The sequence below is a fragment of the Manihot esculenta genome, chromosome 15, assembly GCF_001659605.2.
Source record: "Manihot esculenta cultivar AM560-2 chromosome 15, M.esculenta_v8, whole genome shotgun sequence".
Lineage (NCBI taxonomy): Eukaryota > Viridiplantae > Streptophyta > Magnoliopsida > Malpighiales > Euphorbiaceae > Manihot > Manihot esculenta.
In genome coordinates this window covers 25,043,422-25,115,510 of record NC_035175.2, presented here as the reverse complement: position 1 = coordinate 25,115,510, position 72,089 = coordinate 25,043,422, and the positions used below count along the sequence as shown (strand labels likewise).

General features: G+C 41.8%; 2 protein-coding genes across 2 annotated transcripts; one reads left to right on the top strand and one right to left on the bottom strand.

Moving 5' to 3' along the window:
- Positions 1-12,668: 12,668 nt before the first annotated feature.
- On the top strand, positions 12,669-16,895 carry LOC110601517 (serine/threonine-protein kinase STY13). The gene is made up of 6 exons (XM_021738672.2): positions 12,669-13,169; positions 14,461-14,582; positions 15,114-15,310; positions 15,458-15,632; positions 16,093-16,227; positions 16,365-16,895. Exons 1-6 carry the CDS (start codon positions 12,878-12,880, stop codon positions 16,569-16,571), a joined length of 1,128 nt encoding a protein of 375 aa, XP_021594364.1. The 5' UTR covers positions 12,669-12,877; the 3' UTR covers positions 16,572-16,895.
- Positions 16,896-17,773: 878 nt separating this feature from the next.
- On the bottom strand, positions 17,774-22,127 carry LOC110601516 (peptidyl-prolyl cis-trans isomerase CYP38, chloroplastic). Its single transcript, XM_021738671.2, has 7 exons — positions 21,735-22,127; positions 21,025-21,315; positions 20,693-20,892; positions 19,253-19,488; positions 18,884-19,026; positions 18,361-18,432; positions 17,774-18,240 (listed from the first exon to the last, which is right to left on the bottom strand). Exons 1-7 carry the CDS (start codon positions 21,924-21,926, stop codon positions 18,013-18,015), a joined length of 1,362 nt encoding a protein of 453 aa, XP_021594363.1. The 5' UTR covers positions 21,927-22,127; the 3' UTR covers positions 17,774-18,012.
- Positions 22,128-72,089: the final 49,962 nt, after the last annotated feature.

Genomic DNA, 72,089 nt, shown 5'->3' with positions numbered 1-72,089 from the left:
CATAGGGATGGCTCCATATGAAGCTTTGTATGGGAGGAAGTGCAGATCACCTGTCTGTTGGGAAGAGGTTGGAGAGAGGTCCTTAGCAGGGCCTGAGCTAGTAGAGATCACCGGCAGGGTGGTGCCCATGATCAGAGAAAGGATCAAGACTGCTGCAAGCAGACAGAAGAGTTATGCAGACATCCGCAGGAAACAGGTAGAGTTTCAGGAGGGGGATCTAGTGTTGCTCAAAGTGTCTCCAATGAAGGGGGTGGTTCGGTTTGGTAAGAAAGGTAAGCTAGCTCCACGGTACATCGGACCCTTTGAAGTCTTGCAAAAGGTTGGGAATGTATCGTACAAGCTGGACTTGCCTGCTTCCATGAAGAGAATCCATCCGGTTTTCCATGTTTCTATGTTACGGAAGTTCGTGTCAGATCCGAGCAAGGTTCTTAGTGAGCCTGATGTGGAGATCCAAGAGGATCTCACTTATGTAGAGCAACCAGTGCGGATTCTTGACACACAGATTAGAAGGTTGAGGAACAAGGAAATCCCGATGGTGAAAGTCCTTTGGAACCACCACAATATGGAAGAATGCACTTGGGAGACATGGGAGTCTATGCTCCAGCAATATCCCCATCTCTTTTAAGGTTAGTCCCTGTGTGTTTTATGTGTTTTATATGTTATGATTGTTGTGTATGCTATGCATGTACTAGTTGAGGAACATTCGGGGACGAATGTTCTTAAGGGGGGGAGAATGTAATACCCGGCTAGACTCCGGTATCGGAATTCCTACCGTCCGGTGGAATCTCGGATGTCGGAAACCTCTAGAAGGGTAAAAGCATGTTTTATAAAATGTTTTCATGTTTTTAATGTTTTTAAGTATGAAATTTAATGAGTTTTTGCATGAAAAATCTTTGGAGGAAAACCCAGGTTCGGCCGCCGAAAGACGAGTTCGGCCGCCGAACATGCATGTGATTAGGAGGCACGTTAGGCCCCCGAAAGCATGAGAGGGAAATCCAGGTTCGGCCGCCGAACCTTATGTTCGGCCGCCGAACTTGCATGAGTTGTGGAGGCACATTCGGCCCCCGAACGTGGCCTGGCCAGCCACCTATAAAAGGGTCCCTTAGGTCCGCACGGGCGAGCTTTTTTTCTCTCCCATTGTCGGCCAAGGTGAGTCTCCGCCGCTCCTCCCTCAATCTTGAGTGTTTTCCCTAGATCTTTCATGGTTTTCACGAGTTTTAACTTCTACTTTGAAGATTTGTGAGCAAAGAGCAAGTTTTGGGTGCTTGGAGGTTCAAGGAGCTCAATCTCTTCATCTCTAAGCTAGGATCGTCTTCCCTCTCGTTTCTTCAAGAGGTAAGCTCGGATCCACCCTTATTATGCGTTTTAAACAAGTTTTATGAAGTTTTAAGGGGTAGAATGCATGTTAGGGTATATGTTGAGCTTATGGGTTTTTGATGCTTTAATGAACAATGTGGCTTGATTGTGTGTGTTTGGAGTGTTGTAGATGGGGTATATGTTTGTTTGAGGCCCCTAGGAACTTGTATGCATGTTTTGGTTGAATCATATGCATGATTTATGGTTTTGGGAGGCAGGAGGTTCATTTGAACCAAGTTTCTGCCCGTTTGGCAGAAACCAGGTTCGGCAGCCGAAGGAAGTTTCGGCCGCCGAACCCCTCTTGTGGAGGCAGCATTCGGCTGCCGAAGGTGCCCCCGAAAAGAGACTTTCGTCTCTGTCTGGCACTTTCGGCCGCCGAAGGTGCCGCCGAACCTGCCTGACTTTCGTCTCTGTCTGGGACTTTCGGCCGCCGAACCTGCCGCCGAAAGTGCCCTGTTCAGCCATTTCATGCATATTTTTATGTGATGTTTTCATGATATTCTAGGGGGTTTTTGGGGAGTATGTTAGAGTCTTGATTAAGTATGTTTGGTCCCTCATTCGAGTCCACCTGTGTAGGTTCGGACCCGAGGAACCGAGGACCCCAGCAGTGATAGCTGCTTCAGAGTATTGTCAGAGCTAGCCAGAGGTGAGTGGAATGAACCTAACTTTTTAATTAATGAAATGTGAATTTTGAGCATGACCCATGCATCATGAATGCCATGTGAATATAATAGGTTGCTTGCATTAGTTCACGAATATGTTGCATTGCATACTTGATGATGATGTGGATGGGCATTGAATGATCCTTTAGTCCTTGATATGTTGTGATGAGACATGGTATGGTATGTTTGCCGGTTGACCCATTCTACGTCCCGGCCAGAATAAGAGAAAGACCAGGTTGACCCATTCTACGTCCCTGGCATATTGGAATGTTATGTTATGTATGTTATGTAAGAGAAAGACCGGTTGACCCATTCTACGTCCCGGCACTTTGGATTGTAGAGGACTAGAGGTGACGATACCATCCTTATGTGATTTGTTTGTGATGTGTTGCATTTCATGTGAGCATGAAACTTTAATATAATGTTTTTTTTTTCTATTCTGCTCACTGGGCTTTCTAGCTCACCCCTCTCCCCTAACCCCAGATGTGCAGGTACAGGGTAGATCAGAAGGTTAGCCAGAGTACTGAAGAGATGTTATGTAATAGTTAGAATGTGGACATGACAAATGTTTTGATGTAATGTAAAAGTATTGAACAGTTATGTAATGTTATGTATGATATTGAGGATTAGAGATGTGCTTGACCCTATATGTATAGTTGTCCCTTTTATACACATGATCTATAGAGTTGTTTATGAGATATGATCATATGATAGTCCAAGCTTTATGTAATGATGAGACACCCCATGGGAGCATTTGATGAGGGCTCCAGTGGAGGTTTATGTCTATAGTTATGTGCATGCACAGGTTGAGCTTGGAAAAGAAAGAAAAATGTTTACAGTTTGTGTATGCTGTGATCATGTATGGGACTATACAGGTATACAGGTTGTATGTCAGGCTTGCTACGGGTCCCGGCGGCCTTACGCCGATCTGGATCCTAGCGCCGGTAGCGGTCCGGATTTCCGGGGCGTTACAATTAACTAATCCAAATAATTTTTTTAGTGTGGGTAGTTTTCTCACCTGGTTCTCAAGCGTGATAATTCCTTTCCACTAAATTGCGACGTTCTCATTACAACTTTATTATGCTTTATGGCTAGGGGTGTAAACGAACCAAATTGAGCCGAGCCGAGGTTTGAAGAGTTCAAGCTTGGGTCGTTAAAATTTTTTCAAGTTCGAGCCGAACTTGAACTTTACTCATTTTGAATTCGAGTCGAGTATTAATAAGCTCAAACTTAGCTTGAAGCTTAAATAAGTCGAGTTTTTAATGAGTTTAGTTTCGAATAGTTCATAAACAATTCAATTTATTTACATGTATAATGAGTTTTTGTTTAAAACTAATAAATTTAAAACTAAATATTTTAGTTAAAAAAATACATTTACAAATTAGTTCACAAACTTAAAAATGAGCTCTTAAATCTTAATGATTCGAGTATCCGCAAGCTTTAAGAGTGTAATTAAACTATATAGAACTAAATTTTAGAAAATTTAGATTTGACTCATGATCAGGCCAAATTTAGACCCATTATTCATGTTGTTATTAATTTTAATTTACACATTTTCTACCTAATTTTGTAGTTTTGATCTTATTTTGCAGAAAATGGTGTAAAAGGGTAATTTGGTAAAAATGGTCTTAAAACTGCCCAAAAGAGAACAAATGAAATCAAGCCTGGTTTGCCTAAGACCGTTTGCTCAAACAGAGCTGAAGCAGAGACACGGAAAATTGAAATTTCAAACTTTTGAAGAAGTCTTTCCGTCCCCAAATATGTGAAGACAACTCAGCACTCTGTCCTACCTATTTAAGAAGCCAAATCTCAAAAAGATTCAATTGCCTTCAAGAAAATCCAACTCTAAATAGGAAAAAAACCTCCATCCAAATCAAGAAACTTAGGGCAGCCTATTCAGCAATAAAAAGAGGATCAAACTAGCAACAAACGAGCTTCAATTTTTTGGGAGACTGCACCTGCAATCGCGCGCCACACCAGCTGGCCGATCGGCTCCTTCCTCTCCTTCTTTCTGGTTTTCTTTCTTTTATTTTTATGTTAGTTTCAGCCATGAGTGGCTGAAACCCCTTTTTATAGTTGAAGATTAGGTGAAACTTCAGTTTGTTTATGGATTGTGAGATCTGAACACATGTTGTTTATCTTTTATTTATCAATATTTATGCAATTTCATGCTTAATTCTATTGTTGCTTTGTTGTTTAGATTAATAGGGCCCATTGATTCTTGATTGCAAAGTAATAATTTGTTAGTTTGAGTGGTTTAAGTCCGTAATTGCTTGAATTATTTAAACACAAGAACACTTGGTGTAAAAACCAAGGAGATTGCATAATCTAGCAAGATCACCATACGTTTGGATAGCTAGAATTAGGTCTCTCTATCTCTTAATGTAATTGACAGTTGTTAGATGCTAAAAGCTCCTTGGCAACTTGTTGATTAGTAATTAATTAGAGGATTTTCCCTAGTTAATCTATGATTAATGAGGGATATGGTGGTAAGAAGCGTCTTCCACCTCATAACTAATTTATAAAGTCAAATAAAAGAACCTAAGCGTCAATGATCAATCCCAACAACTGAAGTGGATTCAACTCTTCAACTAAGCTTTTCTCATTATTGAATTCTCTTTACTTTATTATTTGCTTTACTTTACTATTTTTAATTCTAGTTTAGCTCAACAATCTCAAAACCCCCCTTTATTTTATTTACTTGGTCTTGATAAGAAAAATACGTAAGTATCAATTCCCTGTGGATTCGATCCTTTTACCACTATCTACAGTTATAAAATTATGGATAACCAAAAGGTTAACTTTGACCGGCTTTGACAACCGCACAGTAAAAAATTGGCGCCGTTGCCAGGGAATTGATTTAACTAATTTATTTTTCTTTCATAACCAGGGCTAGATGCAAAGATACTCTACTTTACGATCCAGAAATTAAGCATACAGCAAAACAACTAAGGAAGCTGCAATTCAATTTGTTGCATGACACATTCAAACCAATGCTACTGAAGAATCACCTTCTGCACATACTGTAAAGACTACTGTCCAAGAAACGAAATAATTTGTGCTACCTGCTGCTGAAATCAAAGCTGAATCTACTGTCAAAGCTGTTGTCCTAAGAAACAGAAGCAGCTGCTGAGTCTGCTGCACAAATCACTACTGTACTTGCTGAATCAAATGCTGAGATAGCCACTGCACTTGAAACTGAACCAGCTACAAAATCTGCTGAACCAACTGTTGAATTTACTGCGCAATCTGCTGTAGAGGTGACAGATTCATCCCCAAATGATACACAAGCTGCTGCACCCGAACCAGCCAAAAAATCAAAAATTTTTGCCAAAAAAATTCTTGAACCAGCTGCTGTCATTGCTGAATTTGAAGCTGAAAATGTTGAGGTGAGAGCTCCAAAGGCACAAGAAAGGACTCTTCGCAAACTAGCAGCACCTGTGGATGATCAAGCATTATGGTGCATCACTTACCCACCTTTGACAACCCCTTTTGAGCTTAAATTCTGATTAATTCACCTACTTCCAAAATTTAGAGGTTTGGAGAATAAAGATCCACACAAGCACCTTAAAGAATTTCAAATTGTGTGCTCGACAATAAGGCCTCAAGGTATTTCTGAAGAGCATATTAAATTAAGAGTCTTTTCCTTTTCTCGTGATGAATTTGCCAAAGATTGGTTGTTCTATTTACCACACGGATCCATCACTTCATGGGAAGGGATGGTGAGAGCCTTCTTGAGCGAATACTTCCCAACCTCAAAAGTTATTGGCATCAGAAGAGAGATCCATTTCATCAAGCAAAAAGATTATGAAGAGCTATATGAATATTGGGAAAGATTCAATCGATTGTGTACAAGCTGCCCTCAACATGACATCTCTGATAAATCCCTTATTGAACATTTTTATAGAGGTTTGCTGCCATTCGAAAGAAAATTCATTGATGCAGCATGTGGAGGTTCAATTGAAGATAAAACACCTCAAGCAATTAGAGAGTTAATTTCAACAATGGCAGCCACATCCAAGCAATATGGAGATTAAAGAGAACTACTAAGGAGAGTTAATGAGGTAAGTACATCTTCCTTAGCCTCACAAATTTTTGATTTAACTTCTGTTGTCCATAGTTTGGTTGTAGGTCAGGCTCAACAAATTCATCAAGAACAGCAAGTCAATGCCAATGGAGGATTAAATGGATAGTAGAGATACGATCCCTACTCTGACACCTACAATCTAGGTTGGAGGGAGCACCCGAACTTTAGCTATGCTAGGACAAATCAATATCAAAATCCAGCCCAAGCAGCACCTCAGGAATCTAGTGTGCCCCTTGAAGAGATCATAAAATCTTTAGCAAATACGATGCAAAACCTTCAAGAGCAAATGAGTCAAATGGCTACTTTCATGAGTGAGCTAGAATCTCAAGGGAAATTACCTTCCCAAACAGAGATTAATCTAAAGCAAAATGTTAATGCCATCACGTTGAGAAGTGGGAGAGAGCTTCAGAATGATAGAGCTGATAATAGGGCTGCATAATTGCAAAAACAGATAGCTGAAGGAAATCTGCCAGAAAGTGATCCAGAAAATATGTTTGACCAAACAATAGGCCAAATAGACAGGCAGACTGCACAGCAGGGCAGAAAACCATTTGCCCAAACAGACTGGTCAGACAGACTTAGTTCAGAAGACAGAATGCTATTTACAGGTTATGCAGGTAATACAAGCAGAAGGCTGTTTGCCCAAATAGACAGCGGCGAAAAAACATGCAAGTTTTTGTTTGCCCAAATAGGTTCAGTAGCCAACTCAGGCAGACTGTAGACTGCCCATACCACTTCAGCAAGAAGAACTCAGATTCCCCAAACCAGTTGAGCAGGTAGCCTCAACAGAATGCCATTCACTCAAGCAGCCAACAAAGGAGCATGAGAAAAATTGTTGTTTGCCTAAACAGCGGGAGAAGGCGGAGTCCCGTTCACCCAGGCTGCTGACACAGGAAGATTGCTGTCTGACCAAACAATGTGAGAAGGGAGAATCCAGTTTGACCAGATTACTAGCACAGGCAGATGCTTGTTTGCCCAAACAAGTTATACAGATGATATAAGCAGAAAGCTGTTTGCCTAAATAGCAAGATAAGACAGAAACTTGTTTGCCCAAGCAGCAGATCTCCATCCAACAAAATTTAGAATATGCAGAAGATGAAAGTAACTTCCATGAACATTCATTCTATACCCAAACCGATGAACCATGGTGCGCAGACATTGTGAATTACCTAGCCACAGATAACTTACCTTTCGATATGCCCAAGCACACAAAAGACAAAATAAAGAAGAGTGCAAAATACTATGTTTGGGATGAACCGTACCTATGGAAGCATTGTTCTGATCAAGTGATAAGGAGATGCATCCCAGATCAAGAGATAGCCTTAGTCCTTATATTTTGCCATTCATACAGTTGTGGTGGACACTTTGGACCATGAAAGACAACCCATAAAATCCTTGAAAGTGGACTGTTTTGGCCTAATATTTTTCGAGATGCCTATTTGTTTTGCAAATCATGTGCACGATGCCAACAGACTGGAAATCTAAGCAACATAAATCAAATGCTGCAAAATCCAATCATGGTTTGTGAGATATTCGATGTGTGGGGTATAGACTTCATGGGGCCATTTTCGCCATCCTTTGGATATACCTATATAATCCTCGCAGTAGATTATGTATCCAAATGGATAGAAGCTAGAGCAATAAGAACTGATGATGCAAAGGTCGTAGTAGATTTTGTGAAGACTAACATCTTTGCCAGGCATGGAGTGCCCAAGGTGATCATCAGCGATAGAAGAACTCACTTTTGTAACAAGGTAGTGGAAAACCTTCTCAAAAAGCACCATGTTATACACAGAACAACTACCGCCTACCATCCTCAAATGAAAGGGCAAGCTGAAGTATCCAATAGAGAAATCAAGGCAATTTTAGAAAAGACAGTATGCCCCAGCAGAAAAGATTGGAGTGTACGATTTGAAGATGTCTTGTGGACATACAGGACAGCCTACAAGACGCCCATAGGGATGTCTTCTTACAGATTGATCTACGGAAAAGCCTGTCATCTTCCATTTGAGCTTGAACATAAGGCTTACTGGACTGTCAAGAATTGCAACATGGATCTTAAGGAGGCTGGAGCTCATCGGAAGTTACAACTACAAGAACTGGAAGAAATCAGAGGAGATACATACGAGACTTCTTGGGACTACAAAGTCGAGGACCAAAGCCTTCCATGATAATTGCATTTCAAGAAAACAATTCAAGCTGGGTGATAAAGTCCTACTCTTCGATTCTCATTTGAAATTATGCCCAGGTAAGTTACGGTCTAGGTAGATTGGGCCATTCATTGTGGAGCATACTTATCCTTATGGAGCCGCAGATATTCGCAGTATAGAAACAAGAAAGATCTTCAAAGCGAATGAGCATTGTCTGAAACCATTTTATGAAGTTTTTGCAGTACAAGTAGAGGAAGAAGTTCCACTAAATTATCTTCCATAGCTGCTGAGCTTATTGTTAAAAAAAAATAGAGATATGTGTTCGTTTGCCCAAACAACAGGGGCAAACCAGACCAGACGCGCAGTAACAAGAACATTAACCCACTTTCAGGATTTTCAATTATTTTGCAGGTAGAAGCTGGATGGCCCACATAGAAAGCATGCTAGAGTTGCTAGTCCAGCACATACTATTATCTGCTCACCAAGACACCTAGTTTGACTAGACTATTTACCCAAACAGACTAGGCAAACAACCATACTAGGGGAGTACTCAATTTTTCTTTTGAATTTTAATATTTCCAATACATTGAGGACAATGTATGAGTTAGGTATGAGGGTGCATATCTCTGAATTTTGATGCTTCATGCATTCTTTTTTATTTTTTTATATCCATTTAAATTTTAATTTTTAATTAACATACATTAGGTGAAATTTTTTTCATTTTTGCTTTCACATAGTCACAGTTTTCACACACATGTAGCTATAGTTTTTTTTTTTTTTTTTCTGTTTTGCTATACTTTACTCAAACACACATAGGCTATGTTGAACGAGCTTTCTTTCCATGACTCCATTGATGTGATGACTCTTTAAACCTAAGTTGAATCAATTGCAGTGAGTTGTATTCATTGTTTGGGAATTTCCTTTTGAATTGAATCTTTGAGCTTACTATGGTGAAAAATGAATTTCATTACTCATTAGAAAGAATAATAAAATAAAAGATGTGTGAAACAAACATGACTTATTTTAGCAATTGGTGTTGATTTGTCCAAATTATTGAGAAAAAGAAAAAAAATTCAGCAAAGGCAAAGACCTCAAAAGCATAAAATAAAAACTGTTCCAATGGTAAAAAACTATGAACAAAGCTAGTAACCACTTGGACAGGTGACCAATTGAGTAATCGGGGGTGGGTATCACAAATATATACCTTCATGTCAAAAGGTTGGTGATCTTTTCAGGCAAGAATAAAAGTGCAAAAAGCTTAATAAAGTGCTTCAAGTAAAGGCAAATCACTCCGAGAGCTAGAAAGAGTCTAAACTAAACAAGAATATACGCATGTATAATTAAATCTCTCTCTCTTAAGAAAAATAATTAATAACCATGGTAAGTAAAGGGAAACGAGTTGAGAGGAAAGTAACCTTGGTGCATACACCCTTCACTGCAATGCTTCAAAGTGGGGGTCTAGGGTGAGAACTTAAGTGGAAATAAAGGATCAAGTAGCAAAGAGAGCTTGTTTGACTAAGTTTATTTGACTAAGTTTATTTGCTTGAGGACAAGCAAAGGGCTAGGTGTGGGGGTATTTGATCAGACCAAATTTAGACTCATTTTTCATGTTATTATTAATGTTAATTTATACATTTTCTACCTAATTTTGTGGTTTTGATCTTATTTTGCAGAAAATGGTGTAAAAGGGTAATTTGGTAAAAAAGGCCTTAAAACTGCCCAAAAGAGAACAAGTGAGATCAAGTTTGATTTGTCCGAGACCGTTTGCCCAAACAAAGCTGAAGCAAAGACACAGGAAATTCAAATTTCAAACTTTCGAAGAAGTCTTTCCCTCCCCAAACATGTGAAGACAACTCAGCACTCTGTCCCACCTATTTAGGAAGCCAAATCTCAAGAAGATTCAATTGCCTTCAAGAAAATCCAACTCTAAATAGGAAAAGAACTCCATCCAAATCAAGAAACTTAGGGCAGCCTATTCAGCTATAAAAAAAAAGGATCAGACTAGCAACAAACGAGCTTCAATTTTTGGGGAGACTGCACCTGCAGCCGCGCGCCACACCAGCTAGCCGATCGGCTCCTTCCTCTCCTTCTTTCTGGTTTTCTTTCTTTTATTTTTATGTTAGTTTCAGCCATGAGTGGTTGAAACCCCTTTTTCTAGTTGAAGATTAGGTGAAACTTTAGTTTGTTTATGGATTGTGAGATCTGAACACATGTTTATCTTTTATTTATCAATATTTATGCAATTTCATATTTAATTCTATTGTTGCTTTGTTGTTTAGATCAATAGAGCACATTGATTCTTGATTGCAAAGTAATAATTTGTTAGTTTGAGTGGTTTAAGTCCGTAATTGTTTGAATTATTTAAACACAAGAACACTTGGTGTAAAAACCAAGGAGATTGCATAATCTAGCAAGATCACCATACGTTTGGGTAGCTAGAATTAGGTCTCTCTATCTCTTAATGCAATTGACAGTTGTTAGATGCTAAAAGTCCCAAGGACGTTCCTTGGCAATTTGTTGATTAGTGATTAATTAGAGGACGTTCCCTAGTTAATCTATGATTAAGGAGGGATATGGTGGTGAGAAGCGTCTTCCACCTCATAACTAATTTATTGAGTCAAATAAAAGAACCTAAGCGTCAATGATCAATCCCAACAACTAAAGTGGATCCAACTCTTCAACTAGGCTTTTCTCATTATTGAATTCTCTTTACTTTATTATTTGCTTCACTTTGCTATTTTTAATTCTAGCTTAGCTCAACAATCTCAAAACCCCCCTTTATTTTATTTACTTGGTCTTGATAAAAAAAATAGGTAAGTATCAATTCCCTGTGGATTCGATCCTTTTACCACTATCTACAGTTGTAAAATTGTGGATAACCAAAATATTATTTTTGACCGGTTTCGACAACTGCACAGTCAACTCATGAAAGTAAATGCAGGATTTGAGCTTACTTCTCTTATGATATTAATCTTAGTATGTTTAACGAGACTGTTCACGAGCCTATTTGTGAGCCTGCTCATGAACTTGAAAACGAGCTAAGCTTACGAGTCTTAATAAGTTGAATACCATAGAGTTCAAATTTGGCTCGTTTACTAAACATGACTAAAAATTAAGCTCGAGTTTGTCTCATTTAAAACTCGAGTCGAGTCCAGTCGAGTTTTTAGGAGTAGAACCTTGAGTAGTTCATAAACAGTTTGATTTATTTACACCTCTATCTATGACATGTAATTCCTATGTTAGGATTTGAACTTTAGGTGTTATAGTTCGTTATTGCCTCGAGTAACTCTATCTTTTTCCATGAGTAGCCCTTTTCTACGCATGTCCATTAGCTCCACATAATTTTTTAGAATCAAAGTGACACTGATACCAATTGTAACAGTTCGGTTAAAACTTGTCTAAATAATTTTTGAACTTATTTTTTCTCTTAGTTAAAATGGTCAATTGAAATTATTTAGTAGTTTTAAGTCGGGTATTATACCATTAACTAATCTACTAGTTTCTTGATGTGGGAAGCTTTCCACCGGCTTCTAAGGCGTGAGAATATTATGATCAAAATGCTTCAAAATATCGCTTCTTGAATCAACCCAATTGTAACTGAAAATGAATCTATGCAAGCTGAAGAAAAAGTTGAGGTATGCAAGTGTGAATTTTGTAGTAATTTTTTTAAAAATGCATATTATCATGCATCTGTTTTTTTTTTTTTTCATTTATTTTTAGAATACTTATTATAAAAAAAATCTAATAAATACAAGCATGAAATGAACTGCATCTAATTTACACAATTAGCACAAGCATAATTATCTTAAATAAACCTTTTACCACTTTGTCTAATATCCAAGAGAAATATTATTTGATAGTCAATACATGTGTTTAGTTTCTTTTGGTTCAATGAGTCAGAAGGGGGATCTCGCAGGGAGCGACGATCTCCAGCTTGGGGCTTCGCTCCGTAATTGTTCGATGATACAGTGGGTTGGACTCAAAGCTAGATGTTTTAAGTGGATGAAGACATTGAATTGGGAAGGAATTCTTATGGTAATACTCAGCTCAATTCCCACCTCACGAAGTTATTTTTGCCATAAAAAAAAATCAACATTTTATTGAAAAAAAACAAAAAACTAACAGCAAACTTTCGTTATACTTAATGCAACGATCAATTTGTTAGATAGAACTCAAATTTGCAGACTTATTTATTATTAAAATTTTAATCAACGACTAATTAATAAATTTAGTAAAAAATCAGAATTTATATAAATCATCCAATTTAATTTCATATTTAATTATTATCTTAATATTTTTTATAGACCCACTATTATTATATTATTATTATTTAGTAATCTCATCAGCATCATCTAATAATATCGCCATCACGCATGATATAGATAAAGATAGACTTGTAAGGAAGGAACAGAGCATCTCACTTCGAGAGTCTAAAAACTACTACAGTTATAGTTTATTACTACTACTACTACTAAAACCCCCCACAGGTCCACAGTCGGTTACTCTTTGTCGTCTTTGTCCTTTGCATTTGAACACCACTGCCCGCACACACTTGTATCGAGGAAGCAAGAGCCTTTTGCTCATTTTCCCACAAGCAAAGGTGAGTTTTTTGTCACTTGGAAATGAAGGAGAAGAGTGAAACCGGAGGTGGGTATGTGAGAGCAGATCAGATAGATCTGAAGAGCTTGGATGAGCAACTCCAGAGGCATTTAAGTAGAGCATGGACTATGGAGAAGAACAAGAGCAAGAAAGATGGAGAAGAAGGAGAAGCAGCACTTCAAAGACCTCTAAACGACACTATAACAAGGCAAGAATGGGAGATTGACCCATCTAAACTCATAATCAAAGGTGTTATAGCTCGTGGAACCTTCGGCACCGTTCACCGTGGCGTCTATGATGGCCAAGATGTTGCTGGTGTGTACTCAACACTCTTCTTCTTGGATCCTTCTATTTTGCTAGCTACCCATTTGTTAAAATACCAATACCAATTTTTCTAACTTCCTTATTTCTCAAATTCCTTGTTCATACTTGAGTTCTCAACATCGATTATGCATGCAACATTTTGCTCATTTCAATTTCTTTTGGGCTGATGGAGGGAAACCTATTTGAAGCTAAAATGTTCTGTGAAACTCCACATGGATTGGCATGGTCATGGTGTTAGATGTTTGAAGTTTTGTCTCTTTTACGTTTCAATATGTTCAATTTCACCATTGATTGAAATTTCCCAAGCATAATTTGTCCTGCGTTTTTTAAGATAAAACTGTTCCTTAAAGACAACAAATCCTTGCAGTTATGCAAATGTTAATCTTTATAACTTTTTTTTTCTTTCTTATGTTAACAATCTCACAGTTAAAGAAACAAAATAATGGTAAATTTTCATCGTAAACTAGCCAAAATAATTACTTTGATCAATTGAAGTGGGTTTTTCATGTATTTAGATCTGCAATCCAAGCATAGGAAAACTTTTTTTTCTTTTTTACAACTTTCTTTCTTTATTTTCTTCAGCCGAATGATTACTGTTTGATGTTTATTAATCATGAAGTAGTTGATGATTGACCCTTAATAATCTAGCCTTGCAAAATCTGTGATTTCACGAGATTGGTGAGTTGGTAGTTAGCTGCAGCAACTGCAAAGATACTTTTTTTTTATTTCTCAACTTTCATGTGTCCAATCTTATCATTAGATTGCTCTCATCTTTGCATGTCACTTTCTGGAAATTAACAATTTGGGAAAGTAAAAATGCTTGAACAACCGTGATGATAACAAGAAGTGAAGAAATGCATAAATAAAATAAATTTTTGTAATTTGCTATGAAACATGGGAAGTAAATAACTGAAATATAGAAATTGATTGAATTCTGAAATTCATTGCAATGCTATTCATAGTACTGAGTTACTATACCAAGCAAAGTTCTTCAGGAAGCTGATATTGACTCGTCACCTGTACCTATCCATAAAGCTGCCTAGTAGATGCTCATCTCAACATCTAACTAAAGCCTTCCACAATTATTGGGGATGATATAATCTATATTGACACACTTTTAATTGCTGACTTCTTTAAGTCTTGGTGTGTTCTAAATTTTCATTTTGTGATCAGCATAATCTATATGCAAAAGTCCTTTATGAACTTGTAGTTTGCCCCTTTTCCCTGTTATATATTTTAAAATTTTATATAGATTGAAATTTTGTTCCTTCATCAATCTCAGTTAAACTTCTTGATTGGGGGGAGGAGGGTCACAGGTCAGATGCTGAAATAGCTTCACTTAGAGCAGCTTTTACTCAAGAAGTTGCTGTGTGGCACAAGCTTGATCATCCTAACGTAACTAAGGTAAACATGATATCTTATCTCATCATTTTTTCAGTACAGTATTTCAAATGGCATATAAATTTCCAAGTCATAACTTTTACTATCTTTCAACTTGTTTGACAATTACAAGATGCATGTGAGCAGTCACCTTTAAGCTGTCATAGTGTGAAGTAATTAAAAGGTGCAACTTTTTTATCATTTATGGTGTCATGGAAATAAACTTATTTTTTCTTTTTCAAGGAAAAATAATGTTTAATTTTGAAACAAATAAAGTACCGTGAAATCTAGTAGTTTCCATGTTTAGGTACTTAAGATTTGTTTAAAGTAGATTAAAACTCCTTATTGATCTTTTTACTGGTCTTATTTTTGAGGAGTGAAACAAATTGAAGTTAAATATTGCAAAATTTCCATTTAGTATCTCTGTAAAAATAGGGTTCCTGTCACATTTTAGCATTTGTTTACTACACATGTATGTTTCGCTTGTTCAATACCTTTATATGTCGCTCATTCTCATCTTCTTGATTGGTAATCATGCCATATTAATTTTTGTAGTTTATTGGGGCAACAATGGGCTCATCAGAGTTGAACATACAAACTGAGAATGCTCACATCGGCATGCCAAGTAATGTTTGCTGTGTTGTTGTTGAATATTGTCCTGGAGGTGCTTTGAAATCTTACCTCATAAAAAACAGGAGAAGGAAGCTGGCATTTAAAGTAGTTGTTCAACTGGCACTAGATCTTGCACGAGGGTCAAATTCTCATGCCCCATCTGTATTTTATGTGATTTTCAAATCTGCTGAATTTAAAGCATAATTATATGAATGTTTCCCCTTTTATTTCAATTGAAATACAATGCGACTTGAGTATATTGAAGCTACTGTTTGCATTTCTTATAGGTTGAGCTATCTCCATTCTCAGAAGATTGTCCACAGAGATGTTAAAACAGAAAATATGCTTCTGGACAAGACACGTACAGTGAAAATAGCTGACTTTGGTGTTGCTCGCCTGGAAGCATCAAATCCTAATGACATGACTGGAGAGACTGGAACACTTGGATATATGGCTCCTGAGGTATGCAAGCTTCAAACTTTAGGAACATCTGCTTATGACTTTAATCCTTTGTTAGTAAAGCACTCAGAGATTGTACAACACTTAGTGGGTAGTTCACATAAATTGATGGGCATTGGACATAACTGCTTCTGTAGAATATTGGCTCGGATGTTTGATTCACATTCTTCTGCCTTTGGAAGACGAAGTGTAGTGAAAACTCTACTTGATGGCACAGAACTTTGTTCAAGTGGTCTGCATATATAAAAATTGTTAGAAGCAAGTTCCTGATCGGAAGTAAACTGTTTGAAGCATATCTGTGGATTGATTTTGGTTTCATCAGCTTTATAGTGATCTTCATGTGGCTGATAATAAATGTATTGGAATTAGGAACTTTTAGTGCCTGAGTTGATTCATTTGGCTTCCTTTCATCTTTAAACCCATCTTTTTGTTATTTATTATCAATAACCTATAATTGGGACAGGTTCTCAATGGCAACCCGTATAATAGAAAGTGCGATGTATACAGTTTTGGAATTTGCCTGTGGGAGATATACTGCTGTGATATGCCATATCCAGACCTCAGTTTCTCAGAAGTGACATCTGCTGTTGTCCGACAGGTAAATGACGCATTTCAGACAGTTTTTCTTTAGTTCAGAAAAATAAATTGACAGTAAATGCTCTTTGTAATCATTATGACACACGCTGCTGTGATAATATGCTGAAAAAGAAAATGAACTTGCATGTGAAACAACAGAATCTGAGGCCTGAAATACCCCGGTGCTGCCCAAGTTCTCTTGCCAACGTGATGAAGCGATGTTGGGATGCAACTCCTGACAAGCGGCCTGAGATGGAAGAGGTTGTGTCCATGTTAGAGGCAATTGACACATCCAAGGGCGGAGGAATGATCCCTCTAGACCAACCTCAAGGTTGTCTCTGTTTCCGAAGGTATCGAGGGCCATAAATGTTGTCTTCAGGACTGGGGGACAGTGGATTCTATTATTTCTATTATTCAAAATGGTATCTTATTCATTTGAAGATGCTGGGGTATAAAAGCTGAGGCTATAGTAAAACTGCGGAGGCTGTAGTCTATGAGGAGCCCTGCAGTAACTGTTCTTTTATTGGATAAGGCATTCTGTAAAGCTCTTTGTTTTTTTTTTTTTTTCTGGACTTCTTGTTCTGTTATGTAAGAATTATGCATCTTATTTGACTGGCCATTCATATCATGGATGGGCCAGACACCCTTTTCTATATCATAAGTCTTAATATGAAATTGATTTGATCATCATATAACGCTCTTCGATGTCTGGGAGTTTGTTCTACCGGTGGATATTAAGGCTACAGCAATGGTTATGGTTATTTAAGTTGTATGTTCTCAATTCCAATAGGTATTTTTCAACCGAATATCTCATCATGTCAACTCTTTTTATAGATGTGGTAGCTAAATTATATTTGAAAGGTTTATTAACTCCAAACTGGTTATTGTATAAGTTGCAGGATAAAGTGTTTTTAGTGATAATGGCAGTCATGCAATACAATATTTTATTGCAGCTGAAAAAAATAAAAAGAATGTTTATGCCATGAAAAAGTGTATAGGGAAATGGGAAATGTTGTTTGTAGCTTTTTGAGCTATTTGTAAAACTTGACATGTGAAGTTTTTTGGTCAAAGAAAACGGAAAGATTGAGAAGAAGTGGTTTCTAGCGAGCTGATAAGAATGAGATCCATGGCTTCAATAGATGATGCTGTGACTGACATAAAGGTAAGGTAGGTGTGATTATAATTTATTGCTTAGCAACTTGTAGACTTCAAATGAAAATTTTCAATACTATTTTAGAGAAGGCATGAAATTTAACAAAATAATAACACTGCAAAAATAAATAAGGATATGATTGAGCCAAATCGAATTTAGAAAAACACTATTTTAAACTCATTTCTGATCGCGATTTCATTTTACAATAAGTGAGTCATATTTGCCATCCAAAAGTCAAACCCAACTGGCTCTGAGATCTTTTGTCTGCTTCATATGTACTCACTTTATGATGATGAGAAGCGCTTTTTTTCCAGTTTAGGAAAAATTCTCACCAATCTTCAAGCTCCAGAGTTACATAAGAGTTAGAGAGAGCATATGAACCTTACAGAAATTCAAATTTGGATCAATATCATCATAAAGAACATTAAACGAGAAACCCTTGAGATAAAAAATGAATCAATATTGTAGTCAACATTAATAAAGCACATTCTCAGAAACTCAACACTAAAGTTCTTCTAGAATGAAAGATTTCTGAATAATAGAACAAATAAATCTGCCCAACATACAACAATGTACCTTCATCACCTAATTTTTCTTGAAGAGGTCAACAAACTCTCATTTCACTACATAATTGGCCAAAACATGTCTTGAGGCCTAGCCAGCAATTTTGTAGCTTGGATTAACTAAATTATCCAAGCCAGACACCACTTGCATGGACTCTATCACATCACCAACCTTAAGATCAGCCAAATAATCCTCATTTTCTGTTATATAACCGAAAACAGCATAACGGCCATCCAATATGTTTGCATTACTGGGAGTCAGTTCACTTTCTTTCAGCAGCCAAAATACCTGGCTTGAAGCTGAGTTGTTCTCAAACTCCTGTCAAAAATGAAATTAATTTCTTTAGAGAAGCATTTAGAGTCAGCTTTCAAGTAATGAAATTGCACAAAACACAAGAAAAAAATTGGGAAGAAGCAGCATTTCAAATTCAAATCTCACATCTCTGGCCATGGCCATTGTTCCAAATGCATTGAATGGAAGCTTTGTTTGAGCCTTGTATAAACCAAGCTCCTGCCAAGACATGTTACTTGATATCAGAGTTTCAGCAGCAACAAATAAAACTCTTAACAAATAAAGACATAAGAGGATTGTGGAAGATTGGCATCTAAGTGGAAAACAGTGAAAATTAGAAGAAAAATTTTTGAACTCAGTGCTATGTCAAACCACCACTGGATACAGGCTTTCTGAACATTCTACCAAGAAAGAAGCTATAACTACAATCCAAATACTTGAATTTTCGGCTAGTGAAGCAAGCATCATGAATTTCAAAACAACTGGGGAGCTTAACAACAACGCATCAAAGCAAAATTTATCTTATTAGCCTGCAAGCTTTTAGTCACTCCCATCAAAACAATTACAAACTCATGCAGGTAGGTGCCCAGACAGTGTTTAAGTGGAGATGGAAAAAATTTAGGACAAACAATTATGATCAATATGATACACATGAAAGAGAGGAGCTTACTTCCAGAGTTGCCCCATAGAAAGGTGCTTTCTCCCCATTCACCATGATTTCCAGTGGTATAGTCCTAGTTTTTTCGGTACTAGGATCAATAAAACCCTCTGCAGGACCTTCTGGATCTCCAGTTTGGACAACAAAACCATCCGCTGCAATAAATTGAAATAAACCTTTTACATCTGAAGGGTGATATTTATATACAGGTACTTGTCATAGCATAGGTATGTAGGGAAGTAATATGGACGGGAACAAAACAGTGTAAGAGGTGCACAATGCACCAGCATAACCAGTCATTTATCCACTATTTCACAAGTAATATGGTAGGGATAGGAAAATGCAAAGAAGAATGACATGAGTTTACTTTAGCAATTTTACCTCTCTGGATTTCCATGCCATCATAGAAGTGCCTTTCCACCAAGTCTACAAAGTTCCCAGCAGTTACTGGAGCATTATAACCATCTAGAACAATGTGGAATACACACTCATCTACATTAGGATTGTCTTTAACCTTGACCTTCATGTCCACAGCTGCTCTCCCCTTCAAGAGAGGCATACTTTGGTACTCTTCAGGCACTTCATAAGGGAATCCATTAACCATATCCTCTTCAACACTGCAGAAACCCAATGCCCCAGGAAGATCTCAGCTGCAGTCAATGACAAGGGTATATATGAGAATACTTTATCTTAATTCTTAAGAGGATTAACTTTCCCAAGTCCTCAACTTTTATGTGCCAATCTGGAGACAGTTATAAAAGAAGTATGAAACCAACAAACTCTCATTGTTGATTCATATTCCTGTGGATGTTGAGAGAACACTTGCGATGCAGTCAAGGAAAACGGATTATTTTGTTAATTTGTCATCTTAAAATTAAACTATTTAGGAAATTTAATGAGGGAGTAGTATTTCTATTTTTTTAGAGATGCTATTAGGTTGAGTATTTTCCAAATTAGTATTGATTTAGTGTTTTCCTATATTGCATTCTCAATCCTAGTAGTCATAGGATTAGTTGTTACTTCATAAATACCTATGTAATTTAGGAATTTTCCCAGAGAGCTTATCATTGTTGATATTGACAGTTGAGAATTGTTAAAATTTTAGAGTTTATTTTCTGTTCTTTTTTCCTTTTGAATGTTCTTTGGGGTTCTACATCAATTAACTAATTGCATGAATACTGTAAGTTTAGCATTTTGAGCCACATTGGACAATGTTTAGACCAACTCTCATGATGGAGTATCAAGGTAAACACCTTATTGGGTTGGAAACCAAATAGCTGATAGTTCATTCTGAATGCTAATAACTAGCTGAATTTAACTTGATCACTTCAAAGGAAAACATATAATTGCAATTAAGAGGGCACAACCTCAATTACATGTCTTTCCTTCTTATCTTGCATCACAGTATGACAAGCTTTGCAGGTAGATCATATGTTATGTTATAAGGCAAGTGGCTCAGTAGCATAATTGAAAAAGGATAAAACAATCAGTACTTGTGAAAATCTATTAAGCTCTTATGATATCCAAGTTATTGGCCAGTTAAGAATATTAGTGTTATCCACATGAAAACTTCCTTCAAACTTCATTGCAGCAGTTAGTTGAAAATTCAACAGTATAACATGACAATCCAGAATTGATTCCTATGTCACACAGCTTTACATTTTGAAGCACCATTAAATTCTGTTGCATCAATTAACCATTTTGTTGCTTTTAACTTATCTTCACCCCTTCATATTTTAATATATTTTTTCCACTTTCTAAAAGCACTCAAGAAGCTGAATCTTAAGCATGATGTTAGTACGGTTCTATTATAATGCTTACCCTCCAACATAATTAAGCAGCTCCTTCTGTTTAGGTGCCACTCCATCTCTGTTCCTATCCTCAACAATCTGTTGAAGTTCATCCATTCCAGCTTCTAGCTTGTCAAGGAGTTCCACTCCATGGTCCTTCTTTGATTCAGCCAAGCCTGAGATAATCAGGCTTTTCCCCTGCTTAAGGGCTCGAGATGCCTGCCTCACATTCTAAATTTCAAACAACACCAATTATCATATTACCATCAACCCATCATATCTCTGAAATAACTAAAAGTAAGTCTCATTAGAATAATATCAATACCAAATTATGCAAAAGGAAAAAGAGATGAGGAATCTTACTCTCTCCACAGAATCAAGTGCCTTAACACCAGAAACCTTGAGACTATCTGTGATATCTTCAAGTGGTTTTTGAACTTCCCTTATAGCTTTATTATCAATTGGAAGAGCATACCTTAACAATGCTCCTGGGTCCTTAATGGGCGGTCCAGATATTAAAACTGAAAGATCAGGCAATGCAGGACTAGCTGCATATGCAATAGTAGACCAATCCAATGAAGGTACCCCAGTAATCAACCCAACCGCCAAAGCAAGAGAAATAGCACATTCCTTTAACGAAAAGGGCTTCCCTTTCTGCTCAAGAAATAATAAATAAATATTTATTTACACTTTTTTTTTTGGTAAGCAAGATTATTTACAATTTTTTTTTTTTTTTTTTTTTTTTTGCATATAGTTATGATTAACCATGGATAGACTGCTCTAATTAATACATTATCTACCCTACAGAAACAATCAAAGCCTTTTTAAGTATAAAATGTTTGCGACAAACTTTGAAACCATATTTCAAATCCCCAAATAATTCGATAGAATTAAATGCTAAATTCAACAAATCGCACTAATTACAAGCTATCTAAATCAACAAAATGAGACCCATCAACAGCTAGCTCCCAATTCAAATGTGCAAAATCAATTTCACAGTTTCAGCATAAAAAATTAAAATGCAGTTCCATAATTAAAGCAATACAAGAGAATAACAATGAAAACCGACTTACTTGTTTATCACTGAATTGAGGTTGATGGGAGTTTCTAAGAGAACATCTGGGTGCTGGCCTCCTAGCCCACCAAGCAGCATTGATGCGGAAAGCGTTTGCGAAGCCAAAGTGGTTTCTGGGTAACTTGGGACTGATTGTCAGTGTGGAATTAGATAAAGAAGAACAAAAATGGCACGGGATTATGGCTGCCATAACTGAAGTCACTCAAAATCCAAAAAGGAAAAAAATTAATGGAGAAGAAAGATATATGACATCTGGGTCCAGAAGAAGAAGTGGAAGAAGAACGTGTGCTTAAGAGAGCACAATAGAGAGAGATTAAAAGATAAGGTTTTCGGGTCAGTTGGGAATATAACGCAGCGAGATACTGCAAGCAGAAGGTTGTCCTCACGCTTTGGATAAGATCACAAGATAGAGTTTTGGATTTTCAGATATGTGCTCGAGCCTTGATTTGCATGAGTTGGTGGTAGGAAATGAAGCAAAGGCCGGACCTTGAAGGATTTTGGGCTGGGCATCTAATGTTGGGAAACGAGGTCTAACTCCATATTAATTTTTATAATTTTTTTTTGATAATTTACACTATAATTTCTGAGATTTAAGTAAAATTCATAATTTAGTTTATATTTTTTAATAATAAATAATTTAGTTTCTGAATATTTATTTTATTAATAAAATAAACCTTCTATTAAAATTATTATTAATTAAATAAGTGAACTCAAATTAAAAATAAATAAATTATTACAAATATTAAAACTATAAATTATTAAAGGGGCCAAACTGTTAAAAAATTTTTGAAAGACTAAACTAATATAGTCTAACAGTGATTTGCTAATAAAATGAAATTTAAAATATAAAATGGTAAATACTAAATTGTGGGTTTGAATTTTATTAAATCTTAAGAACTATGTATACATTATCTAAATTTTTATAAATCAAAACTTCATTTGAAAAATAAATTTTTAAAATTTTATTTGTAAATTAATTTGAATACGAAAATTTATATAAACATATATTTGAAATGTGAGGAAGAAACTCCAGATAAATAAAATTTTATAATTTATTTTCAAGAATATATATATATATATATATATATATATATATATATATATATATATATGTATGTATAGTTGGTCAATAAAGGATTTTATTGTGAAAAGAACTACAACTGTACTCAATTGAAAACCAAGATAACCAGAAAATTATATACTACCAATCCAAACCTATAGGCCCCAAAAAAGAGATAACCTTTATACCCTTCCAAGTAAATTAATACAAAAAATGAAGCAAAACCAAGAAAACTATATCTGGAAGCAAAACGCCAGGAACAGGTCAGAAAATACCCACGAGTCCACCACTCAATTTGCTCAATTACTTTCACTCTCCAACAATAATCAGTAAGACAGAAGCAATCAAACCAAGCATTCAACAGCCCAAGATGGCAACTCATCAGCAAACCAACAAAAAAAGGTTAGAACATCATAGACCTCCAGCTAGCTAAAGCCGCATCACACCATAACCAATAACCCAATAGCCTCCAAGCCAAACACTCAAACCCAAGCTGATATTTGTTACGTGCTGAGCGATTCCAAACCCAAAAATCACTCTAGCAGTGCGGCACCCAGCTCAGTCCGTCGAGCCAAGTCAGACTTAACCTCACAAACACGCAGCAGGAAGCAATTGAAGGATTGTGAAGAGCTAAACCAGCTCTTGTGGGATGAAGGAAGCAAGACAAGCTAAAACTAGCTAGAAGGGAAGATAATTGGGGAAATGGCTTTTATATTACACTTGGAAAAAATTTACAAGACAACACAAGAAAGCTCACAAAAGCTTTACAAAGTGTGTACAAGGTGTCCCAATGGCTCTTTTAGTGTAGGAGGCTTCCATTCTCCTTAACATGCTGCCAATGGGGGTATTTATAGACAAATGAGGGTGCTTGGCTGACTTAATCACGTGGTTGGTGATTTTCCACGTGTCTGCCTCTGTTTGGGCGGTTTGGAAGCTGTATGGGACGTTCTGAAATTTTCTGGCAGAATCTGGTAGCTATGAACCTCATTCTGGCGTGCCACGGGCCCGCATGCCCCGCGCGTTCTTGGCCCACCCGTGCCTCTCTGCCCGCGTCTTGCAGCTTCCAGCAGTGACTGGAGAATCCTCAAAGCTTCTGGAATTCTCGCACGTCCTCCAGCCCGCATGAACCTCGTTTGCCCTTGCGGCCTGCCAATGTCGTCCCGCGTGCGCAGCCTACCAGCGCGCTCCCGCTGCGCGTGCGGCCTGCCAGCGTGCCCACTGAACCTCATCTGCGCCTGGATATCTCCGGATGCCCCTGGAACCTTCTCGAATGTTCCAGCCCCATTGAACCTCCTTCCATCTGGCGACGCCCCTTGGCTTCTAGCACCTTCCCCCGTGCTGGATTGGCCCAATTGCACCCCGTTGGGCCTGCCACTCGCTAGATCACTTTCATTGCTTTGTCCAGTCCGTCTGGCCTGCTAGGCTCCATGCCTGGCCCAGTTCCCTAGTGAACCTTGCTTGCTAGCCCTCTTGGCCCGCAAGTCTGCCTGTTTTCCCCAACTGTGCCAGTTCCCTCTGGCACTCACGGGCCCATTCAACCTGTCTGCTGGCTAATCTGCCCTAGTTAGCATTTTCACCCTACAACTAGCAGCACAAGCCCGTTGAACCTCATTTGGGCTGCCACACAGGCCCAAATGTAGAATTGGCTCTATAACGATCCGAAAATCGGACCGCTACCGGCGCTAGGATTCAGATCGACTTAAGGTTGCCGGAACCCGTAGCAAGCCTACTATACATCCTGGGTACCTGATAAAATCCCATACATGATTATACATCATCACAAAAACTTATACATTCCATGAAACCAAGCTCAACCTGTACATGTATCATACTGAAAATATAAAACCCATACTAGAGCCCTCATCAAATTCTCTAGTATGGTTAACATCACATGCCTTAAGCTTGGTTTAAACATAACTCATAATTAAAACTTTTACATAATGATCATGTTAACAGGGATTACAAAGGTAAAGAAAACTAGGGCCAACCACAATTCTAATCCATTTAAAACTTACATGTCCACACTATACTATTACAAGAACTATACCAGCTATTATGCCGACTTTTCGATGCTCTGTTCGATCCTGCAACCCTAGGGTTAGGGGAAAGGGATAAGCTACAAGAGCCTAGTGAGCATAACATAAAAACAGTTTAATAAACATATGCTCGTATGAAATGCGTCACAACACAAACAATTCACATCAAGATGGACTTGTCACCAGTAACCCTCTACATATTCCAATGTGCCTGGCCCTCGACGGAGCCCCTTAGGACTTCCGCTTAAACATAACATAACATATCCATAATGCCAGGGGTGTAGAATGGGCCTCACCTGGACTTTTCCTTACATATTTCTAGGGGCGTAGAATGGGTCTCACCTGAAGTATCGTATCGTATCATATCATATCATACTCGAGGGTTAGTGGGTCATCCAATATCCATCCACATCAACAGTAAATTATGCAATGCATCATATTCGTGAATTCTAATGCAAACAACCTAATACATAAACATGGCATTCGTGATGCATGAACATGCTTAAAAGTTGATTACTTTAAAACAATGGATTAATTCAGTTCTACTAACCTCTAACTGACGCTTGCCTAATAATGACGCAGCTAACTCCCTGAAGGCCTCTACGATCTCTCAGGTCCGATTCTACACAGATGGACTCAAATGAGGGACCAAACATGACTATTACATGACTTTAAACAACTCTCCAAAAACCCCTTTAAACATACCAAAACATGCATACAAAAAACGTAGAGGAAGGCTGGACAAGGGACTTTTGGCGGCAGGTTCGGAGGCCGAAGGTCTCTCACAGATCCGAAAGTCAGGGACTTTCGGGGGCAAGTTTGGCAGCCTAAACTCCACAAAGATCTGAAAGTCAGCAACCTTAGGGGGCAGGTTTGGCGGCCTAAACCCCCTTCACGGATCTGAAAGTCCATGCTTTCGGGGGCAGGTTAGGCGGCTAAAAGGTTGCCTTCACCAGCAGGTTTGGCGGCCGAACCTTGCTTTGGCGGCCAAACCCGGGTTCTCCAGCAAGGCAGAACCCAATTCTGCCCTATGCATACAGCCACCCAACTCTCCAATCCTCGCCCCCAACTCCTCAAAAGCATGTATACTCACTCAAACATGCATAAGGGACATAGAAACTAGTCTATTTCCCAACAAGCAACAACAAAAACACATAAGAGTAAACATTCATTAATAACCCAACTCAAACCCTAAAACTTTAGATCTAACCATTTCATGCGTTATTAATCCTTTACCCCTTCTTAAAACTTGATTAAAACATGAGAAAAATAAGGATTTAGGCTTACCTTTTGAAGATCTAAGGGTAGTAGCAACCCAAACTTGGAGATGAGGTAAAACAGTCTCCGGAGGTCTCCAAGGCTTAAAAACTTGGATTCAAGCTCAAATCTTAAAAAAACAAACGGAAACTCGTGAATTTTCTAAAAGATTTGAAGGAAAAACAATAAAAAATCACAATGGGAGGGCATGGACCTAACTCTGCCCGAAAATGGAGAGAAAGCTCTCCCATTTTCGGGCTGAAAGCCTCTTATAGGTGGCTGGATAAACCACCTTCGGGGGCCAAAAGGGGAGGTCCCGTGGCGGCACCACCTTCGGGGGCCGAACTTAAGGTTCAGTGGCCGAACCTGATTTTTCCCCTCCAAAACTATTTTCTTCAGAACTCTTTTCTTTCTTTCTTAAAACCTCAAAAATTTTTAAAATTCATTTAATAAAAACCTTATTTTACCCTTCCTAAGGAGATTCCAACTTTAAGATTCCGGGTTCCAATGGAAATTCCATCGGAAAGTTGGAATTTCGACGCCGGAGTCTAGCCAGGTATTACATTCTCCCCCCTTTAAGAACATTCATCCCTGAATGTTCAACAACAAACATAAACATTAAGATCACACACATAAAAATGTAAAACACTTACTTTAAAAGAGATAAGGGTATTGCTGGAGCATGGACTCTCGGGTCTCCCAGGTGCACTCTTCCATATTGTGGTGATTCCAAAGGACTTTCACCATCGCGATTTCCTTGTTCCTCAGCTTCCTGATCTGCGTATCTACGATTCGATCTGGCTGCTCAACATAGGTGAGATCTCTTAGGATCTCTACATCAGGTTCATTAAGAACCTTGTCCAGATCTGACATGAACTTTCGTAACATGGAAACATGGAAAACCGGATGGATTCTCTCCATAAAAGCAGGTAAATCTAACTTGTAAGATACATTCCCAATCTTTTGTAAAATTTTGAAGGGTCCGATATACCTTGGAGCTAGTTTACCTTTCTTCCCAAAACGAATCACCCCTTTCATAGGAGACACCTTAAGCAACACCATATCTCCCTCCTGGAAAACTACATGCTTCTTACGGATGTCTGCATAACTCTTTTGTCCGCTCACAGCTGTTCTGATCCTCTCTCTAATGATAGGCACTACCCTGCTGGTGATCTCTACTAACTCTGGCCCTACTAAGGCCTTTTCTCCCACTTCTTCCCAGCAGACGGGTGACCTGCACTTCCTCCCATATAGAGCTTCATAAGGAGCCATCCCAATGCTAGCATGGTAACTGTTATTGTAGGCAAACTCCACCAATGGTAGATGTTGCCTCCAAGAACCGCCAAAGTCCAGCACACACATTCTTAACATATCTTCTATCGTTTGGATGGTTCTCTCTGACTGTCCGTTAGTCTGTGGGTGGAAGGCAGTGCTAAAGTCTAGCCTAGTGCGCATAGAATTTTGTAGACTCCGCCAAAACCTGGAGGTAAACTGGGGTCCCCTATCTGACACTATTGATACTGGAGCCCCATGCAGCCTGACAATCTCTTCCACGTATACCTGCGCCAATTTGTCCACAGAGTAACCACTCCTGACAAGAATAAAGTGAGCAGATTTGGTCAATCTGTCCACTATTACCCATATAGAGTCTAGTCTGTTGGACGCTGCTGGTAACCCCTCCACAAAATCCATTGCTACATTTTCCCATTTCCACTCTGGAATCGGTAGTGGGTTGAGCATCTCAGCTAGCTTCTGATGTTCTAGCTTCACCCTCTGACATGTTTCACAAGCGAACACAAACTGCGCCACTTCCGTCTTCATAGCTGACCACCAATAAACTCTCTTCAGATCCTGATATATTTTGGTGGCCTTAGGGTGAACATTGTACCTAGCATTATGAGCCTCTCTCATAATGTCTCCCTTCAAACTTACGTCATCTGGTACACATAATCTGTTTTCGTAAGGAGGATCCCTTTGTTGTCGAATCTAAACTCACCATTCTTTCCTGTCTAAACAATTCTCGCTATTTTCACCAACTCTATGTCCTCGTGTTGTTTCTGTGCCACTTGCTCCAGAAATACGGGTGTCACTCTCATCTGAGCCACTAGTGCACCTGTACCACACAACTCTAGCTGTAAACCCTCACTAATGAGCCTGTAAAATTCCCTCACCACTGGTCTTCTCCTACTGAGATATGGGATAAACTGCCAAGTGATTTCTGGCTGAGAGCATCTGATACTACATTTGCCTTACCCGAATGATATTGGATCTTGCAATCATAATCACTAAGCAGTTCTACCCATCTTTTCTGCCTCAGGTTCAACTCTTTCTGACTCAATATGTATTGCAAACTCTTATGATCTGTAAAGATCTTACATTTTACTCCATAAAGGTAATGCCTCTACATCTTGAGTGCAAAGATCACAGCTGCTATCTCTAGATCGTGTGTAGGATAATTCAATTCGTGCTTCTTCAGCTGCCTATAAGCATAAGTAATTACCCTCTCATTCTGCATTACCACACAATCTAGTCCCACTCGGGATGCATCACAAAACACTGTGAAATCCTCATCACTTGTAGGCAGAGCTAACACCGGTACTGACGTCAGTCTTCTCTTTAGCTCTTCAAAACTTTCCTCAACTGTTCTGATAAAAAAAACCTCTGATTCTTTTTGGTCAACCTGGTCATAGGAGTGGCAATTTTAGAGAAGTCTTGGACAAACCTCCTGTAGTAACCTGCCAAACCTAAAAAGCTTTTAATCTCTGTCACTGTAGTGGGTCTAGACCAGTTAGCTACAGCTTCTACTTTCTTGGGGTCCACCTCGATTCCCTTTTCTGACATCACATGCCCCAAAAAAGAGATACTCCTCGACCAGAACTCACATTTAGAGAACTTGGCATACAGGCCGTGTTCCCTCAGGGTCTGCAATACAATCCTCAGATGATGGGCATGCTCCTCTGCGTTTCTGGAATACACCAAGATATTGTCAATGAAAACAATAACAAAGTGATCCAGAAATTGGCTAAAAACTCTGTTCATGAGATCTATGAATGCTGCAGGGGCATTAGTTAACCCGAACGGCATCACTAGGAACTCATAATGCCCATATCTGGTCCTGAAAGCTGTCTTGGGTACGTCTTCCTCTCTGACTCTCAGCTGATGATACTTGAATCTCAAATCTATCTTGGAAAAATAACCGACTCCTGCTAATTGGTCAAACAGATCATCGATCCTGGGTAACGGATACTAGTTCTGGGTTGTGACTTTGTTCAACTGTCTGTAGTCGATACAAAGCCTTAGGGATCCATCCTTCTTTTTCACAAACAAAAATTGAGCACCCCAAGGTGAGGTACTAGGCAGATGAAACCCTTATCTATCAATTCCTACAACTGCTCTTTCAACTCCTTTAACTATGCAGGTGCCATCTTGTAGGGAGGAATAGAGATGGGTCTGGTTCTGGGCATTACTTCAATTTCAAACTCTATCTCCCTAGCAGGTGGTAAACTTGGTAGCTCATCTAGGAAAACATCGAGAAACTCTCTGACCATGGGCACTAAAACTGGTTCCCTAACTTAACCATTTAACTATCTGACATGTGGAAGAAACCCCTGATAATCCTCCTAAGCAACCTATGAGCCTACAGGGCAGATATCAAACCTCTAGGCATATCTATCATGTCTCCTCTGAAGATGACCTCTGATCCATCTTGTTCTCTGAACCTGACTATCTTGTCTTTGCAGTCCAAGGTAGCACCATGAGTAGAGAGCCAATCCATCCTTAGAATGACATCAAAATCAGTCAAATCTAGAACCACAAGGTCAGCTAGAAGGCACTTATCCTCAACAAAGATGGGACTGAACCGGCAGACTGACTCTGCCACAGATGGATCACACTTGGGCCCACTGACCCAAAGAGGACACTCTAGCCCAGAAGCTATCAAACCCAAACTCTCTACGGCTCTCGGAGAAACAAAAGAATGAGAGGCACCAGGGTCCATAAGAGCATACACATCAGAACACCCAATAGTGAGTTTACCTGACACCACCGTGTTCGATGTGTTGGCCTCCTGCTGTGTTATGGTGAAGATCCGTGCTGGACCTGAAGGACCTTCCCCTTGGGAACCTGCTGAAGAAGAGGTTGTCCCTCTCTCTCGACCTCGTCCTCTGCCCTGAGATGTGGCTAAAGCTGTTGGCTGAGCTATGCTGCTAGAAGCTGTCTGCTGGGACTGTGCCATTATAGCTGCATTGGGACACTCACGTGCCATGTGCCCCTCCTGTTCGCATCTGAAACAAGCTATAGCCCCAAACCGACAAAGCCCTTTGTGCGGCTTATCGCACCTCACACATCCAGAGCTGTCCGAACCAGAGCTTGAACCACCACCCATTCCCAGATCAGCCTTTAACCAGTTCTAAAACTTGTTCTTCTTTAGCTTTCTAGTGGATTTTCCCACTTTTTACTTCCTGTGGTGGCTGTATTTAGAGAGGAGAGGTTAAATTTCCCTATACCTGGGGTTTTGAAATCCGAGGACTGTGCCACCTGTACTAGCCTCCATTTTTCAAGCCGTATCCACAATAGTGTGAAAACTCTTTCTCTCTGCTGCTAGAATTAAGGAGGAATACCTAGAGTGGAGTCTCATAGTATACCTCCTAGCCTTCTTCTGGTCAATGTCATAAGCCTGACCCACAAATTGAAGCAACTCCAGAAACTTGTCTGTATACTCATCTACACTCCTCTCTTCAGTCTATCTCAACTGCTCAAACTCTATCAACTTCAACTCCCTTGAACTGTCTGGAAAAGCCCATCCTGCAAATTCATTTGCAAATTGTTCTCAAGATAGGCTGTCCAGTCTCGGGTCCACATAATTTTTGAACCACTCCTTTGCCTTCTTGCATTTCAGAATGAATCCCGCCATCTGAATGGCTCTACTGTCACTAGCCCCCAACTCATCAGTTATCATTTTCACCGTCTTGAGGTACTCAAACGGATCATCACCTATTTTATACTTAGGAGCATCCAACTTCAGATAGTCCATCATTTTCACCTTGCTCCCTACTGATGGGTTAGGTTTGGGTGGTTGGATTTCAGAAATTTCTAGTTCTGCTGGGGGAGGAGGTGGTGCAGCATTCCTTGGATTAGGGTTTGCTGGATTCTGGTAATAAAAAGGTGGAGGTGAAAACATGGGATACGGTGGACATGGTGGGTAATAGGGAGGATATGGCATGTGTGAGGGGTACGGGTGGTAGCTAGAGAAATTCGATGGACCTCCCATCAGATACCCGGGTCCCTATGGGTAGGGTTGGTACTGAGGTGGGCAAGCAAAACCCGAGGCCTAAGCGCCTCCTTCAGATTCTCCTATACCCTCTCCTGAACAACTCACACCTAGACTTCCGTCTCTTCTTTGATCATCCTCCACTGTTTCCCTAACATCTGCTGACATCCTTCCCAGATCTGTTCTTCTTCTATTTACATCAAAAGACCTTCTAAGGTCCCTTGACGTTTCTCCTCTATTAGTTCTACTCGATCGTGCTCTTGACGGAGCAGTAGGAGGAAGGGCATCCATGCCCTCATTTTCAGGTGGAACTCCGGTCAATCATATTGATCGATGCGAGCCTCACATCCTGTCTTCTGAAAAACAACATATATCACATAAACATTAGCATCATATGGTTCATGTCTGTAATACCCAGCTAGAATCTGACATCGAAATTCCTGTCGTCCGGTGGAATCCAGGATGTCGGCATTCTCTAGAAGGGTAAGATTTATGTTTTTTCTAAAGTAATGTAGTATGTTTTAATGTTTTTACGTTGAAATGAAATGAGTTTTTGAGAGAAAAGAACCAAGGCAGAAAAGCCAGGTTCGGCCGCCGAACATGCATGGCTTTCGGTTTCACGTGTGGCCGCCGAAGGTGGTCTGGCCAGCCACCTATAAAAGGCCCTCAGTCGGTTGAAAGGATAAGAATGAGTTTATCTTTTCACTTTCTGAGGTGAGACTCTGTCTTCCTTAAGTTTTCTTCATGTTTTCATTAAATCTTGCAAAGATTTGATTGATTTTTATATTATTTTGAAGGTTTTGAGCTAAAAACTTGAATTTTGAAGTTTAGAGAGTTTGAAGGAGAGTTGCTCCAAAACTCCACGTTAGGATCGTTCATCTTCTTGGTTTCAAGAGGTAAGTGAAGATCCTGAACTTGTTTTTATGATTTATGAAGGTTTTATGAGGTTTTGGGAGAGAGTTGCATGAATAGGGTTAAAAGAGAGTTTTTGATGATTTTGTGAGAAAAGCTTGTTTATGTGTTATGCTTTGCTGTTTGTTGGGGTTTTTAGGTAGTTTTTGACCCCTTTGAGCATATACTTGGGTGTATGCATGTTGAGGAATTGAGGTGGTTGAGTTTGAGGAAGATTGGTGCATTTTGGCGAGAGGCAGAGCAAGTTTCTGCCTTGCTGATGAACTCAGCTTCGGCCGCCGAAGGAAGCTTCGGCCGCCGAATGTACTGAGGAGGTGGCTTCGGCTGCCTAAGCTTGCCCCCGAGCCTTTGGACTTTCGGCTCTGGAGGGGAGTTTCGGTCGTCGAAGGTGCCCCCGAAGGTTAGAGACTTTTGTCTCTGGAGTGCCTTTCAGTCCCCGAAACTTGCGCTTGAAAGGGTTCGGCTGCCGAAAGTTGAGATTCGACCGCCGAAGGTGCATGAGTTTCGGCTCTGGAGAGGACTTTCGGCCGCCAAACCTGCCGCCGAAAGTGTCCTGTCCAGTTTTCCTTTGCATGCTTTGCATGGATGTTTGAGTGAGTTTAAGGGGATTCTTAGGGAGTTTAATAGAGTTGTTCATAAGCTAGTTTGGTCCCTCATTTGAGTCCATCTGTGTAGGCACAGACCAGAGGAACCAGAGAGAGCAGCAGTGAGTACTGCTCCAGAGTTTACAGAGCCTGCAGAGTCAGTCCAGATAGCCAGAGGTGAGTGGAACTAAACTTAATTCTTTTAATTGAGAAATGAAATGCTTTTAGCATAATTCATGCATCATGAGTATGCAGTAGGTTGTTTGCATTAGAATCCACGAATATGTTGCATTGTATAGTTATTTGTTGATGTGGGTGAATGCTGAATGATCCAATAGTCTCTTAGAGAAGTCCAGGAGCCTTTGACTACCCCTGGCAGGTATAGAAAAGTCCAGGAGCCTTTGACTACGCCCTGGCAATGGTAAGTACACAGGTGTTATATACACATATACATATATGACAGGAAGACCAGGTGCTCAATTCTACGCCCTGGCACGGTAGAGCTACCGGGACTATGTGGTGACAAGTTTACCCTTGATGTGAATTGTCTGTGATATGATGCATTCCATAAGATCATGTTTTAATGACTTGTTTTATTGTTCTACTCACTGGGCTATAGAGCTCATCCCACTCCCTTAACCCCAGTCTTGCAGGTTCAGTGTACAGGGTGTACAGGGACAGATCAGCAGAGGAGAGAAAGAATAAAGAGCTTTGTAATAGTTTAGAGTGGACATGTAATATTAAAGAGATGTACTAGTTGTGTATACAGTTAAAGGTGTGCTTGACTTAGTTATTTTGTGTTGTAAATCTTTTGTTTGTGTACATGATCTAGTTGTGTAACTGTTTTACAGAGTATTTGAAAAACTAGGCTTAACAGGTATGAATTAACCCATCTAGAGTAAGCTCTAGTCAGGGGTACAGAGTACAGAGATAGTGCATGCACAGGTTAAGTCTTGGTCCAGAGAAAAGTTTTTATTTGCATAGAAAATGTATGATCATGTATGAGATTTACAGGTACACAGAGAGTATAGCAGGCTTGCTATGGGTTCTGGCGGCCTTAAGCCGACCTGAATCCTAGCGCTGGTGACGGTCCATTTTGGGATCGTTACAGATTGGTATCAGAGCCCTAGGTTCACATGATCGGACCTATAGAGAGAGTGTCAGGCTCATAGAGGTTAGAGGTGGTCAAGCACAACAGGAAATCATGTCCACTAGGATAGGATGTTGAGTCCTTTCTATTTGATGTTATGAAATGCCATGATATGCATGTGCATTATTGAGATATTTTAATTATATGCTGATATGCTATGTTATGTGTTGTTTTCCAGAGAGTTAAAATCCGAGGAACTCGTCGATCAGCTCGATTGACTGGAGTCCCACCAGATAATGAGAGAATAGCTGCTCGTCCTCCTACATTGCCAAGGGCAAGGTCTCAAAGATCTAGCAGGGAAGGTACGTCAATAGACCCTAGAAGGTCTGTAGACGAGAGCAGAAGAGGAACAGTTAGAGGAGGAAGATCAGAGGAAGTGAGGGAGGCTATGGAAATTGCTCAGTCAATAGATGAAAGCATGGGTGTAGGTAGATCTGAGGAAGGTATGGGAGAGTCTCAGGGAGGTGCTCAGGCCTCAGGTTTTGACTATCCATCCTTTCCTCAGGACCCAGGGTATCCGATGGGAGGTACGTCGGAGTACTCTAGTTTTGTCCCATATCCTACTTACATGCCATATATGCCTTATCCTCATTATTACCCACCATATCCTATGTATCCATCCTCACCTATCCATTCAAGTGCAGCACACCCAGAGCCAAATGAACCAGTACCACCACCACCAGAACCAGTAGCCCCTGTTGTTCAAATACCTCTACCTAGTTCATCTGGGGGAAGTAAGGTGAAAATGACCGAGTACTTAAAATTGGATGCTCCTAAATTCAATCCAGGAGATGATCCATTTGAGTATCTTAGAACTGTGAAGATGATAACTGATGAGTTGGGAGCAGATGATAGTAGAGCCATTGAGATGGCGGGGTTCACACTTAAATGCAAGAAAGCTCGAGAGTGGTTCAAGAATTATGTGGAACCCAGAATGGATAGTATGTCATGGGGAGAGTTCGCCAATGAGTTTGCAGGGTGGGCTTTTCTTGACAGTTCCAGGGAGATGAAAATAATAGAATTTGAGCAGTTGAGACAAACAGACAAGATGAGTGTTGATGAGTTTACAGATAAGTTCCTGGATTTGCTTCAGTATGTGGGTCAAGCCTATGATACTGATCAAAAGAAGGCAAGGAGATATACTATGAGATTGCATTCCAGGTATTCTTCCTTGATTCTTCTAGCAGAGAAGGAGAGTTTCCACTCTATAGTGGATGCAGCCAGGAAAATGGAGGCTAGTGCCAATATTTAGAAACAGTCAAAGGCACAGGCTTCAGGTTCTAAGGCCCCTAGTGCAACAACTTCAGGCAGCAAGAGATGGGATAGAGCAAAAGGATTAAAGAATAAGTTCTGGAATAAAGCCAAGTCTAGTATGGGAATGGGTAGTGGCTCAAGCTCTGGCACAGTTTATCCAGTATGCAGAAGATGCGGAAGACCACATGGAGGAGCTTGTCGGTTGGGATCTGCAGCTTGCTATAGATGTGGACAGGAAGGGCATATTGCTCGGGATTGTCCTCAGGTGAATTTTGTGGCACCATCCCAACAGATGAGTTCAGGCAGTGTGGTACAGCCAGTAGTACAGCCAGCAGCTCCAGTCATGCCTCAGAGTAGTGGCAGAGATAGAGGGAGAGGGACAGCCTCTACTTCAGCAGCAGGTTCCCGAGGTGGAAATCCGGTAGCCCCAGCATAGATTTTCACTGTGACTCAGGAGGAGGCTAACACGTCGAACACAGTGGTGTCAGGTAATCTCATCATTGGGTGTTCAGATGTGTACGCTTTGATGGACCCCGGTGCTTCTCATTCCTTTATTGCTTCGAGAGCCATAGAGAGATTGGATTTGATCATTTTTGAGTTAGAGTATCCTCTCTGGGTCAGTGGACCCAAGTGTGACCCATCAGTGGCAGCGTCAGTCTATCGTTTCAGTCCAGTGTTCATAGAGGGTAGATGCCTTCCAGCTGACCTTGTGGTTCTAGACTTGACAGATTTTGATGTCATTCTAGGGATGGATTGGCTATCTGCATATAGTGCTACCTTGGACTGTAGAGACAAGGTAGTTAGTCTCAGAGACTAGGATGGGTCAGAGTGTGTCTTCAGGGGAGACAGGAGAGGTACACCCAGAGGTTTGATTTCAGCCCTTCAGGCTCGTCGTTTGCTTAGGAGGGGTTGTCAGGGGTTTCTAGCTCATGTGAGAGAGCTAGACAGACAGGTTAGGGAACCAGCTTCGATACCAGTAGTCCGAGAGTTTCCAGATGTTTTCCCAGACGAACTTCCAGGACTACCACCTGGTAGGGAGATAGATTTTGAAATAGAATTGCTGCCTGGTACCAGACCTATCTCTATTCCTCCCTACAGGATGGCACCAGTAGAGTTAAAAGAATTGAAAGAACAATTGCAGAATTTGGTAGATAAGGGTTTCATCCGCCCTAGTACCTCACCTTGGGGTGCTCCAGCGCTCTTTGTCAGAAAGAAGGATGGATCCCTCAGACTTTGTATCGACTACAGACAGTTGAACAAGGTCACTACCAAGAATAGGTATCCTTTACCTAGGATTGATGATCTATTCGACCAGCTAGCTGGAGCAGGTTGTTTCTCTAAAATAGATCTGAGATCCGGGTATCATCGGTTGAGAGTCAGAGAGGCAGATGTGCCAAAGACAGCTTTCAGGACCAGATATGGGCATTATGAGTTCTTAGTGATGCCGTTCGGGTTAACTAACGTCCCTGCAACATTCATGGATCTCATGAACAGAGTTTTCAGCGAGTATCTGGATCACTTTGTTATTATTTTTATTGACGATATCTTAGTGTATTCCAGAGATGCAGAGCAGCATGCCCAGCATCTGAGGATAGTTCTGCAAACACTGAGAGAGCATGGTTTGTATACCAAGTTCTCTAAGTGTGAGTTTTGGTTGAGGAGCATTTTCTTCTTGGGACACGTGGTATCAGTAGAAGGGATTGAGGTAGACCCCAAGAAGATAGAAGCTGTAGCTAACTGGCCCAGACCCACTACAGTGATTGAGATTAAAAGCTTTCTGGGACTGGCAGGTTACTACAGGAGGTTCGTTCAGGACTTCTCGAAGATAGCTGCTCCTATGACTAAACTGACTCAGAAGAACCAGAAGTTTATCTGGTCAGACCAGTGCGAAGAGAGCTTTGAGGAGCTTAAAAGGAGATTGACATCAGCACCAGTGCTAGCTCTGCCTGTTAGTAATAAGGATTTCATAGTGTTCTGTGATGCATCTCGAGTGGGATTGGGTTGTGTTTTGATGCAGAGTGATAGGGTGATTGCTTATGCTTCTAGACAGTTGAAGAAGCACGAGTTGAATTACCCCACCCATGACCTAGAGATGGCAGCAGTTATCTTTGCACTCAAGATGTGGAGGCATTACCTCTACGGGGTTAAATGCGAGATCTTCACTGATCATAAGAGTTTACAGTACATCTTGAGTCAGAGAGAGCTGAATTTGAGGCAGAGAAGATGGGTAGAATTGCTCAGTGATTATGATTGTAAGATCCAGTATCATCCGGGTAAGGCGAATGTTGTGGCAGACGCCCTAAGCCGGAAGTCACTAGGCAGTTTATCCCATATAGCAGCAGAGCGGAGACCAGTAGTGATGGAGCTTTATAAGCTCATTGAGGAAGGGTTACAGCTAGAGTTGTCTGGTACGGGTGCATTGATAGCACAGATGAGAGTGACACCTGTGTTTCTGGAGCAGATAGCTCAGAAACAGCACGAGGACCCAGAGTTGATGAAAATTGCCAGGAGTGCAGAGTTCAGATTTGACAGCAAAGGGATCCTTCGCTATGGGAGTCGACTTTGTGTACCAGATAGTAGCAGTTTGAAGGAAGACATTATGAGGGAAGCTTATAATGCGAGGTATAGTGTTCACCCAAGAGCCACCAAGATGTATCAGGATCTGAAGAGGGTATATTGGTGGCCAGCCATGAAGAAAGAAGTGGCGCAGTTTGTGACAGCCTGTGAAGTTTGCCAGAGGGTGAAACTAGAACATCAGAAGCCGGCTGGAATGCTTAACCCACTGCCGATTCCAGAGTGGAAATGGGAGAACATAGCTATGGATTTTGTAGTGGGCTTACCGGCAGCGTCCAACAGGATAGACTCTATATGGGTGATTGTGGACAGACTCACGAAATCTGCTCATTTCATTCCAATTAGGAGTAACTATTCTGTGGATAAGTTGGCACAGGTGTATCTGGATGAGATAGTGAGACTACATGGAGTTCCAGTGTCTATAGTTTCAGACAGAGGACCTCAGTTCACCTCCAGATTTTGGCGAAGTCTGCAGAGTGCGATGGGCACGAGATTAGAATTTAGTACTGCTTTCCACCCACAGACTGATGGACAGTCAGAGAGGACCATCCAGACCATAGAGGGTATGCTCAGAATGTGTGTGTTAGACTTTGGCGGTTCTTGGAGGCAACATCTACCTTTGGTGGAGTTTGCCTACAATAACAACCATCATGCTAGCATTGGGATGGCTCCTTATGAAGCGTTGTATGGGAGGAAATGCAGATCACCAGTTTGCTGGGAAGAGGTAGGAGAGAAGGCTCTTGCAGGACCAGAATTAGTAGAAATTACTAGTAGAACAGTGCCTATGATTAGAGAGAGAATCAGAACTGCTCAGAGCAGGCAGAAAAGTTATGTAGACATTCGCAGGAAACAGATAGAGTTTCAGGAGGGTGATTGGGTATTGCTAAAGGTGTCTCCAATGAAAGGAGTGGTTCGTTTTGGGAAGAAAGGTAAGTTAGCTCCACGGTACATTGGACCCTTTGAGATTTTGCAGAGGATCGGAAATGTGTCGTATAAGCTGGATTTACCTACTTCTATGGAAAGAATTCACCCGGTATTTCATGTTTCTATAATATGGAAATTTGTGTCAGATCCGGGTCAGGTTCTTAGTGAGCCTGATATGGAGATTCTGGAGGATCTCACCTATTTAGAGCAGCCAGTACGGATTCTGGACACACAGATCAGACAGTTAAGGAACAAGGAGATTCCGATGGTGAAAGTCCTGTGGAACCACCATAATCTAGAAGAGTGTACTTGGAAGACGCGGGAGTCTATACTCCAACAGTATCCATATCTGTTTTGAGGTTAGTTTCCTCCTTTTTATGTGTTTGTTTATTTGTTTTAGAAACATTCGAGGATGAATGTTTTTTAAGGGGGAGAGAATGTAATACCCAGCTAGAATCTGACATCAGAATTCCTGTCGTCCGGTGGAATCCAGGATGTCGGCATTCTCTAGAAGGGTAAGATTTATGTTTTTTCTAAAGTAATGTAGTATGTTTTAATGTTTTTACATTGAAATGAAACAAGTTTTTGAGAGAAAAGAACCAAGGCAGAAAAGCCAGGTTCGGCCGCCGAAGGTGACATTCGGCCGCCGAACATGCATGGCTTTCGGTTTCACGTGTGGCCGCCGAAGGTGGTCTGGCCAGCCACCTATAAAAGGCCCTCAGTCGGTTGAAAGGATAAGAATGAGTTTATCTTTTCACTTTCTGAGATGAGACTCTGTCTTCCTTAAGTTTTCTTCATGTTTTCATTAAATCTTGCAAAGATTTGATTGATTTTTATGTTATTTTGAAGGTTTTGAGCTAAAAACTTGAATTTTGAAGTTTGGAGAGTTTGAAGGAGAGTTGCTCCAAAACTCCACGTTAGGATCGTTCATCTTCTTGGTTTCAAGAGGTAAGTGAAGATCCTGAACTTGTTTTTATGATTTATGAAGGTTTTATGAGGTTTTGGGAGAGAGTTGCATGAATAGGGTTAAAAGAGAGTTTTTGATGATTTTGTGAGAAAAGCTTGTTTATGTGTTATACTTTGCTGTTTGTTGGGGTTTTTAGGTAGTTTTTGACCCCTTTGAGCATATACTTGGGTGTATGCATGTTGAGGAATTGAGGTGGTTGAGTTTGAGGAGGATTGGTGCATTTTGGCGAGAGGCAGAGCAAGTTTCTGCCTTGCTGATGAACTCAGCTTCGGCCGCCGAAGGAAGCTTCGGCCGCCGAATGTGCTGAGGAGGTGGCTTTAGTTGCCTAAGCTTGCCCCCGAGCCTTTGGACTTTCGGCTCTGGAGGGGAGTTTCGGCCGCCAAAGGTGCCCCCGAAGGTTAGAGACTTTCGTCTCTGGAGTGCCTTTCAGTCCCCGAAACTTGCTCCCGAAAGGGTTCGGCTGCCGAAAGTTGAGATTCAGCCACAGAAGGTGCATGAGTTTCGGCTCTGGAGAGGACTTTCGGCCGCCGAACCTGCCGCCGAAAGTGTCCTGTCCAGTTTTCCTTTTCATGCTTTGCATAGATGTTTGAGTGAGTTTAAGGGGATTCTTGGGGAGTTTAATAGAGTTGTTTATAAGCTAGTCTGGTCCCTCATTTGAGTCCATCTGTGTAGGCACAGAGCAGAGGAACCAGAGAGAGCAGCAATGAGTACTGCTCCAGAGTTTACAGAGCCTGCAGAGTCAGTCTAGATAGCCAGAGGTGAGTGGAACTAAACTTAATTCTTTTAATTGAGAAATGAAATGCTTTTAGCATAATTCATGCATCATGAGTATGCAGTAGGTTGTTTGCATTAGAATCCACGAATATGTTGCATTGTATAGTTATTTGTTGATGTGGGTGAATGCTGAATGATCCAATAGTCTCTGAGAGAAGTCCAGGAGCCTTTGACTACGCCCTGGCAGGTATAGAAAAGTCCAGGAGCCTTTGACTACGCCCTGGCAATGGTAAGTACATAGGTGTTATATACACGTATACATATATGACAGGAAGACCAGGTGCTCGATTCTACGCCCTGGCACGGTAGAGCTACCGGGACTATGTGGTGACAGGTTTACCCTTGATGTGAATTGTCTGTGATATGATGCATTCCATAAGATCATGTTTTAATGACTTGTTTTATTGTTCTACTCACTGGGCTATAGAGCTCATCCCACTCCCTTAACCCCAGTCTTGCAGGTTCAGTGTACAGAGTGTATAGGGACAGATCAGCAGAGGACAGAAAGAATAAAGAGCTTTGTAATAGTTTAGAGTGGACATGTAATATTAAAGAGATGTACTAGTTGTGTATACAGTTAAAGGTGTGCTTGACTTAGTTATTTTGTGTTGTAAATCTTTTGTTTGTGTACATGATCTAGTTGTGTAACTGTTTTGCAGAGTATTTGAAAAACCAGGCTTAACAGGTATGAATTAACCCATCTAGAGCAAGCTCTAGTCAGGGGTACAGAGTACGGAGATAGTGCATGCACAGGTTAAGTCTTGGTCCAGAGAAAAGTTTTTATTTTCATAGAAAATGTATGATCATGTATGAGATTTACAGGTACACAAAGAGTATAGCAGGCTTGCTACGGGTTCTGGCGGCCTTAAACCGACCTGAATCCTAGCGCCGGTGACGGTCCATTTTGGGGTCGTTACAATGTCGTCACACATGAACCCACAACATACACATAACATATCATTAATGCACATGCATACTTTCATGGCAATATACATCATCATACATTTGTCAAGACAGGACTCTACATCCTATCCTAGTGGACATGATTTTTTCCTAATGTGCTTGCCCTTCTATAACATCTATGAGCCCGACATTCTCTAGGTCCGACCATATGAACTTAGGGCTTTAATACCACTATATAACGACTCATAAATCGGACCGCTACCGGTGCTAGGATTCAGATTGACTTAAGATCGCCGGAACCTATAGCAAGCCTACTATACATCCCGGGTACCTGATAAAATCCCATACATGATCATACATCATCACAAAAACTTATACATTCTATGAAACCAAGCTCAACCTATACATGTATCATACTGAAAACATAAAACCCATACTAGAGCCCTCATTAAATGCTCTAGTATGGTTAACATCACATGCCTTAAGGTTGGTTCAAACATAACTCATAATTAAAACTTTTACATAATGATCATGTTAACAGGGATTACAAAGGTAAAGAAAACTAGGGCCAAACACAATTCTAATCCATTTAAAATTTACATGTCCATACTATACTATTACAAGAACTATACCAGCTATTATGTTGACTTCCCGATGCTATCTTTGATCCTGCAACCTGGGGTTAGGGGAAAGGGATAAGCTATAAGAGCCTAGTGAGCATAACATAAAAACAGTTTAATAAACATATGCTCGTATGAAATGCGTCACAACACAAGCAATTCACATTAAGATTGACTTGTCACCAGTAACCCTTTACATATTCCAATGTGCCCGGCCCTCGACGGAGCTTCTCAGGACTTTCGCTTAAACATAACATAACATATCCATAATGCTAGGGGCGTAGAATGGGCCTCACCTGGACTTTCCCTTACATATTTTCAAGGGCGTAGAATGGGCCTCACCTGGACTTCTGTATCGTATCATATCATATCATATCATACTCGAGGGCTAGTGGATCATCCAATATCCATCCACATCAATAATAAATTATGCAATGCATCATATTCGTGAATTCTAATGCAAATAACCTAATACATAAACATGGCATTCGTGATGCTTGAACATGCTTAAAAGTTAATCACTTTAAAACAATTGATTAATTCAGTTCTACTCACCTCTGGCTGACGCTTACCTAACAATGACGCAGCTAACTCACTGAAGGCCTTTGCGGTCTCCCAGGTCCGATCCTACACAGATAGACTCAAATGAGGGACCAAACATGACTATTACATGACTCTAAATAACTCCCCAAAAACCCCTTTAAACATACCAAAACATGCATACAAAACAAGGAGAAGAAGGCTAGGTAGGGGACTTTCGGCGGCAGGTTCGACAGCCGAAGGTTCCTCACAGATCTGAAAGTCAGGGACTTTCGAGGGCAGTTCGGCGGCCTAAACTCCACACAGATCCGAAAGTCAGCAACCTTAGGGGGCAGGTTTGGCGGCCTAAACCCTTTCACAGATCTGAAAGTCCATGCTTTTGGGGACAGGTTAGGAGGTCAAAAGGCTACCTCCACCAGCAGGTTCGGCGGCCGATCCTGGGTTCTCCAGCAAGGCAGAACCCGATTCTGCCCTATGCATACAACTACCCAACTCTCCAATCCTCGCCCCCCAACTCCTCAAAAGCATGTATACTCACTCAAACATGTATAAGGGACATAGAAACTAGTCTATTTCCCAATAAGCAACAACAAAAACACATAAGAGTAAACATTCATTAATAACCCAACTCAAACTCTAAAACTTTAGATCTAACCATTTAATGCGTTATTAACCCTTTACCCCTTCTTAAAACTTGATTAAAACATGAGAAAAATAAGGATCTAGGCTTACCACTTGGAGATCTAAGGGTAGTAGCAACCCAAACTTGGAGATGAGGTAAAATGGTCTCCGGAGGTCTCCAAGGTTTAAAAACTTGGATTCAAGCTCAAATCTTAAAAAACAAACGGAAACTCATGAATGGAGAGAAAGCTCTCTCATTTTCGGGCTGAAGGCCTCTTATAGGTGGCTGAATAAACCACCTTCGGGGGCCGAAAGAGGAGGTCCTGCGGCAGCGCCACCTTCGGCGACCGAACCTAGTTTTTCCCCTCCAGAACTATTTTCTTCAAAACTCTTTTCTTTCTTTCTTAAAACCTCAAAAATTTTTAAAATTCATTTAATAAAAACCTTATTTTACCCTTCCTAAGGAGATTCTAGCTTCAAGATTCTGGGTTCCAATGGAGATTCTGTCAGAAGGTTGGAATTCCGACGCCGGAGTCTAGTCGGGTATTACAGGCTCCAACAACCCGTAAAGCCAATTTTCCTTCCAATTATAGGGGTCTTTGGATCGTGACATTCTCCCCCACTCATACCTGCGACGCCCTCGTCGCGTCTTTTTCGTTTGCCCATCACCACTTGAGCAAACTTCGGACCTCTTCGCATCACCCTTGTGCGAAGTTGTGGAGGACCTCTTCGTATGTCCACCTACATATGAAGTGTTGCCTTCAGCCTTCTCCTCAAGTGCACTAGTAGCATTCCCCTCATCCTTGTGGCTAGGTGACTTTGCCATCCCCACGGCTTTGCACCTACTTTTGCTCCTCCTCGAGCGCCGTCGCCTATGCTTTCCTTGCTTTGGCGAAACCACATTCCTAGGACTTTCAGCTACTTCAGACCCCTCGTCCTTAGCACCATCCACCTTTTCCCTTGGGGGTAGCTCCCTCGGTAACTTCATACCCTTTTTGTCTCCACATTCCTCTAGGTCCTTCTTCAAACATGAAGATGAAGATGATGAGGTACCCGCTTCCTCATCTGGCTCCTCCAAATTTTCCACCCGTCCAAGTGCTCCACACACTTGTAAGGAACCTAAGTATGCCACCCTTGGCTCCAACGGAGTCTCCTCATTGCTTTGCACCCTAGCAACAAGCTCACTCCTCCTTGGGCATTCACCACTTTTATGAGGACCTTTGCAAAATAACACCTTCGCAAAGGTCTACTCTCCTTAGGGACTTCCTCCTTGCCTAGTAGAGGAATAGATGAAGTGGACTCACAAATCCTATCTTTCTTCAAACTCTCCACCTCATCTTTTGCCTACTTAACTCCTCTACTAATTTCCCAAGTTCTCCCCTCAACAATAATTTCTCTTCCTTAAGTGTGACAAATTCACTAAGGAGGGAGGATTTCCAAGACTCACCTTCTTTCATCACCCTGTCGATGGTTTTATTTAAGGTCCCTTGCATCTCCTCATGAACCTCATCCATACTAGACTCAAGTTCCTCGATGTGGGACTCTATCTCCTTGAATCGTTGGTCATCATTGACAAGTCGCAATTGCACCCTTGCGAGCTCGACCTCAAAGTCCCCTAACTCTGCTCTTACTTGGTGACTCGTGGTTGTCGAAGCCGGTCAAAAATAACCTCTACGGTTATCAACAATCTTACAACTGCAGATAGTGGTAAAGGATCGAATCCACAGAGAATTGAATACTTATCTATTTTTTCCAAACAAGATCAATTAGAATCAACTGAAAACACAATTAAAAGCAAGGAGATCAAAAGTAAAGTGCAATAAAGTAAAAAAGGGGGGGTTTTGAGATTGATTTGACTAACAACTATTGAAAGCAATTAAAACAGCAAGTAATTAAAATAAAAGAGGAAATCAATATGAGAAAGGTCTAGTTGAAGATATGGATCCACTTTGGTTGTTTGGGTTGATCATTGAAACTTATGTTCTTCTTGATTGGTTCAATAGATTAGTTATGGGGATGGAAAACGCTTCTCACCACCATGTCTCTCCTTATGATTAAATCAATTAGGGAACGTCCTCTAATCAATTACTAATTAACAAATTGCCAAGGAACGTCCTTGGGCCTTAGGCATCAAAACAATTGTCAATTGCATAAAGAATGAGAGAGATCCAATCCTAGCTACTCTAAACGCATGAAGATGGTGCTAGATCATACAATTCCTTAGTTTTTACACCAAGTGTTCTTAGGTTAGAATATTTCCAGCAATTACGGACTAACAAATATCCCAACTAACAATCAATTAACTTTGCTATCAAGAATCAAGTGGCCAGTTTGATCAAAACAACAAAGCAATCTTAGATTTAAGCACACAATTGCATGAATATTGAACAAACCAAAAGAAAACACTTTATGTTCAGATCTCACAACCCTTTAAACAACCTTTGTTTCAACCAATTCTCAACTAGAATTAGGGGTTTCAGCCACTCATGGCTGAACCAAAACAGAAAATCAAAGAAAAGATGGAAGGTGGAAGAACCGGCGGTGGCAAAGGTGGAGGAGCGGCGGCCAAACCTTGGAGAGGTTGGGAGATTCAAAATCTGAAATCTGACTCTTCTTGTCTTCTTAAGGCCTTTAAATAGGTCTTGGGAGGCTGCCTAGGGTTTCTTGGATGTCCATGCATCTTTTGGAGGCTGCCCAAAGTGCCCTTGGTCCAATATGTGCATGTGAAGGCAAGAGAGGGACTTTTTGGTCTTTTAATTGCCGTCCAAAGTGTGTCCAAGAAGTCTTCTTCACATTATTCATGCACTAAAAAGGAAGGTAGAGCCTCTTTTTGAATTTTGAATGTGCATGGCATGAAGTGGGAAACATGTGATCTTCAAGATTTGGCTTCTTGAATAAGGAGGAGGCAGTTCGGAGGGACTTTCGGCCGCCTAAACTTATTTTCGAAAGCTAGAATTTCGGCTCTGGAGCAAACTTTCGGCCACTGAAGGTGGGTGACTTTCGGCTCTGGATGAGACTTTCGGCTCTGGACGAGACTTTCGGCTTTCGAAGGTGCCTCCGAAGGTGGGTGACTTTCGGCTTCTGAAGGTGGCTTTTCCAGATTTTGGCACTTTTTGGCATTTTTGATAGCATTTTCTCTTGATTGTCTCTTTACACCTAATATCTGCAAAACATGATTAAAACCACAAAATTAGGTAGGAAAGGTGTAAATAAACATTAATAAGATCATGAAAATATGGACTAAAATATGCTCTATCAAATACCTCCACACTTAGCCTTTTGCTTGTCCTCAAGCAAATAAACATAGTCAAATAAGCTCTCTTTGCTCTAGATCCTTATTTCCACTTAAGCTCTTACTCAAGACGCCTATTTTGAATCACTGTAGTGAAGAATATATGCATAAAGATTACTTACCTCCTTTCCTTGTTTCCCTTTGCTTACCATGCCTAGGATTTGTTTTCCTCAAGAGAGAGATCATACATGCACATTAATTTGTTTAGATAAGACTTTTTCTAGCTTTTGGATTGACTTGCCCTTACCTTGAAGTACTTTATTCAGACTTTTGCACTTAGATTTTCCTTGAAAAAGTCACCAACCTTTTGACGTGAAGGTACATATTTATGATACCCACCCCCAGTTACTCAGTTGGTCACCTTTCCAAGTGGCTACTAGCTTTGTTCTTAGTCTTTTGACCATTAGAACAGTTTTTTATTTTGTGTTTTTGAGGTCTTTGCCTTTGCTGAATTTTCTTTCTCTCAATAATTTGGGCAAATCAACACCAATTGCTAAATCAAGTCACATTAAGTTCATTCACACAATTTCAATTTATTCTCTCTAAGGAGGGTCATCAATATATTTTTCACCATGGCAAACTCAAAAATTCAATTCAAAAGGCAATTCTCAAACATGAATACAACTCAATGCAATTGATTCAACATAACTTTAAAGAGTCATCACATCAATGGGGTCATGGAAAGAAAAACTCATCCAACATAGTTTATCAGTTTGAGTAGAGCAAAACAAAAAGAAGAAGAAGGTTATGGTTGTGTGTGTTATTGAAAGCATAAACTAAAAAAATTTCAACTGTGGCTATTTAACTGAAAGAAACGCAAAACTGAAAGGAAAAAGAAAAAATTTTGCAATTTGAAAGCATTGTGAATTCGCAGAAGAAGAAAGGAAGAAGAAGAAGAAGAAAAGAGGAGAAGAAGAAGAAGAGAGGAAGGAAGATATGCGCCCCCACACTTAAATCATGCATTGTCCTTAATGTATAAGAAACATAAAAGAACAAAGGAAACTGAATACTCCCCTGGGATGTGGTGCATGGTGTGCGATTCACTTTAAACAGAAGGATGTTGTAGTCGAACTTCTTCCACCACTTGTACTGCGAATCCTTCAAAGTATGGCTTCAGACGATGTCCATTCACCTTGAAGATTTTTTCAGTTTCTATGCTTTGGATGTCTACAGCTCCATGTGGGTAGGCATGTTCTACAATGAATGGTCCAATCCACCTAGACCGTAGCTTTTCTGGAAACAATTTCAAACGAGAGTCAATGTAATACCCGGCTAGACTCCGGTATCGGAATTCCTACCGTCCGGTGGAATCTCGGATGACGAAAGCCTCTAGTAGGGTAAAACCATGTTTTTATAAAATGTTTTAATGTGTTTTATGTTTTAAGTATGAAAGAAAATGAGTTTTTGTATGAAAATAGCATGGGAGGAAAACTCAGGTTCGGCCGCCGAACATGCATGCATTGCGGGTGTGCTTTAGGCCCTCGAAAGCATAAGTGAGGGAAGTCCAGGTTCGGCCGCCGAACCCCAAGCTCGGCCGCCGAACATGGCATGCATGCGGAGGCACATTCGGCCCCCGAACGTGGTCTGGCCAGCCACTATAAAAGGGTCCCTTAGCCGAAAACGGGCGAGCTTTTTCCCCATTTTCGGCCAAGGTGAGCTCTTCGCCGTCCCTCACCCATCTTTGATGTTTTTCCTCTAAATCTTTCAAGATTTTCATTTGTTTTAACTTTGTTTTGAAGATTAAAGCTTTTGAGCAAAGTTTTGGAGCTTGGAGGTTCAAGAACCCAATCTCTCCCAACTTCGAGTTTAGGTCATCTCTCTCTCGATCTTCAAGAGGTAAGAGCCGATCTTAAGCTCATTGCATGTTTTAAGTAAGTTTTAAGTAGATCTATGGGATAGAATGCATGTTTAGGTTATGGGTATGTTTTTGGAGTTTATGGGTATAAATGTATGTTCATGAACAATGTGAGTTTCTTGATGTGTTGTAGATGGGGTTTATGTTGGTTTGAGGCCCCTAGGAACTTGTATGCTTGTGTTTGTGTGTTGTAGAATAGGTTTGATGCATGTTTGGAAGGTTTGGAGGCGAAATGTGCAAAGGGAGCCAAGTTTCTGCCCTTTGGCAGAAACCAGGTTCGGCAGCCGAAGGACTTTCGGCCGCCGAACATGGCTGGGGAGGCAGCCTTTCGGCTGCCGAAGCTTGCCCCCGAAAGGGAGACTTTCGTCTCTGTCTGGCAGTTTCGGCCGCCGAAAGTGCCGCAGAACATGCATGAGTTTCGTCTCTGTCTGGGAGTTTCAGCCGCCGAACCTGCCTGACTTTCGGCTCTGGAGGGACTTTCGGCCGCCGAACCTGCTGCCGAAAGTGCCCTGTCCAGGCCTCCTGTAATACCAGGCTAGACTCCGGTATCGGAATTCCTACCGTCCGGTGGAATCTCGGATGTCGGAAGCCTCTAGAAGGGTAAAATCATGCTTTATAAAACGTTCTCATGTCTATTAATGTTTTTAAGTATGTTTTTAAATGAGTTTTGCATGAGTAATCTTTTGAGGAAAACCCAGGTTCGGCCGCCGAAAGTCAAGTTCGGCCGCCGAACATGCATGCGTTTTGGAGGCACGTTAGGCCCCCGAAAGCATGAGTGAGGGGAGTGCAGGTTCGGCCGCCGAACCTCATGTTCGGCCGCCGAACATTGCATGGATACGGAGGCACATTCGGCCCCCGAACGTGGCCTGGCCAGCCACTATAAAAGGGTTCCGCACGGGCGAGCTTTTTCTCCCCCGTTGTCGGCCAAGGTGAGTCCCCGCCGCTTCTCCCTCGATCTTGAGTGTTTTCTTTAGATCTTTCATGGTTTTCACGGGTTTTAACTTCGGTTTTGAAGATTTGTGAGTAAAGAGCAAGTTTTGGGTACTTGGAGGTTCAAAGAGCTCAATCTCTCCATCTCCAAGCTAGGATCGCCTTTCCTCTCGTTTCTTCAAGAGGTAAGCTCGGATCCACCCTTGTTATGTGTTTTAAACAAGCTTTAAGTTGATTTATGAGTAGAGATGCATGTTTAGGCTTGTTGATGAGTTTTTGGGTTTTGATTGCTTTGATGTACAATGTAGCTTGATTTTGTGTGTTTGAAGTGTTGTAGTTGGGGTATATGATAGTTTGAGACCCCTAGGTGTAATGTATGATGAGTATGCATGTTGTAGAACTAGTTTATGCATGATTGGAGCTTGGGAGGCGAAATGTACACAAGGGAACCAAGTTTCTGCCCTTTGGCAGAAACCAGGTTCGGCAGCCGAAGGTACTTTCGGCCGCCGAACATGGCTGGGGAGGCAGGCCTTTCGGCTGCCGAAGTTGCCCCCGAAAAGAGACTTTCGTCTCTGTCTGGCACTTTCGGCCGCCGAAGGTGCCGCCGAACCTAGCTGAGTTTCGTCTCTGTCCAGGACTTTCGGCCTCCGAAGGTGCCGCCGAAAGTGCCCTGTTCAGCCATTTCATGCATATCTTCTGTGATGTTTTCATGATGTTTTAGGGGGTTTTTCGGGGGATATATTAGAGTCATGTATATATATGTTTGGTCCCTCATTGGAGTCCACCTGTGTAGGTTCGGACCCGAGGAACCAAGGACCCCAGCAGTGAGCCAGCTGCTACAGTGTTGTCAGAGTCCGCCAGAGGTGAGTGGAACTAAACTTAACCTTTTTAATTAAGAAATTAAATGTTTTTATCATGCTTCATGCATCATGATTATATTATAGGTTGTTTGCATTAGAATCACGAATTATGTTGTATTGCATTACTCATTGTTGTTGATGGGGGATGGACATTGCACGACTCACTAGCCCTTTGTACGAAGTCCTGTGGTGCCCATAATAGGGCCGGGCAATAGCTCCGATCTACGAAGTCCTGTGGTGCCCATAATAGGGCCGGGCAATACGAAGTCCTGTGGTGCCCATAATAGGGCCGGGCATGGAGCTGAGGGATTTTTGGGTCAGTCCGTCCATGAGGTGAAATGTTTGTGCAGTGATGCATTCCATGATAACATGTTTTAAAATATTCTTTTTTTTTTGAGTTCTACTCACTGGGCATCTAGCTCACCCCTCTCCCCTAACCCCCAGATTTGCAGGTGCGGGATAGATAGAGAAGGTTATGAAGAGAAGAGTCACATGTTTGTAATAGATAGATTGTGGACATGACGAATTTGTAAAATGATGTATAATTGATTAGTCTTTTTATGTATTAATGTTATTGAGGATAGAGCTGTGCTTGACCATAGTATGTTGATAATCCCATTTGTATCTTTACATGATCTCTATGTTATGATGTTTAAGTAAACCAACTCTCCATATGTTGTATAGCCCTTCGAGGCTTATTGAGATCCCACAGAGGGACTTTATTTATGTAAATGTTCAGAGCATGCTCAGGTGGAGTTGGTGCATAATAGTATGTATGCAAGAAAAGTTTTAAATCTTTATGTATAATGTTGATCATGTATGGGATTACACAGGTTTACAGGTACATGTTAGGCTTGCTACGGGTCCCGGCGGCCTTAAGCCGATCTGGATCCTAGCGCCGGTAGCGGTCCGGATTTCCGGGGCGTTACAGAGTGGTATCAGAGCCCTAGGTTCATATGGTCGGACCTAGAGTGTCGGGCTCATAGAGGTTATAGAAGGTCAAGCACAATAGGAAAAGTCATGTCCACTAGGATAGGATATAGAGTCCTGTCTTGATTGATGTTGTGAAATGCCATGACATTGTGCATGTGCATAAATGATATGCTATGTTTGCTATGTATGTGATGTAGGTTCATGTGTGCCCACATGAACCATATAATACTGATGTTTGAAGTTTTGGTTGTGCTGTTTTTCAGAAGCAGAATGAGAGGAACTCGTCGATCTGCACGATTGACAGGAGTCCCACCAGAGGATGAGGGCACGAGCGCCCGTCCTCCCACATTGCCTAGGGCAATGTCATGCAGAGTAAACAGAGAAAGAGTGTCAAGGGACCCTAGAAGGTCTTTTGATACTAGCAGAAGGGGAACAGATAGAGGAGGAAGTTCTTCAGATGTGAGGGAGGTTATGGAAGAAGATCAGAGAAGGGATGGGAATCTGGATGTTAGCATGTCAGAAGAAGGGACAGGGGAGTCACAAGGAGGCACTCAGGCCTCGGGGTATGGCTTTTCACCCTATTATCCACCCTATGCACAGAGTCCCGGGTACCCGATGGGAAGTACATCGGATTACTCCAGCTTTAACCCCTACCCTACTCACATGCCTTATCCACCTTTCTATCCACCTTACCCATAGTACCCAGCCTATCCACCCTCACCCTTCTATCCTAACCCAGCAAACCCCACCTCGGGGAATGCTGCACCCCCACCACCACCACCTACAGAACCAGTAACCCCAGCTACTCAACCTCCTAGACCTAGCTCAGCCAGTGGGAGTAAGGTGAAGATGACAGCTTACCTTAAGCTGGATGCTCCCAAGTACAAGTCAGGGGATGATCCCTTTGAATACCTGAGAGCAGTAAAGATGATCACTGACGAGCTAGGGGCAGATGACAGAAGAGCCATTGAGATGGCAGGGTTCACCTTAAAGTGCAAGAAAGCACGGGAATGGTTCAAGTGTTATGTGGACCCGAGATTAAACAGTATGACATGGGAGGAATTTGCCAATGAGTTTGCTGGATGGGCCTTTCCAGATAGTTCTAGAGAGCTAAAGATGATTGAGTTTGAGCAACTGAGACAAACGGAAGACATGAGCATAGAGGAGTACACAGATAAATTTCTGGAGCTATTACCCTTCTCAGGGCAAGCTCTAGATACAGATGCAAAGAAGGCCAGGAGATATGTCATGAAATTACAGTCCAGGTACTCCTCATTGATTCAATCAGCTGAGAGGGAAAGTTTTCACACTGTGGTAGATATGGCGCGAAGAATGGAGGCCAGTGCTATAATCGAGGGGTCAGTGAAGCAGTCGGTGACCCAGTCTTCAGGGGTTAAGACCCCAGGCAGAGGAGGGCCAGGACCCTCTACTCAGAGTTCGGGTAGTAAGAGATGGAGTAACACCAAGAAGCCCAAAAAGAACAAGTTCTGGAATAAGCTGAAATCCGGTCTGGGATTTGGCGGTGGTTCGAGTTCAGGCTCAGACGGCGCGGAATGCCAAAGGTGTGGGAAGCCACACAAGGGAAGGTGTCGATTTGGGACGAATGCATGTTTCAGATGTGGCCAGGAGGGACACATGGCTCGGGATTGTCCTAGAGCACCTTTTATGGGCCAACCCCAGCAGACAGCTTCAGGCAGTGTGGCACAGCCAGCAGCTCCAGCCACAACACAGGGCAGTGGCAGAGGTAGAGGGAGAGGGGCAGCCTCTTCTTCTGGTTCCCGAGGTGAAGGTCCATCAGCTCTAGCCAGGATCTTCACCATGACTCAGCAGGAGGCGAACACATCCAACACCGTGGTGTCAGGTAATCTCATCATTGGGTGTTCTGATGTGTATGCATTAATGGACCCGGGTGCATCTCATTCCTTTATTGCTCCGAGGGCAGTTGAGAGATTAGGGTTGATGGTCTCTGGGTTAGAGTGTCCCCTATGGGTCAGTGGACCCAAGTGTGACCCGACAGTGGCAGAGTCAGTCTGCCGGTATTGTCCAGTGTTTGTTGAGGGAAGATGCCTCTCCGCCGACCTTGTGGTTCTAGACTTGACAGATTTCGACGTCATTCTAGGGATGGATTGGCTATCTACCCATGGTGCTACCTTGGATTGCAGGGACAAGGTAGTCAGGTTCAGAGATCAGAACGGGTCAGAGGTTGTCTTCAGAGGAGACAAGAGGGGTACGCCTAGAGGATTGATATCGGCCCTACAGGCTCGTAGGATGCTTAGGAAGGGATGTCAGGGGTATGTAGCTCACGTGAGAGAGCTGGATAGTCAGGTCAGGGAGCCAGCCTCAGTGCCAGTTGTCAGAGAATTTCTGGATGTCTTTCCAGAAGAGCTTCCAGGACTACCACCTGCTAGGGAGATAGAGTTCGAGATTGAACTAATGCCTGGAACTAGACCGATCTCTATCCCTCCCTACAGGATGGCACCAGCAGAATTGAAAGAATTGAAAGAGCAGTTGCAAGATCTGATAGATAAGGGCTTCATCCGACCGAGTACCTCACCTTGGGGTGCTCCAGTGCTATTTGTGAGAAAGAAGGATGGATCCCTCAGACTTTGTATCGACTACAGGCAGTTGAACAAAGTCACTACCAAGAACAAGTACCCATTGCCAAGGATCGACGATCTATTCGACCAGCTAGCAGGAGCAGGTTGTTTCTCCAAAATAGATCTGAGATCGGGGTACCATCAGTTGAGGATCAGAGAAGAGGATGTACCTAAGACAGCTTTCAGGACCAGATATGGGCACTATGAGTTCCTTGTGATGCCGTTCGGGTTAACTAACGCCCCTGCAGCATTCATGGACCTCATGAATAGAGTATTCAGACCATACCTGGACCACTTCGTTATTGTCTTCATAGATGATATCTTAGTGTACTCCAGGAATGCAGAGGAGCATGCCCAGCATCTGAGGATTGTATTACAGACCTTGAGGGAACACGGCTTGTATGCCAAGTTCTCCAAGTGTGAGTTCTGGTTAAGGAGCATATCGTTCTTGGGGCATATAGTGTCAGAAAATGGGATAGAGGTGGACCCCAAGAAGGTTGAAGCTGTGACTAACTGGCCAAGACCCACCTCCGTGACAGAGATTAGAAGTTTCTTGGGTTTGGCTGGTTATTACAGAAGGTTCGTGCAGGACTTCTCCAAAATTGCAGCTCCTTTAACCAGATTAACCAGAAAGAACCAGAGGTTCGAGTGGACCGACCAGTGTGAGGAGAGCTTTGAGGAGCTCAAGAAGAGGTTGACTTCAGCACCAGTGTTAGCTCTGCCAACCAGCAATGAGGACTTCGCAGTGCACTGTGATGCATCCAGAGTAGGCTTGGGTTGTGTGCTAATGCAGAATGGAAGGGTGATAGCTTATGCTTCTAGACAGCTAAAGAAGCACGAGCTGAATTACCCCACACACGACCTTGAGATGGCAGCAGTTATCTTTGCCCTCAAGATGTGGAGGCATTACCTCTATGGGGTAAAATGTGAGATCTTCACAGATCATAAGAGCCTACAGCACATCTTGAGCCAAAGAGATCTGAATTTGAGGCAGAGGAGATGGGTAGAACTGCTCAGTGACTATGATTGCAAGATACAGTACCATCCGGGTAAGGCTAATGTAGTAGCTGATGCCTTAAGCCGGAAATCACTTGGCAGTCTATCCCACATCACGGCAGAGAGGAGACCGGTGGTGAAGGAATTTTATAAGCTCATCAATGAGGGTTTACAGATGGAGTTGTCTGGTACGGGTGCTTTGATAGCCCAAATGAGAGTGACACCAGTGTTTCTGGAGCAGGTGGCTCAGAAACAGCACGAGGACCCAGAGTTAGTGAAGATTGCCAGGACTGTTCAGTCAGGCAAAGACAGTGAGTTCAGATTTGATAGTAAGGGGATCCTCCGCTATGGGAATAGACTATGTGTACCCGATGACATCGGGCTAAAAGGAGACATTATGAGAGAGGCTCATAATGCAAGATACAGTGTTCACCCTGGAGCCACCAAGATGTATCAAGATCTGAAAAGAGTGTATTGGTGGCCAACTATGAAGAGAGAAGTGGCACAGTTCGTGTCAGCCTGCGAAGTGTGTCAGAGGGTGAAGCTGGAACATCAGAAGCCGGCTGGAATGCTTAACCCACTGCCGATTCCAGAGTGGAAATGGGAGAATATCGCCATGGATTTTGTAGTGGGGTTACCGGCAACATCCAACAGATTAGACTCCATATGGGTGATTGTGGACAGACTCACTAAATCTGCTCACTTCATCCCTGTTAGGAGCAACTACTCTGTGGATAAGTTAGCGCAGATCTATGTGGATGAAGTGGTCAGGTTGCATGGGGTCCCTGTTTCAATAGTGTCAGATAGAGGACCCCAGTTCACCTCCAGGTTTTGGCGGAGTCTGCAGGATGCCATGGGTACCAGGTTAGATTTCAGTACTGCCTTCCACCCCCAGACTGATGGACAGTCAGAGAGGACCATCCAGACAATAGAGGACATGCTCAGGATGTGTGTGCTGGATTTTGGCGGTTCTTGGAGGCAACATCTACCCTTGGTAGAGTTCGCCTACAATAACAGCTATCATGCCAGCATAGGGATGGCCCCATATGAAGCTTTGTATGGGAGGAAGTGCAGGTCACCTGTTTGCTGGGAAGAAGTTGGAGAAAAGGCCTTGGCAGGGCCTGAACTAGTAGAGATCACCAGCAGGGTGGTACCCTTAATCAGAGAGAGAATCAAGACAGCTGCAAGCAGACAGAAGAGTTATGCAGACATCCGCAGAAGACTAGTAGAGTTTCAGGAGGGGGATCTGGTATTGCTCAAGGTGTCTCCAATGAAAGGAGTGGTTCGGTTCGGGAAGAAGGGTAAACTAGCTCCACGGTACATCGGACCCTTTGAAGTCTTGCAAAAGGTTGGGAATGTATCGTACAAGCTGGACTTGCCTGCTTCTATGGAAAGAATCCATCCGGTTTTCCATGTTTCCATGTTGAGGAAGTTCGTGTCGGATCCGGGCAAGGTTCTTAGTGAGCCTGATGTGGAGATCCAGGAGGATCTCACCTATGTAGAGCAGCCAGTATGGATTGTGGACACACAGATCAGAAAGTTGAGGAACAAGAAAATCCCGATGGTAAAAGTCCTTTGGAACCACCACAATATGGAAGAATGCACTTGGGAGACACGGGAGTGCATGCTCCAGCAATATCCCCATCTCTTTTAGAGGTTAGTGCCTATGTGTTTTATGTGTTTAGTATATATGTATGTTGTTGTGATATGCATGTACTAGTTGAGGAACATTCGGGGACGAATGTTCTTAAGGGGGGGAGAATGTAATACCCGGCTAGACTCCGGTATCGGAATTCCTACCGTCCGGTGGAATCTCGGATGTCGGAAGCCTCTAGAAGGGTAAAATCATGCTTTATAAAACGTTCTCATGTCTATTAATGTTTTTAAGTATGTTTTTAAATGAGTTTTGCATGAGTAATCTTTTGAGGAAAACCCAGGTTCGGCCGCCGAAAGTCAAGTTCGGCCGCCGAACATGCATGCGTTTTGGAGGCACGTTAGGCCCCCGAAAGCATGAGTGAGGGGAGTGCAGGTTCGGCCGCCGAACCTCATGTTCGGCCGCCGAACATTGCATGGATACGGAGGCACATTCGGCCCCCGAACGTGGCCTGGCCAGCCACTATAAAAGGGTCCCTTAGGTCCGCACGGGCGAGCTTTTTCTCCCCCGTTGTCGGCCAAGGTGAGTCCCCGCCGCTTCTCCCTCGATCTTGAGTGTTTTCTTTAGATCTTTCATGGTTTTCACGGGTTTTAACTTCGGTTTTGAAGATTTGTGAGTAAAGAGCAAGTTTTGGGTACTTGGAGGTTCAAAGAGCTCAATCTCTCCATCTCCAAGCTAGGATCGCCTTTCCTCTCGTTTCTTCAAGAGGTAAGCTCGGATCCACCCTTGTTATGTGTTTTAAACAAGCTTTAAGTTGATTTATGAGTAGAGATGCATGTTTAGGCTTGTTGATGAGTTTTTGGGTTTTGATTGCTTTGATGTACAATGTAGCTTGATTTTGTGTGTTTGAAGTGTTGTAGTTGGGGTATATGATAGTTTGAGACCCCTAGGTGTAATGTATGATGAGTATGCATGTTGTAGAACTAGTTTATGCATGATTGGAGCTTGGGAGGCGAAATGTACACAAGGGAACCAAGTTTCTGCCCTTTGGCAGAAACCAGGTTCGGCAGCCGAAGGTACTTTCGGCCGCCGAACATGGCTGGGGAGGCAGGCCTTTCGGCTGCCGAAGTTGCCCCCGAAAAGAGACTTTCGTCTCTGTCTGGCACTTTCGGCCGCCGAAGGTGCCGCCGAACCTAGCTGAGTTTCGTCTCTGTCCAGGACTTTCGGCCGCCGAAGGTGCCGCCGAAAGTGCCCTGTTCAGCCATTTCATGCATATCTTCTGTGATGTTTTCATGATGTTTTAGGGGGTTTTTCGGGGGATATATTAGAGTCATGTATATATATGTTTGGTCCCTCATTGGAGTCCACCTGTGTAGGTTCGGACCCGAGGAACCAAGGACCCCAGCAGTGAGCCAGCTGCTACAGTGTTGTCAGAGTCCGCCAGAGGTGAGTGGAACTAAACTTAACCTTTTTAATTAAGAAATTAAATGTTTTTATCATGCTTCATGCATCATGATTATATTATAGGTTGTTTGCATTAGAATCACGAATTATGTTGTATTGCATTACTCATTGTTGTTGATGGGGGATGGACATTGCACGACTCACTAGCCCTTTGTACGAAGTCCTGTGGTGCCCATAATAGGGCCGGGCAATAGCTCCGATCTACGAAGTCCTGTGGTGCCCATAATAGGGCCGGGCAATACGAAGTCCTGTGGTGCCCATAATAGGGCCGGGCATGGAGCTGAGGGATTTTTGGGTCAGTCCGTCCATGAGGTGAAATGTTTGTGCAGTGATGCATTCCATGATAACATGTTTTAAAATATTCTTTTTTTTTTGAGTTCTACTCACTGGGCATCTAGCTCACCCCTCTCCCCTAACCCCCAGATTTGCAGGTGCGGGATAGATAGAGAAGGTTATGAAGAGAAGAGTCACATGTTTGTAATAGATAGATTGTGGACATGACGAATTTGTAAAATGATGTATAATTGATTAGTCTTTTTATGTATTAATGTTATTGAGGATAGAGCTGTGCTTGACCATAGTATGTTGATAATCCCATTTGTATCTTTACATGATCTCTATGTTATGATGTTTAAGTAAACCAACTCTCCATATGTTGTATAGCCCTTCGAGGCTTATTGAGATCCCACAGAGGGACTTTATTTATGTAAATGTTCAGAGCATGCTCAGGTGGAGTTGGTGCATAATAGTATGTATGCAAGTAAAGTTTTAAATCTTTATGTATAATGTTGATCATGTATGGGATTACACAGGTTTACAGGTACATGTTAGGCTTGCTACGGGTCCCGGCGGCCTTAAGCCGATCTGGATCCTAGCGCCGGTAGCGGTCCGGATTTCCGGGGCGTTACACCTCCTTTGCATGATTTTGTATGGTTGTTTCATGATGTTTTAGGGGGTTTTCGGGGAGTAGTTTATAGTTATGTTCAGGTGTGTTTGATCCCTCATTTGAGTCCACTTGTGTAGGTTTGGACCCGAGGAACCGAGGACCCCAGCAGTGAGTTCAGCTGCTTCGGTGTTGTCAGAGTCAGCCAGAGGTGAGTGGAACTAAACTTAATCTTTTAAATTGAGAAATTAAATGTTTTATCATGTTTCATGCATCATGATTATGCAATAGGATGATTGCATTAGTTTTCACGAATATGCCGCATTGCATCGATTATTGTTGATGTGGGTGAATATTGGATGACCCAATTAGTCCATGACAGGAAGACCAGGACCCCATTCTACGGCCTGACACAGAGTAAGGAAAGACCAGGACCCCATTCTACGGCCTGGCACGGTCATGGGACTCGAAGACCAGGAGCCTAGAGGAGGCCCTGGGGCAATGGTAAGTAATGTATGTTATGACAGGAAGACCAGGACCCCATGCTACGGCCTGGCACAGAGTTAGCTTGGACTAATTGGTGACAAGTTCACCCAACCCTTATGTGAATTGTCTGTGTTATGATGCATTTCATTGGAGCATAGTGTTAATATGTTTTATAGTTCTACTCACTGGGCTTTTAGCTCACCCCTCTCCCTTTACCCCTAGGCTTGCAGGTACAGTATAGAGCAGGAGTCCAGATAGAGTAAAGAAGTCATGTTTATGTAATAGCTAGCAATGGACATGATCGAATTGTAATGTAATGTCTTAATCAGTATAGTTATGTAATGAGATGATGTATATGGATGTTAGAGGTGTGCTTGACCATAGATAGTTGTTATCCCTTTCGTTACATGATCCTAGAGACTTTTATGATGTTTATGTAAACCAACTCAACATATGCTATGCCACCCATTGGGGGCACTGATGAGATCCCATTGAGGGATCAATGTTATGTTTATGTTATAGTGCATGCACAGGTTGAGTTTGGTTGATGTTCATGGAAAGAAAAGTTTTAATTTTTATGTATGTTGTTGATCATGTATGGGATTAAGCAGGTTCACAGGATGCATGTTAGGCTTGCTACGGGTCCCGGCGGCCTTAAGTTTACCCGGATCCTAGCGCCGGTAGCGGTCCGATTTTCGGGTCGTTACAGTCAAAGAGTAAGACTTTATCACCAACCTCAAACTGTTTTCTTGAAAGATGACTGTCATGGGAGGCTTTGGTTTTTGTTTTGTAGTTCCAAGAGTTCTCATATGCATCTCGTCTTATTTCCTCTAGCTCTTGCAGTTGCAACTTGCGATGGTGTCCAGCTTCTTTGAGGTCCATGTTGCAATTCTTTACAGCCCAATAGGCCTTGTGTTCAAGTTCAACTGGAAGGTGGCAAGCTTTTCCATAGACCAATCTGTAGGGAGACATTCCTATGGGAGTCTTGTAGACTGTTCTGTAGGCCCATAAAGTATCTTCTAATCTGGTACTCCAATCCTTTCAGTTAGGAGAGATTGTCTTTTCAAGGATGGCCTTGATTTCTCTATTGGATACTTCAACTTGCCTATTTGTTTGAGGGTGATATACTGTGGATGTTTTATGTATCACATTATGCTTTCTGAGAAGGCTTTCAACTACCTTATTGCAAAAATGGGTCCCTCTGTCACTGATGATTGCCTTAGGTACTCCATGTCTAGCAAAGATGTTGGTCTTCACAAAGTCTACTACTGCCTTGGCATCATCAGTCTTAGTTGCTCTAGCTTCCACCCATTTGGACACATAATCCATTGCAAGGATGATGTAAGTGTATCCAAAGGATGGTGGGAATGGGCCCATAAAGTCTATGCCCCAAACATCAAATACCTCACAGACCATGATGGGGTTCTGTGGCATTTGATTTCTTTTGCTCAGATTTCCAGTTTGTTGACACCTAGCACATGATCTGCAAAATAGAAAAGCATCTTGAAAAATAGTGGGTCAGAATAGGCCACTTTCAAGTATCTTGTGAGCAGTCTTTCTTGGACCAAAGTGTCCACCACAACTGTATGAATGACAAAAAGTAAGCACAGAAGCTATTTCTTGATCTGGAATGCATCTCCTTATCATTTGGTCAGCACAATGTTTCCACAAATATGGCTCATCCTAAACATAGTATTTGGCATCTTTCTTTATCTTATCCTTAGTGTGCTTTGGCATGTCAGAAGGTAAGTTACCTGTAGCCAAGTAGTTCACCATGTCTGCGTACCATGGCTCATCAGATTGGGCAAGGAAGATTTGTTCGAGTAGGTTGTCCTTACATTATTCAGATTCTGAAAGGTGCTCTTGGCTTGATTGCAAATGAGGACTAGAAGAGCTTGCTTGCGTTGGATTCTGTGAAGCAAGGTTCGGCGGCCGAAGGATGGTGGAGTTCGGCGGCCGAATATCAGTAGTTTTCGGTTGCCGAAAGTTTTCAGTGTGCTGGGCAGGTTGTGGCGATGGACTCTGCGTCTGGAAGGCAGTCATGTTCGGCGGCTGAAGGAGTTCTGGATTCGGCTGCCGAATGTCTTCAATCTGCGCAACATCAATCTGTTGAATGCTACAGATTGTTTCTTTGAGCTTTGGCTCTTTTTGGCTTTCAATCTGTACCTGATCAGTATCTCTGCAGAAATCACTGTTAAGAATATCATCTTGATTTTCATCAAAAATTTCCTGGCTCAAACAATCGACAATATCAAGACCATAAACAGGGGACATATCATGTGGATATTTCATGGCATCATAGACATTAAACTTAATCACTTCCCCTTCAAATTCCATGGTCAAAGTACCATCATGCACGTCAATCTTAGTTCTAGCAGTACTCAAGAAAGGACGTCCAAGAAGGATATCAGAACTAGTATTGCAACTATCTTCCTTAGTATCAATCACATAAAAATCAGCAGGGAAGACAAGTTCATCTACTTGGACTAACACATCTTCTAGAACACCTATGGGATATACCACAGATCTATCAGCTAATTGGATCATAACTCTTGTGTCTTTCAGTGCACATGCATTCAGAGATTTATAGATGGAGAGAGGCATGACATTTATGGATGCACCAAGATCACACACAGCTTTCTTAATCCCAACATTTCCAATTTTGCAAGAGATAGCAAACATACCTTTGTCTTTGCATTTAGTAGGGAGTTCTCTTTTAATAATAGCTGTGACAACCTCACCTACACTCACTTTTTCTCTTGCAGCTAGCTTTCTTCTATTGGTACACAACTCTTTCAGAAATTTTGCGTACCTTTTAATTTGCTTAACAGCATCTAGCAGTGGTATGTTGATTTCCACCTTTCTGAAAGTCTCAATAATCTCCTTTTCTTCCTTCTCTTTTTGTGTTCTTTCAAATCTTTTTGGAAAAGGAGGTGGAATGTGAAAACGTATCTTTGGATCAGTCTTTTGCGCAGGTGATGTTTCAGATTGCGCTGGAGAGGCTTATGAGTCAATTGGTTCTTGTGCAACTTGCTTTTCTTTCTCATAACTAGCATCTTGAAGTTCTTTTCCACTTCTCAAAGTGATGGCACTCACATTTTGTCTAGGATTAGTTTCAGTTTGAGAAGGGAGCTTACCTTGCGATTCAGATTTGCTCATGGATGCAGCCAGTTGTCCTATGTCTTATCGCATATCTTGCATGACATTTACCATTGTTTCCATCATCTTTTCAAGGTGCTGGTTGGAATTCTGAGGTGCTGGTTGGGCTTGATTTCTTTGGTAGTTCTGATAGTTCTAATTGTTCTGGTTGTTGTTGGCCCTTCCATAGCTGAGATTGGGGTGGTCTCTCCAACCTGAATTGTATGTGTTTGAGTATGGATCATGTCTAGGCTGGTTGTTGTACCCTCCAATGGCGTTAACTGGCTGGTTGTCTTCTCGCAGAGTAGGACATTGATCAGTTGGATGTCCTACATATGAACAAATACCACATGGCCTAGGCGGCTGGGTTGCTTGCATCTGTTGAACCAGTCCTATGGCAAAATCTTTCATAACAGCTGTCAGTTCAGAAATAGTAGGTGAGCTTACCTCATGGACTCCTCTTTGCAGTTGCTTCTCTTCACCATATTGCCTAGATGAAGCTGCAAATGTTGAGATCAACTCTTGCATCTCCCTAGGTGTCTTGTCTGCAATGGATCCTCCACAAGCTACATCTATGAATTTTCTTTTTGATGAGAGTAATCCTCCATAAAAGAACTGTATGAGGGACATGTCTGACATATCATGTTGTGGACAACCTGTACATAGTCTTTCAAACCTTTCCCAATAATCATATAGATCTTCAGTTGGTTTTTGTCTTATGCTAGTGATTTCTCTTATTATGCCAATTGATTTAGATGTTGGGAAGTATTTGTTCAAAAAAGTTTGGACCATATCATCCCAAGAAGTTATAGATCCAGGTGGCAAATAAAATAACCAATCTTTAGCAAAGTCATCCAATGAAAAAGGAAAAGCTCTTAGTTTAACATGATCTTCAGAAATACCTTGAGGTCTCATAGATGAACAAATAATGTTGAATTCTTTCAAGTGCTCGTGTGGATTTTCATTTTGCAAGCCTCTGAATTTTGGGAGAAGATGAATCAAACCTGTCTTCAGTTCAAAGGGAACTGTCAGAGGTGGATAGGTGATGCAAAGAGGTGCTTGATCACCTACAAGTGTTGCTAACTCTCTCATGGTTCTTTCTCTTGGTATTTGTGGTCTTATTGCTGGATTTTCTTGGATTATTTGGTTCTGGACAGCATGTCCATTAGGGGCAGCAGCTTGTGCATTAGGTTCTTCCATTGGTGCAAAGTTTGGTTGCTGGAGCAAGGAAGGTTCGGCGGCCGAATGTTGATGGGATTCGGTGGCCGAAGGTTGGGCAGAATGCTCGGCAGCTTGCTTTCCTATCCTTCTAAAGGTGCATTCAATTTCTGGATCAAAGGGCAGAGTGTCCCTATGTTCAGATCTAGTCATGAAAGAAAAATAAACAAGTTAAATCAATTCCCTGGCAACGGCGCCAATTTTTGACTCGCGGTTGTCGAAGCCAGTCAAAAATAACCTCTACGGTTATCAACAATCTTACAACTGCAGATAGTGGTAAAGGATCGAATCCACAGAGAATTGAATACTTATCTATTTTTCCCAAACAAGATCAATTAGAATCAACTGAAAACACAATTGAAAGCAAGGAGATCAAAAGTAAAGTGCAATAAAGTAAAAAAGGGGGGGTTTTGAGATTGATTTGACTAACAACTATTGAAAGTAATTAAAACAACAAGTAATTAAAATAAAAGAGGAAATCAATATGAGAAAGGTCTAGTTGAACATATGGATCCACTTTGGTTGTTTGGGTTGATCATTGAAACTTATGTTCTTCTTGATTGGTTCAATAGATTAGTTATGGGGATGGAAAACGCTTCTCACCACCATGTCTCTCCTTATGATTAAATCAATTAGGGAACGTCCTCTAATCAATTACTAATTAACAAATTGCCAAGGAACATCCTTGGACCTTAGGCATCAAAACAATTGTCAATTGCATAAAGAATGAGAGAGATCCAATCCTAGCTACTCCAAACGCATGAAGATGGTGCTAGATCATATAATTCCTTAGTTTTTACACCAAGTGTTCTTAGGTTAGAATATTTCCAGCAATTACGGACTAACAAATATCCCAACTAACAATCAATTAACTTTGCTATCAAGAATCAAGTGGCCAATTTGATCAAAACAACAAAGCAATCTTAGATTTAAGCACACAATTGCATGAATATTGAACAAACCAAAAGAAAACACTTTATGTTCAGATCTCACAACCCTTTAAACAACCTCAGTTTCAACCAATCCTCAACTAGAATTAGGGGTTTCAGCCACTCATGGCTGAACCAAAACAGAAAATCAAAGAAAAGATGGAAGGTGGAAGAACCGGCGGTGGCAAAGGTGGAGGACGGCCGAACCTTGGAGAGGTTGGGAGATTCAAAATCTAAAATCTGACTCTTCTTGTCTTCTTAAGGCCTTTAAATAGGTCTTGGGAGGCTGCCTAGGGTTTCTTGGATGTCCATGCATCTTTTGGAGGCTGCCCAAAGTGCCCTTGGTCCAATATGTGCATGTGAAGGCAAGAGAGAGACTTTTTGGTCTTTTAATTGCTGTCCAAGGTGTGTCTAAGAAGTCTTCTTCACATTATTCATGCACTAAAGAGGAAGGTGGAGCCTCTTTTTGAATTTTGAATGTGCATGGCATGAAGTGGGAAACATGTGATCTTCAAGATTTGGCTTCTCGAATAAGGAGGAGGCAGTTCGGAGGGACTTTCGGCAGCCTAAACTTATTTTCGGAAGCTAGACTTTCGGCTCTGGAGCATACTTTCGACAGCTGAAGGTGCCTCCGAAGGTGGGTGACTTTCGGCTCTGGACGAAACTTTCGGCTTCCGAAGGTGCCTCCGAAGGTGGGTGACTTTTGGCTTTCGAAGGTGCTTCCGAAGGTGGCTTTTCCAGATTTTGGCACTTTTTGGCATTTTTGAGAGCATTTTCTCTTTACACCTAATATCTACAAAACATGATTAAAACCACAAAATTAGGTAGGAAAGGTGTAAATAAACATCAATAAGATCATGAAAATATGGACTAAAATATGCTCTATCACTTGGCTAGGTTTCTTTGGCTCCAACTTCCTCCTTAGGTCCCCTTACTCCTTCCCTTTTGGAGCACCCAAGCTAACCGGCACCACTTCCTTTGCCGGACTTGATATCGTTGGCAAAATTTACTTCCTTCGATGAAAACCTCCTTTCTTGCAACAACGGGTGGGGAAAACCAAGTACTCCTCTTGACTTGTGTAATACCCGGCTAGATTTCGGCATCGGAATCCCTACCTTCCGGCGGAATCTCCGTTGGAATCTGGAATTTTGATGATGCCAAAGTCTTCTAGAGGGGTAAAATGTGTTTTTAAAAATGTTTTTACTGATTTCATGGTCTTAAATGAAAAAGAATTGAGTTTTGAAAAGAAAAGACCAAGGAGGCATTTGCCAGATTCGGCCGCCGAAAGTGAAGTTCGGCCGCCGAACATGGGAAGGTTTCGGGAGCGCTTTTGGCCTCCGAAAGCTTTGTTTAAACGAGCCAAGGTTAAACTGCCGAACCTCAAGTTCGGCCGCCGAACATGCATGAGTTTAGGGGGCACGTTAGGCTGCCGAAGGTCTTTGACCAGGCCACCTATAAAGAGCCCTCAGATCGGAAATGGGCGAGTTTTCTCCCATTCTCGAGCTCAGGTGAGTTTTTGCACTCCTTTGGTCGTTTTCATGCTTTCTCTACCTGACAGAACGGTTGTCGAAGCCGGTCAAAATAATCAATTCAATTGCCAACAATAATAAAACTGTAGACAGTGGTGAAAGGATCGTATCCACAGGGAATTGATACTTGTTTACCTTCCTTGAGTAGACCAAATTAAAAGGATCAAAAGAGAGGAGAAAGTGCAAGTGCATATAAAGTAAAAATGGGGTTTTGAGATTGATTTGATTGAACTAATGTAAAGAGCAATTGAAAAGAAAGCAGTTGGCAAATTAAGGGTAAAATAATGATAGTAAAAGCTCTAGTTGAAGATTCAGATTCACTTTAGTTGATGGGATTGATCATTGACTCATATGTTCCTTTGTTAATTCAATAAATTGGCCATGGAGATTGAAGAAGCTTCTCACATCCATTGTCTCTCTTCAAGATTAAATTAATTAGGGAAAGTCCTCCAATTAATTACTAATTAACAATTGCCAAAGAACGTCTTTGAGCCTTAGGCCTTTTACAATAGTCAATTGCATAAAGATATAGAGAGAACCAATTCTAGTCACCCACATGCATGGAGACAACACTAGATCATGCAATTTCCTTGGTGATGCACCAAGTGTTCTTATGGTTGAACAAATCAAGCAATTTCAGACTTAAAATCATTCAAACCAACAATATATTACCTTGCAATAAAAATCAATGGAGATCTTAAATAACAAAGCGATAATGTCCTTTAAGCATGAAATCACAAGAATATTGAATAAGAAAAAGATAAACAATGTAGTCCAAGTCTCTCAATCCACAATACAACTAAAGCTTCACTTATTCTTCAACTAGAATGAAAAGTTTCAGCCACTCATGGCTGAAACAAAAACCATAAAGAAAGGTAGAAGAAGAGAAGAGGAAGCCGAAGGTGGTGGAGGCGCGGCCTTGCTTGATCCGGATGGAGAAGGAGAAGATGAGTCTGAAAGTGTCCAAATTCGTGGCTGCCAAAGAGAGTGCCTTTTTATAGAGTTTTGGTGCTGCCTAGGTCTTCCTAATTAGTGTAGAGGCTGCCCAAGGGGCTGCCCAAGGTGCTGCCCAAACACTACTTGCTGCCCAAGTTGTTGCAGAAGAGGAAGATGGAGAGAATCAAGGCTTTCAGATGGAAGGTGGCGCGCAGATGGCCTTCAGAATAGGAAAGGAGCGTACCTTATGCCTGAAAAGGAAGGAAGAGCGATCCATGGATGCCAATAGAGGAAGAAAAATCGTGGCTTGCTCTGCAGGAGAGAGAGACGCGCGCGGATGGAGCTTGAATAGGAAGTAGGCGCGCGGATCCGGATTGCAGAAGAGGTAGGCGCGCGGATGGAGCTTGAATAGGAAGTATTTGCTGTCCAAACTTCCTATTTAGATGGAGCCTCTTTTGAATTATGAATCTGGACTGAATAAAGACCAAGTGCATTGAGATCTCCTTCCTGAATAGGGAGTGGCGCGCAGATTGTGTTGCAAGAGGCAAGTGGTGCGCAGTCATTAAATGCAGAAGGGAAAGTGTATCTGTCCAGTCTTTCCTTTTTAGGTGGAGCCTTCGTTTGAATTTTGAATTCTGAATGCAGAAGAGGAAGAGCATCTCCTTAAGATCTTGCTGCCTAAACAGGAAGATATGACTGCTGCAGTGTGTGCACATCTTTTGAATAAGGAAAGAAAGATCTGTGTTTGAAATTCAAATAATCTTCTGACTGAGCTTTCCTTATTTGCTTTTGCCTCTGCACTTTCCTCATTTAAAGACTTTCTTTTTCTGAAAACTTGCCTTATTTGAAAACTTTCCTTTCTTGGCACATGTTCTAAATAAGGCATGAAAGATTCTGCAGTTCGAATTTCAGACAGTTTGCTGACTGTGCTTTTTGACACTTTCCTTATTTGGCACTTTCCATATATGAAAACTTTCCTTATTTAGAACTTTCCATATATGAAAACTTTCCTTTTCTGGAACTTTCCATAATTGGCACTTTTTGGCAGTTTTAAGAGCATTTTCTCCAGAATGTCTCTTTACACCTAAAATCTGCAAAACATGATTAAAACCACAAAATTAGGCAGAAAAGGTGCAAATAAACATTAAGAACATCATGATCAAGTGGGCTAAAATATGCTCTGTCACTACCCATCCCTCAAGTTTTTCATGAGTTCTACCCTTGTTTAGAAGATTTGAAGCTTAAATAGGAGTTTTAGGAGCTTGGAGGCTTTTGGAGCTTGGATCCTCCACACCTCCGAGTTAGGGATCGCACCAACCCTCGATCTTCAAGAGGTAAGTGTAGATCCTTGCTTTCCTTGTGTTTTAATGAAGTTTTAAGTAAGTTTAATGATGTTTTGATGGTTGAGTATGGGTAGATATGCATGTTTAGGTTTATGTGGGTTTTATGCCCAATGTATGCTTATGCCTGTTTATGTATGTTTATGTGGTGTTATGTTGAAGGTTTAAGCTAGTTTATGTATGTGGGAGAGTGTATTCATGATTGGGAAAGAGCAAGTGAGGTTTTTAGTAGTTTTGATGGTTTTGGCTTGTGGGGGACATAAGCTATTTGTGTATGCTTTATGATGTCCTTTGTAGGAGTTTAAGCTTGTTTAAGCTCCTTTGTGCATGGTTAAGGGTTTATGCATGTTTTTAAGAGGTTGGGTGCTTGTTTTGGGGTGTTTGGAAGGTTTGGGAGGCTTGTATGCATGTGAGGCTGAGTTCTGGATGAACTCAGGTTCGGCCGCCGAAGGTAGTTTCGGTCGCCGAACCAGCCTATGGATGCATGGATTGGCCGCCTAACCTTGCCCCCGAAAGTTGAGTTTTGGCTTGAAAGCAGACTTTCGGCCGCCGAAGGAAGGTTCGGCAGCCGAAAGTGCCTGACTTTCGTCTCTGGAGCCGAAGGTGCCTCCGAAAGTGCCCGAGTTTCGTCTCTGGAGAAAGGGTTCGGCCGCCGAAGGTGCCGCCGAAAGTGCCCTGTCCAGCCTTTTCATGGTTGTTTTCTATGCATGTTTAAGTGATGTTTTAGGGGGGTTTTTGGTAGTTGTTTATGAGTTGTTTAGAGTGTGTTTGGCACCTCATTCGAGTCCACCTGTGTAGGATTGGACCCGAGGGACCGAGGAGGCCATCAGTGCTAGCAGTTGCAGAGTCAGTTCAGCGTCTGCCTAAGGTGAGTAGAACTAACTCAAATGTTTTAAGCATGTTTCACGCATCATGAATGCCATGTATATGTAATAGGTTGCTTGCATTAGAAATCACGAATATGACACATTGCATTATTTACTGTTGATGTGGATGGACCAAGGCGACCCCAATAGCCCTATTTATGATATGTTAATGAAGTCCTGAGGAGCCCCTTTGAGGGCCTGGCATAATGAAGTCCTGAGGAGCCCAAAGGGCCGGACACCATGTTATGTTACAGTCAGAGGGAGTTTTGGTGGTCATGTCCATTCGTTATGTGAAATGTTTGTGCTGTGACGCATTCCATGATAGCATATGATTATTATTGTGCATTGTTTCTACTCACTGGGCTTTTTAGCTCACCCCTCTCCCCTAACCCAGTGTTGCAGGTATGAGGTCGATCGAGAAGTCTTCAGAGTTAAGGTTATGTTTATGTAATAGAGTAGTGTTTTAGTGTGGACATGGATTGTAAACTGAGATAATGTATTTTAAGATAATGTGATGTAATGTAATGCAAGTATAGTAGAGTTGTTTATGGATTAGTGCTGTGCTTGGCCCCAAGACTTGGTTAGTCCCTGTTTAGTACATGATGTATGTTATGGTTTTATGTTGAGTTGAGTTGAACCAAACTAGTGGCATGTGTTATTTACCACGCTAGAATATTTGATGAGGATCTTAGTGGAGGTCTTATGTTTGTGGTTTGATGCATGCACAGGTTAGGTTCTAGTTCCTTAGATGTGATCCCAGCTTGATGTATGGTATGTTGACCCAGCTAGAGTTTTTGAGGGCTCTAGTAGGGGGTTCTTTATGTTTTCAGTTATGTTGCATATAGGTCAAGCTCGGTATTTACATCAGAGGTTTAAGCTTTTATGTTTAAGTTTTGTTCATGTATGGGATTTGACCAGGTAATAGGAGGTATGTTTGGCTTGCTACGGGTCCCGGCGGCCTTAAGCCGATCTGGATCCTAGCGCTGGTAGCGGTTCGGGCCGTTACAGAGGAGTATCGGTTTTCGGGCTGTTACAGATTGGTATCAGAGCATAGGGCCTCATAAGTACGGTGTGCTGAGCAAAGATGCTCAAGGGTTAGAGATATCCCACATCAGAAAGAGGTTAGTCTAGAGTTTATAGAAGGGCAAGCACAATAGAGAAAATCATGTCCACTAGGATAGGATGTGGAGTCCTGTCTTGTATGATGATGATGTGAAATGCCATGATGTTATGCATGTGCATTAATAATATGCTATGTATGTGATGAATGTATGTTGTAGGTTCATGTGTTTCCACTTGAACCGTATGATACTAATGATTGTTTGTACACTTGTGTGTTGTTCTTCAGAGGAGCCAGAATGAGAGGTGCTCGTCGATCTGTGGCATCGACTGGAGTTCCGTCTGAGAGGGAAGGTATGGAGACCTTTCCCCCTGCTCTGCCAAGAGTGCAGTCGTGTAGAATCGGCAGATGGGGAACGTCAAGGGACCCTAGAAGGTCTTTTGATGTAAGCAGAGAAGGAATGGATCTAAGGAGAATGTTTGTAGATGCGAAAGAAGTAGAGATGGATGTTCAGAGGAGAGATGGAGGTCTGGATGTGAGCATATTTGAAGAAGGAATGGGAGATTCTCAGGAGGATGCTCAGACTCACGATTCCAGAATCTCAGGTTTAGGAGGAATTGATCCCTCCACTCTGAGTACAGCCGCCACAAGAAGCAAGAAGTGGGGTAGAACCCTGAGGGGGAAGAGGAAGAAGTTTTGGAAGAATTTGAAGTCTAGTCTGAGTTTTGGTGGTGGCTCAAGCTCTGGCTCAGGCAGTTCAAGATGCTTGAGGTGTGGAATGCCGCACAAGGGAGTCTGTCTCGCGGGGACAACGGCATGTTTCAGATGCAGGCAGGAGGGGCACATAGCACGTGAGTGTCCTACTGCGCCCTGGGTGGCTCATCCCCAGCGAACAGCTTCAGATAGAGCGGCTCAGCCAGCAGCTCCAGCCCTGTTGCAGGTTAGTGGTCGAGGCAGAGGAAGAGGGTCAGCCTCTTCTTCTGAAGGTTCCCGCGGAGAGGGTCCGTCAGCTCCAGCTCGGATCTTCACCCAAGCTCAGCAGGAGGCAGACACATCGAACATGGTGGTGTCAGGTACGCTCATTTTTTAATGTTCTGATGTGTATGTTTTTGTGAACTCTGGAGTTCTCTTTCTTTAGTTGCTCTAGGAGCCGTCGAGAGGTTGATTTGATAGCTTATGGGCTAGAGTGTTCTCTTTGGGTCAGTGGACCCGAGTGTGACCCATCTATGGCAGAGTCAGTTTGCCGGTTCAGTTCTGTGACAGTTGGGGGTAGATGCCTTCCACCCGACTTTGAAGTCCTAGACTTGACTGTCTAGACATCAGTTTAGGGTTGGACTGGGTTTTTCTACTCGTAGTGCTATCTTGGTCTGCAAAGACAAGGTAGTCAGGTTCAGAGGACAGGATGGGTCAGAGGTAGTTTTTCTGAGCGAACACAGTAGGGATGCCTAGAGGTTTAATGTCAGCCTGTCAGGTTCGTAGGGTGCGTAGGAGGGGTTGTCAGAGGGTTCGAGTTCTTGTTGAGAGTTTAGCAGTCAGGTCAGGGAACCAGCCTCAGTGCCAGTTGTTAGAGAGTTCTTAGATGTCTTCCCAGGCTAGTTGTCAGGTTTACCACCTGTCAGGGAGTTAGAGTTCGGAATAGGAGTGGTGTCTGGACCCAGAACCATTTCTATTCTTTCCTACAGGATGGCACCTATAGAGTTGAGGTAGGAGTTAGAGCAGTTGTGAGGCTTGGTAAATAAGGGTTTTATCCGACCTAGTACCTCACCCTGGAGTGTTCCAGTGTGGTTGTGGGAAAAGAAGGATAGATCCTTAAGACTTTGTAACGAATGTAAGCAATTGAACAAGGTCGCTACCAAGAACAGGTATTGAAGGTTAGAGAAGAAGTCAGTTCAGTAGAGAAGAAGGGAAAAGGGAAAGGATCAGAGTAGCGCTTTGGAAGCGTGTTGAGTTTCAGGAGGAGGTTGGGTATTGCTAAGGTGCTTCTTTTGGTAAGGGTGATTTC

Coding starts and splice junctions, on each gene's coding strand:
- LOC110601516 (XM_021738671.2), bottom strand. CDS start 21,926: ATGGCAGCCATAATCCCGTGCCATTTTTGTTCTTCTTTATCTAATTCC. Junction 19,489..20,692: donor CTGCTTAATTATGTTGGAGG/GTAAGCATTATA, acceptor GGGTTTCTGCAG/TGTTGAAGAGGATATGGTTA. Junction 19,027..19,252: donor TGGCATGGAAATCCAGAGAG/GTAAAATTGCTA, acceptor AATTTATTGCAG/CGGATGGTTTTGTTGTCCAA.
- LOC110601517 (XM_021738672.2), top strand. CDS start 12,878: ATGAAGGAGAAGAGTGAAACCGGAGGTGGGTATGTGAGAGCAGATCAG. Junction 13,170..14,460: donor TGATGGCCAAGATGTTGCTG/GTGTGTACTCAA, acceptor CATCAATCTCAG/TTAAACTTCTTGATTGGGGG. Junction 15,633..16,092: donor TTGGATATATGGCTCCTGAG/GTATGCAAGCTT, acceptor TAATTGGGACAG/GTTCTCAATGGCAACCCGTA.